The sequence below is a fragment of the Papaver somniferum genome, chromosome 1 (genome assembly GCF_003573695.1).
Source record: "Papaver somniferum cultivar HN1 chromosome 1, ASM357369v1, whole genome shotgun sequence".
Lineage (NCBI taxonomy): Eukaryota > Viridiplantae > Streptophyta > Magnoliopsida > Ranunculales > Papaveraceae > Papaver > Papaver somniferum.
In genome coordinates, this window is record NC_039358.1 from 159,735,815 (window position 1) to 159,807,903 (window position 72,089).

Sequence of the window (72,089 nt, forward strand, 5' to 3'; positions counted from 1 at the left end):
CTTCTCAAAAACTTAGAAAAAACCTATCGTCTTCTTCATCCTTTGCTCAGATCTAGTCTTTTTGGGGCTAGATCTGAGCAAAGATTGTTTGTTTTTTAGAAGTCATTTCCTTGTTTTTAATAAATTTATTCGCTATTAGAGCGATTCTTTTCTTCACTATTAGGGCGATTCTTTTATTCGCTATTAGGGCGATTTTATCTGCACTTTGATAGTGTTTCTTTCTATAGTTTTGTTCGTGATTGGTTTTTTTGGATACAAGTACATCGACGATTTGATGGGGACAAGATCAAGTTCTTCTTCAACATAATAATAGATCTAGGGTTTCTGGGCTTCTCGCACATGAGTTTTTGGGAAAATCATTCCCCTCTTATAGGAGTATCTCTTTTCAGAAAAGAAAAAAAAATCAATCAAAATGGTCGAATTATGATTTCGAATACCATTCCTTCTCAAATCTTTACATACAAGATTTGGGTGCTACCGATGTGGATCGCTCTTTCTCTTCGCGATTTATTTGTGTTTTGCATGTTTTATTGTATTTTTTTCATGTTTATGATGTACTTGTTTTTCTTTAAAACCTATCATGTAAACGTTTCTTAAATGGAATGAAATACTAATGGGTTAATTATTTTAAAAAAAATATATCAACACAAATACAGTCCCCTACTGGCCTCGAGAAGCGGGGCAGGGGTCATCTTCCCCTTTAAAGGCCTTGACAAAATAAACTCTCACGTTGAACGGTGATGAAACCCTCGAGAAGCGGAATAAAATACTAATGGGTTAATTATTTTAAAAAAAAATTATCAACACAAATACAGCCCCCTACTAGCCTCGAGAAGCGGGACATGGGTCATCTGCCCCCCTTAAAGGCCTTGACAAAATAAGCTCTCACGTTGAACGGTGATGAAACCCTCGCTTCCTATTGGTCGAAATATGCATTTTCTAATGTAGAAGGTATGGTGAGGACACTTGGTATAACTCTATTGGTTGGAATTTTTAAAATTGAGTTACACTTTGTTTACATCAAGTACTTAACTGCTCGTTGGTATCGGTGTCCACAAAAAAGTAGATAGACAACACTTCTGTCAGAGTTTTAACCTAAATAATTTTGTTACACCGTGTTTACACCAATATTTAACTGTACGTTAGTAACACCGTTTCGGGTAGACAATACTTCCGTCAAACCTTTGGCTATTATTTCCTAATCTATGTTTAAAACAAATTTCTAACATTTGGACTATTATTTCCTAATCTCTTTTTAAAACGGATTCCTAATCTATCTTTATACGAATCTTTGGCTTGTTTTGTATTGTATGAACTGCTGCTTGATTTGGTGTAGTGTACAACAACGGGACTCAATAAAATTCCTTCTTAGGAAACCATACAATATACCCCTCCGTCCCACATTAGTTGAGCCAATTGATTTTAGATTTTGTCCCACAAATAGATGAGCTATTTCACTAATTTAGGGGATATTTCTAAAACCACCCTTTTAATTGATTATTGTTTACGTAGGTGTTTTAAAATGATTTTCAACGATATAAAGTTTACGAAAAACCGTGGTATAGTTTAAGAGATAAATTATTTCGAAGTTTTACACGTTATTATGTATAAGGGCATACTTGTAAAAAACATTTAAACATACTCGCCTTCTTTCCTTGCCTTAATAATTGTGCAAACTACAAATGGCTCAACTAATTTGGGACGGAGGGAGTATAATCTTCTTGACCATACATTACTGTTTTATCTAATTATTGTGTTTTATTTTTTAGTTAGACAAAAAGAAATCACTACTGGATAATCCCGTCCCTCTGATTATTGTTTGAGTATTATAATTCTGTTGTTTATCACATTCTACCATCGAGCAAGAGAAAATGGTTGAGACGCAAAGTATAATCATTGCTGTCATCAGCGATGAATTTATGACTGCTGGTAATAAAGGTTAGCTGAGAAACTAGAACACCGCTGCCACGGTGGGAAGCCGACCGAAGAAAAACGAAACAAATAACAATTTTCGCCGGCGGGCATATTCTACCTTCGTTTCAGGAAAACAATATTTTCATAGTTTCATTTTGCCTAATAATAGGCCAAATTGATAAAGTGAATACTTTTCCAGAAACGGAGGGAAATTGAAAAGCTAAAAGTATTTTCTTTGCTGAAACGAAGTGAAAGTATCACTTTTCCTGAAACGGAGGGAGTACATCGTTTTATTAGTTGCAACGAAAAATTAGTTAGATGCATAAACCAAAATATGGCTACATAAAGTACTATGTATCCTTTGTGGTGGTTTGCATAATGAATATACATATAAGTTTCTAAAATTGTGCCTAAAATGATATATATCTTCAATTTTTTTCGTAAAAATTCTAAATTTTATATTATTGTTTTTACTCATTGCGTAGATTTTTTATAACCTTTCCAACGAGATAAAATTTGTAAAATTCTAAGGCACGGATTTTTATATATGTTATATTAAAGTTTGGTTGCCAATTATACCCCTAAAGAATAGAATACACTTATAATAATTGGACTAAAGAGAGGGATATTTTAGTATTATCAAGTACACACTACCAAAAACTTTTTATGAAATTGCAAATTTATGTGAGGTTTCAATTTACAAAAAAGTGGTCATAAAAGGGACTCTCTCCTTCGGGCCCTCCGGTCGGTCGGCCCAATTAATTGAGACTCGCATAATCAGTCATTGAGGAAGCAGAGTACCCATCATCGAGACGGGCGGGACGAAGCCCCGCGCACACCAAATCAAAAACCTGTTGCTACGGGACGGGTCGAAGATCCACGAACAACAAATCAAAAATGCATTGCCACGGGGAGAAACCCCGCGCGCACCAAATCAAAAACGCGCCGTCACGGGACGGGGTGAAGCCCCCGCATACTAGATTAAAAATATGTCGCCACGAGACCGGACGAAGTTTCGCGCATACCAAATTAAAAATATGATTAACAAAAAAATGCCGATGCGTAGCACGGGTACAAATCTAGTTCGAGAATATGTGATTGTCGGAATTTTTTTCGTTTAATTTCCGGGTTTGTATGGAATTGTTTTATGAAATAAATAAAGATTTTAAAAAAAAAATGGAGACAGAACGCTATAAAGTCCAAGCCACTTGAGCAAATAAATACATGCGTTCTCATATGCTCTCCAAGAATCAGGTCATTTTTGATTGTTGAGAAACCTAGAAAAACTAACAATCAAAATGACCACCCATGATTTTTCTTCTCTCCCAAAATGGCAGCCAATATTGGTCCAACAATCATCTTTATACTCGTCATTTCTGGTTAATGTCTCCCATACAAAACTCATTTTTGGTTTAACCCCTCCCACCATGGCTATTCTTGCTTTCTCAATCTTCCTTTGTATCCTCCTAGAGATTAATACCAGATGTTCATCAAATCAAGTTAACCAGAAACCGGTTATGAGAACGGACCGAGTACCAATAAGAATGGTGAAATTTTGGATCCAACCGAAGTCATTGCTTTGGTATAATAACAGTTCTTCTAAGTATAGCAAACAATTGTGGTTCTTTACCCAGTTGGTCGAGTTGTATAACCTGATTAGATCTTGGGTTGGAAAGGGAGTTATGGATTTTAAGAATGAAGGGAAGCTTATTTGAGTATCTGCATGATTTACGACGACAAATTCAGGTTTCAGAAACGGTTTTGTAATAAAAGCAACCCGATCGATATGGAGAACTAAAGCTCCTTATGAGATGAAACTCTGTAATGCTTGAAGTGAATGACTTATGCTGAAGAGAAAGATGTAAACCACCAAGTGCATCGGGCATGTGGGAACTGTTAGTCTTTTTCTTTGAAGCTAGTCCAGGCGGATTGTCAATTAGTACTGTGATTAATTAGATGCGAAATCTTTTAGACGAGTACGTTATTTGCTAGGAATGTCAAGGGAATTCATCGAAGAGAATCTAAAAATCTCTCAGGGATGTATTTTGTCATCTATTTGAATGTAATTTGAGAGATTTACAAAATGATTTTTACTTGCTGCTGATATGTGCTTTTATCAATGATCACTTCTTCCAAAAATGATTTGTTTATCTTTTCAGGTAAGCACTGGCAGCCAAGCAAGCTCTTTGGTAATTATTTTCTCATGTTGGTGGTAACATTCCTTGGCTTATAAACAACAATTTTAAAGAAGTAAAACACTTAACACACCACAATACAGAGGAGATAATTTCATTTTCTTCTATGTTTTAGGCAGTAAGTCTTGTAAGTTGTACCAGAGTTTCAACAAACTTCTTTCTCCTCTTTATTGGTCGGGTAGTTACTTGTATTGAATGTCTACTAAACACTGCACGTCAAAATTACATTCAAGATCAGATGCCACCACAGCTATAGCCTATAGCACGCTAGCCACGCTACTTCTTTGCATCAAGAATACAAAACGAAACATTTTACACCTTTATTTATTAGCACGCTCAAACTAATACACTAGACCAGTTAACGTATAGTACTATACTCTCCAACTTTTAAACGCGATAGTGGAATGCAGATCATCATAAACATCAGTGGCATGTGACATGGGCAAACAATTCTAAATTGCTTCTTTAAAAGATTTTCTTTTAATTGGTAAAGAAAAATTTATTGATAAAATAAATAAATAAAGGCTATTCCACCCTAAACAAGAACAAAAGAAACAAGAAAAGAATAGGAAGGTAACAAGCTACCAAAGAAGAAGCAAAGTAAATATTAAACCAGTCAGACATTACAGAAGAGGAGTTAACAGACTCAAACTCTTTGATTGCTAAAGCCCAAATGAACAGACAGTAAGTGGCTTTTTTAACAACTTCTGTGACAGTGCTTTTAGTAGTAGTAAACACTCTTGAATTCCTCTCCTTCGAATAATATCCATGTGCACACAGTAAAACCATTGAAGCTTGTTCAGAAAATTTTGCCAAACATCTCTAGCAAAAGAACAGTGAAGGAGGAGATGAGCACTAGATTCATTGCAGTTGCAGAAAACACAAGTTGCAGGGACTTCAATACCTCTTCTTCTCAACAGATCTGTTGTGGGAAGTCTATCATGAGCAATCAACCACAAGAAGAAGCCAATTTTTGGAGGGCACTTAAGATTCCAAATAAAAGTAAACATAGAGCTGTGTTGAGTAATACCATTTTCCAAAGATAAATTGTCACAAGCTGATTTGACTGTGTAGCACTTACTCTTTGTCATGGGCCATTGCAGTTCATCATCTTGATCAACATTAATCCTGGATGAATGATAAATCTGAAGACATGATATGCAAATCTCAGCTACTGAAAGATGCTTAGCTCTTGACAAAGCATACAAGTTAGGATAGCAAGTCTTGATAGGTTGATCATAAATCATGTTGTCATCCCCGAATCTTACAGAGATACCATCGTTAACTTTGAACTTAACATTCTTCAAAAAAAAAAAAAAAAGATTTGTACTTCATAATGGATCTCCACAAAGATCTACCATAAGTAATTTTGGAGTTTTAGGAATCCAAGAAGTATCTTCACCGCCATATTTTTCATGAAAATTTTTCCTCCAGAAAGCATCTTCTTCAACTGCATACCTCCAAGTCCATTTTGAAAGCAAAGCATTGTTCATCTTCTTTAAACTTTTAATACCAAGACCTCGCAACTTTTTCCTTCTACATAGAGCTTTCCATTTCACCAAATGGATATTTTTTCTTCCCTTATTGTCATTCCACAGGAAATCTCTCATAATTTCCCTAACTTTTTCATAACTGAAGCAGGCATCTCAAAAAGAGACATGTAGTAGATAGGCAGACTGTTAAGGACATTGTTAATTAATAAAGTAATTTTACATGATCTTGAAAGGAAAACCTTCTTCCATGCAGCAAGCTTAGCAATGAACTTCTCTACAATCTTGTCCCATTTAGCAACACCTCCACATTTATCCCCCAAAGATAAACCAAGATAAATTGTTGGCAAAGTACCATTGTAGCAACCCAAAATAGAAGAAAAAGCAGATAAATCACCCTCATAAGCAACTCCAAAAATTTGACTTTTAGCAAAATTTATCTTTATACCTGTTAACATCTCAAAGGATAAAAGAATTAATCTCAGATTCTTGACTTATTCAACATCAACATCAAGAAAAATAAGTGTGTCATCTGCATATTGCAAATGACTAACCACAACACCATCATCTTTAGTTTGAAAACCAGATAGAAGACCTTCCTCTTGAGTTTTTTTAATCATAAAAGTGAGAGCTTCTCCAACCAATAAGAAAATAAAAGGTGAAATTGGATCACCTTGTGTGATCCCCTCGTTGCTTTTAAAATAACCAGCTGCACTGCCATTCACTAACATATATAAACTGACAAACTCTACATAACATTGTATCTAACTCCTCGATTTTTCTCCAAAACCTATTATCTTGAACATTTCATCTAAAAATCTCCAATTTACATGTCAAAAGCCTTCTCAAAATTAACTTTACAAAGCAAACTTGGCTTTCCACTTCTTATACTTGAATCAATAAGTTCATTAGCTATTAAGACACCATCCAAAATTTGTCTTTCTTTTAAGAAAAGCAATTTGGTGTTGATAAATGATAGAAGGAAGAGTAAGTTTAAACTTTTCTGCAAGGATTTTAGAGATAATTTTGTATACTCCATGGATAAGACTTATTGGTCTTAAATCCTTAATATCCTCAATGCAATCCTTTTTGGGAGTCAAAGCAATAAAGGTATTCTTAAGTCTCTAGTCTAAAAAAGATTTACCTTGCAGTTCTTTGAGAATGTTAAGAAAGTCTGCTTTGAGAATGTTAAGAAAGTCTGCTTTGAGAATATCCCAATAAATAATGTAGAATTTAATAGGAAATCCATCTGGCCCAGGTGCCTTATACTGACCAAGTAATTTGATAGATGAAATGCATTCTTGTTCTTCAATATCTCTCTTTAGCCAAGTATTCATCTCTTGAGTAATTTGGTTGAACTGCATACCTTCAGCTCAGACAATTCTTTGTTGCTGAGATTGAAAAATATTCTGAAAAATGCAATAATACCATTTTTATTTTCATCTGCCTCATTACTAAGAAAACCATTTACTTTTATAGAACCAATCCAGCTCCTTCTACTCCTATCATTTGCAAGCCTATGAAAATATTTTGTGTTTTTTTCAAAGTCTTTAAAATGAGTAACTCTGCTTCTACTTCTCCATTTTTCAGCTCTAATGATACTCAAGTTACAATATTCTTGTATAGCATTAGCTCTCTCATGCCATTGAGAATCAGAAAGAACATTGTTAGCATGCTCCACTGCATCCATCTCTACAAAAATATCCTCCAGATCTTCAAGTATTCTACCCACCTCTCCATACTCCTTTCTACTCCATAATCTTAGTTGATGCTTTAAAAGCTGAAGCTTTTCGCAGAATACAAAGCCAGCACTACCTGAAACATCAAAGGAATTCCACATATCTCTCACAAAAGAAAGAAAGTTTGGATTTAAAAACCAGTAATACTCACAGCGGAATGGAGATGGACCATGCTTCACCCCTTCACAGGCCAGAGCTATTGGATTATGATCGTAACATGGATGAGCAAGAGCATGGTGAATTGCTTGAGGATAAAAACTTTCCCAAACAGGACATAACAGGAATCTGTCAATTCTGCTTCTAATACTTTGGACTTGATTGTTTGTCCAAGTAAAAGGTTCCCTAATTAAAGGCAAATCAAAGAGGTGATGCCTTGAAATGAAATTATTGAATTTTCTCATCCCACTAGTAGAATCTCCACATGTTGATCTTTCATGAGCGAAACGAATCTCATTAAAATCACCTCCAATGACCCAAGGTTGGTCCCAAAAACATCTAGTTTCTTCAATCTCCCTCCAGAATAATTTCATCTCATCAGTATTGTTAGCACATGGAGCATAAACTCATGTGAACATCCATTCAAAAGAATTGGATAAATTTTTACATAAAAGAGTAGTTGAATAAGGGACAATCAGAGAATCAATAACTTGAATTTTTGAAGAATCCTAAAGGAAAAGAATTCCACCAGAACACCCTTGAGAAGTAGAGTCTAACCAAAGAATATCTTTCTTTCCCCAACATTGCCTGCCAACAAATCATTGCACTGCTGGATTTTTGTTTCTTGCAGTAACAAAATAGTGGGTTTCCAATCTTTAACTTTCTTCTTCACAATATCTCTTCTATTCAAATCATTTAAACCACGAACATTCCAACAAATTATTTTTAAATCTATTGACAAACAGAAACAACTTTAAAGCAGCAACAACCACTTACGCACTTATGCAGACTTCTGACTCTTCATATCGAAGTTGAGAAGACGAGCCTTGAAACCATCCACCATAGAATCATCGATTTCATGTTTAGAACCTTGAAAACGAATACCCAATTTTGGACAAATAGACACCATTTGAAGCATTATACTTTCAAAATCTTTTTTGAGAGTAGGATTAACTTTACGTTTTAAAGTACTCCCTTTTTCATTAGTCTTCCAGAAGAAATCAAAGTTAACAATCTTCTCATGCTGAATAATGTCATGTCCCGCACTGTTATGAGTTGAACCCATTGAATCAACCATTTGTAAATATGGTATAGAGACCGCTGCTTGCAAATACTCTTCTACTTCCTCTTCACTATGAAAAATTGGTATAATAGCCGTTGAAGTTTGTTGAATAGAGTATTTGCAGAACATATATTTAAGACACATGTGAAGAGGAAGTAGAAGAGTATATGCTCATTACTTATGTCTAACATTATCACAAGAAACTGTAGCCCTAAATAACTTTCCGAACTTGTTTTTATTTCTAAAAAACAAAATATACTCATTACTTCTGTGAAAAATCAAATACCAGCTACCATAAAAGCTTTTCTTTAATTTCTTCTTCATTATGTTCTTCATCCATATTACTCCTTCCGGACTTATAAGAACCTGGATAAGATTTTTGGTGTTTCGTGAGATTTCTTTGACAACACAAAGGATTTATAACCACAGTCGATGATCAAATCTTGGATCTGATTGTTTGTAGCTTTGATGTTCCTTTTGTTAGATACCACTTTCCAACCGTCTGAATCTGTAATTGCTGAACCTGTCGAGAAATTGTTCATCTGATGTTGATCGCTAACCACTGCTACCCATGTATTCGAACCCTGCAAACTCCGTGTTCCATGCTGATCTGAATCCAATAACCCTGCTCTGCTTCGTTGAGAAGATGATTTTCTCACCATTCTTGCCGCGGAAATTTCAGACACTCTCTCTCCTCCAACTAATTCTCTTCATTCTAGCAAAACTTCCTTTGGGTGTGATCAAGCCTATCAGTAAGTTTTTAGGCATTCGAAAAACATCAAGATGATGTGATGCTAAAGATCCTAGGACAGATTGTGTCATGACTGTCCTAACTGGTTGATTTAGATGCTTGCTCTTCCAAGTGGATGGCCTATTATGAAAGTTATCTTGTAATGTCCAAACGATTCCATTTTATTTCTTTGAATTAGCAAAGGTACTCCAAGATACTTATCTTGTAGGGTTAATATTTTGATTCCTAAAGTATTAGCAATCTGAAATTTTACATTGTTATCCATTTTTAGGCTGAAAATTATCCCAAACCTATCAAAATTAATTGATTGTCCAGGAAACTTGTTAAATGTCTTAACTAGTATGACCATTGCCACGGTGGAAAGGCCGATCGAAGAAGAATCTGAAGATGGGGTTTGTTTGCGACTACTTTCGTCCGTTTAAGAAAAAGGTGATACTTTCACCCCGTTTCAGAAAAAATGATACTTTCGTCCCGTTTCTGAAAAAGTGATACTTTCTCCCCGTTTCAGAAAAAGTGATACTTTCGCTCCTTTTCGGGAAAAGTGATACTTTCTCCCCGTTTCGGAAAAAGTGGTACTTTCGCCCCGTTTCTGAAAAGTATCACTATTTTTGAAACGGGACGAAAGTATCATTTTTTCCCGAAACGGAACGAAAGTATCACTTTTCCCGAAAACGGAGCGAAAGTATCACTTTTCCTGAAACAGAGTGAAATTAAGTATCACTTTTTCTGAAACGGGATGTGAAAGTATCACTTTTCTGAAATGAAAAATTAGTCGATCCGTAAACCAAAATATGGTTACATGATGTGTTATGCATCATTTGTGGTGGTTTGCATAATGGCTATGCATTCAATTTTCGAGAATTGTGCCTAAAATGAAAGTATCATTTTTCTTGAAACGAAGGGAGTACATCGTTTTATTAGTTGCAACAGAAAATTAGTTGATACATAAACCAAAATTTTGCTACATAAAGTATTATGTATCCTTTGTAGTGGTTTGCATAATGGATATATATTTAATTTTCTAAAATTGTGCCTAAAATGATAAATACCTCCGAATTTTTCGTAAAAACTCTAAATTTGGTATTGTTGTTTGTACTTGGTGAGTTGAGTTTTTTATAACCTTTCCAAATAAAATTTGTAAAATTCCAAAGCTCAGATTTTTAGATATGTTATATTCAAGTTTGTTTTCCAATTATACCCCTAAAAAGATAAGATACACAAAGAGTTATAGTAATTGGACTAAAAGGGAGGGACATTTTTGGTTTTTCGGCCCTAACCATTTCCAATCTTTTTGTGTCAATTGATCACTTACATTTCAAAAAAAAAGTGGCCATATAAAGGTCCTCCCTCGCTTCGCTCGGTCGGCCCAATAATACTATCCAATTGCTTAGCATAGTTATTACTAGCTCTAGTGAAAATGACACAGTCATTGACAAAGAAAAGATGACTAACTTTCGGACTGTCTTGTGTTACTTTGATACCCTGAATAGTATCATTGAATAGTATTATTGTTTTCAACACTAAGAATGATCCTAAAGAAATCTTCTATGCATATAATAAATAGGTAAGGTGACAAGGGGTCTTCCTGTCTAAGACCCCTTGTAGGATAAAACTTATCATCGACGAACCTACAAACATAAAACTTGTGAACACACATTCATATATCATATTACACCAGTTTTCATGAAACACTAGTTTCTAAGAACAATAATTAAACAATTAAGAAATTCCATTCAATCCTATCGAAATCCTTTGATATATCAAGCTTGATAGCTATCAAACCTTTCTTTTTAGCTCTACATTTTTCTCATACTATGAACCAATTCATGTGCCAACACAATGTTGTTATTTATCATTCTAGAAGAGAGGAAAGCATCTTGGAAAGGACTTATGAACTTGTCCATTACCTTCTTTAATCTACTAGCTAAAAGCTTGCAAATTATTTTAGAAGAAACATTGCTTAGACTTATTGGTCTAACGTCAGAAGGACTTTTGGGACAGTTCGTCTTAGGGATTAAAGATATAAACTATGGTTCATTTTCTTTAGAAGATGCTTTGAATAAAAAAAAGGCTTGAACAACTTTAACTTTATCTTCACCAACCACATCACACATTTCCTGGTAGAAACCAGGTGGGAAACCATCCGTACCTGGCGAGGTCCATGGTTTCATCTAAAACACAATTTTCTTCACCTCCTCAACAGTTGGGATAGCAAGGAGAGATTCATTATCTTCAACAGAGATACAAGGTTCAATCTTATCAAACAAACAGTCGGGACTTGGGATCAGTGGTACGAAAAATTTCAGAAAAATTTCAGAAAAGTTCACTTGCAATGTTATCCCCGTCAGTTAGCCACACACCAATAAAGGAACAAGAAAAAAAAATGAAGCCTGCATGACAAACATCTCATAATTCTTGCAATTACTGACATATAAAGTGAAATAATCATAACTCTTTATCTTTACTTTATTTAAATGTGGTTGATAGTTTAGTTATCATAATCATGAGAATCCGATCAACATTTAGATCGAGATAACTTGGCTTATGTTGTTGATGTTCTTCCAATCTTCCTTGAAGAAAAAAATAAATCAATCTTTGAAATTTTCATTACAAATACAAATTAATCAATTGACTGGAAATAATACTACACTACTTGAACCGCAACAATTTTGATTGAAAACTGCATCTGAAGTATGATGAATTCTTTTTCCATATTCAAAGGACTGAATAAGAAATAGTTAAAATACATTATGGTTGTTCACGAAATAAAATATAAATTTTTTACATACTTTCATTAAATTCCAGATCTACAACTGTTTCTTAAATTGAACGGTTCTTAGGTGCGGGTTCATTCTAAATATCACGTGGCTACGTACATGATAGCCGAAAAAACCTTTTGTTAGTAATATATAACTGAAAAAGGTTAGTGTCCTGAGAAAAATGTGAAAATTTAAATTCAATCTAAACTATTATTTTTAATCGTAAATCTTACATTTTGGGCTATAAATATATACAATTTTAATGATGAGTTTATAGAAGAAAGACGAATCAAACTTGGGTTCCTCAGATATTTCCACGATATATCTAACTCCTTTAAAATCCTAAGTTCCTTAGGTTCCACGTTGAACGGTGACCGTCACCCTCTCACAGAATTGTTCCGTTTCACTTTTCCTCCAAGAGGAGAAAAACAAGGTTTTTTCTTCGCAAAATAAAGAATTTTTTTTATTTATTATCCCAAAAGAAAAAAAAATAAAAACAAAACGAAAACAAAGAAAAAGAAAAACATTAGGGGTTGCTTCTTCTTCGTCATAAACTGAGAAAAGGGTTATTGAGAACGGTGATTTCCTAACCCACGTTGAACGGTGATTTCGTAATCCACCAGTTATGCCATAGACAAAAGAGTTGATGTTCTTATGGATGATATTTCGATCGGTGTTTGGTGATTTAGGGTTTAAGAAGAAATTGATGATGAAACTTAAGGGGGAATCGGAGGTGAAATTGATAAGGGTTATTGAGAACTGAGATTGATGATTAAGTTAAGACAATTGAAGAATTTCAGAAACTAGGGTTTGGTTTTGGGAAGAGCAGCTAAGACTGATTCTTATTTGTTTCCTATCCCTAATCTTCAAACGACGTCAACAAATCAACATGTGCAATAGCATCATCCTTCTGAGATTTTCTGATTTCCCGTTGATTTCCTGAAAATTTAAGTTATAAAAATCAAGTCTTTACTTATTTAGCTGTTTGTTGATCTTTCCTCTTTTTTGTTCATTCAAAAATTAAGGATGATTTTTTGGGTTTGAGTAAAAATTAGGGAAATCTTTATTTTATTTTTTTTGGTTGATTATCTTTAATTTTTCTGAACTTTTTCATTTGCAGGGTGATAGAAATTTGTAAGCTCTATAATGAAAAGAGGGTTTTGTTTATGTCCTTGGAATTCGGTTCTGTGCTCAATTATATGATAGGAATCTGGAGAAGGGAGTTCTGTACTCCAGATTTAAGGTGATAATTGTCTGTGATGCTCTTGCACAATCTGGAGAAGGGAGCTCACATGCATCATTGTGGTAACATTCAGGTAAATGGTGAAGCACATTTTTAGTTTTAATTTAAGATTAATTCTATCATTTGATATGAACATGGAGTGAAATTGCATTTTGATCTTTCGTTGTATCGTGATCTTTCGTTGTACCATTGTATGCATAGGATATCCTGTAAATATATATTTTGACAGCACCTAGGGATCATGTTGAGATAATCTGTAGGTCTAAGATGGGAATTGGAACACAAGACATAAATAAGAAGTTGAAGGTAAATTTTAGACTTCTACTGTTTTACATCTAAGAAAAAAACCTTTTGAATAGAAGAGGTTTTTGAGTCTCCAACTCATTGTCTGTAGTTCAGCAAGCACATACATGTACAGCTTTGTTTAACTAAAGGTTCTAGCTAATATTTTTTGTTTGCCTTTTTTGTTTGCAGCGTGATTCTGGAAGACCTTCCACTCCTAGAAAAGACCTACAGATTTGGGCACCATTAACTTATATGGGTTTTCTTTTAGTATCTATATCTATCATTCTCGAATCCTTGGCAGGTGATGGTGGTACGCTACGAACTTGCCTTAAGGATGGGGTAGATATGCCCAGTTCAGTTTAGCAGAGGTATGGCCAATAAGCTTACTGTTAGAAAAGCTACGTATTCGAGTTTGTATCATTCTATAGTTTTCAGGAGGCCATTTTGTTAACCCGTTTTTTTAACCCCAATACTTGGATTGAGGTTCGTATAAAATGATCATATGTTTGCTTCCGCTACTGTGCGCCCCTGTCCCGCGTTACATTTGATGAAGTTGTAACCCAAAGAATAATTATTCATTGATTTATTAGATAATGATGTGAATGCTGCTGTCAGGGAAGGAACGGTAACACAGTTCGATACACTTCCTTAGTTCTTTTCTTTCCTTTTCTTTACTGGATCATCAAAGTCTATACTTTGGTATTTTCTGCAGCCATAATAGATGGCTCCTGAAGTTATAATTGTTCGGGCTGATTTGCGTTTGTTGTTTGCTTAACAGGTGTGCTCAATTATTTTTTTGTGTTTTTTTTGCAATTTTTCAGGTTTGTAATCGAATTGATCCAGTGAAGCAATTAGGTATTAGTATTTTGACACTTTCTGTTTCATACACTTGAGCAAGCCAAGTTCTTAACCTGCTCTAATTTCCGATGGAATCAATCATGTGCATCGAGGTTAGGAAACCCTCTTTTTTGTTTCAGTTCTAGGCCGTGTTTGTATAAGAAAAATCCATGCATAAGATATAAAATAAAAGGATATTTACTTATTACCTGACTGAGAGTACAAGTGCTACATTGTCTATTAATTTGTCTATGTCAAGTATTCAGACACAATAGGGATGCAATAGACTGCTACTAATTTCTTGATGTTTGCTTACAGACTGATATGCACTACAATTCTTGAAAAAATGCTCCATATGGGTTCCAAAGCAGTCTCCATGGGTTGGTAGAATCCCTTCTTTTTGTATATTATATAATGCAAATCAATAGTTCAGTGGTTGCTCTTAGTTTTTTTATGACCTAAGTCATTTACTTAGGTTGACAGTTTAGATATTGTTTCAGTTGACATGTTGTTTCATTTTTGTAATATGCAACTTCTAGAATGTCTTAAAACTTCCATTTCCCTTGGCTAGAAATTAAATCGAAGAGTCTATTAGTTCTTATGCCTATTTATTGGTTCTCTCCTAGGTTTTTTACTACCAACACTTATTCCATAATCATTTAGTTGGTATTACCTCTCGGGGTCTCTTAAAAATGTAAAATGATATGGGATCTAGTGTTGGAGGGATTATCCTCATGCAAGCAAGGTTTAGGCCTAAAGGTGGCGATTATTCTTAATCAAACCAGTGTTATCTGGGCTTTCTATTTACCTTTACTCGCTTTTCTTAGCTACAAAAACATATTAATAGGATTCTGAAACAAAAAATAATATTTTTCTTTGGATTCTAAAACAAATGACGGCTGAAAGGGAACATAGAAAAATGGAACTTAATCCAATATCTGCTTTGACACCAAACACATCTCTTTTACAGGTTTTGATACAGCAACCTATACAAGGTATCCACTTCATATATATTTTCTTTTAAGTATACATGTTCCTTCAGGAGATCGACATACAAATCATGCAAACAAACTAATCAATGATGGATTAGGGGTTCTTGAAGTAGCGATATGAAGATTAACAACGGTTTGTTCCAATCGAAAAGTATCTCAAAGAATTCCCAAGGTTCTGCAAATTCATCGCATTATGCAGATATGTTAAGTGGGGACTATTCAATGATGCATTCTAAGAACATAAACTCAAATAATGCAAATCACAGCTGTGTTTAAGTAATCAAATAGCGCATGTAGAAAAAAATTAGTCATTGTTTGGATAAATATTAATATTGTAATTGATCTCAAAATGTCTACATATGCTTCTGCAGGTACCTGACAAAGTGGCAAGTTGGTTCGTCATGGATTTTTCTTCCACAATCCCATTTGAGACTTTAAGATTCATGTTTACAGGAAGCAGCAATATGTATATCTCCAATTACATATTGGGTTTGCTCAAATTTTGAAGCCTAAGAAATCTCAAACAACTTTTCACAAGGTATATTATCTTTTTTCTTATTTTTGATTCTTAGAGAGGCAACTTAATTGTGTCCTTTACCCATCATTTCAGAATAACTCAATCTAATATTTAAATTGATCACACTATATGAATTTCATGTACTTGAAAGTTAAAACATCATAGCCGCTTAAAAAGGTCAGCTATTTCTGGCTACAATTACTAACTTCTATCCGTAAGTACATATATATTTTTTGTGTTGAAGAGAAAGTAATCAGGTATGCTGAAACTTTCAGAAAGAAATAGCAGTAGTGCAGTACCAACTAATTTTTTAGTGAAGCGTGTGCCCTACTACTTGCAAAATGATTTTATGGCATTAAGAGTAATTTTGGCTGCAATAGTTACTTTTTTGTTTTCTTTTTGTTTTTAGGTTTGTGAACTGCTGCCTAAAGGTAATTTGTTCCCACTGGCCAATTAGGTCAGAGTCAACGTCCACATCGAATATGGATAAGGCACACCTTTGGCAGGTCATAAGCCTTCCACCTGAGCAGAGGCATCAAGCACTTCTGTATTAGCAAACTGGTATATCGATCTGTTGTCTATCCAGAGGAACAAACAATGAAGTGCATACAAAGATCAAGAAAGGTATATAATCCTTCATTGTAATGGCATGTTATCTGTTAATACTAAGTGCCTTCCATGTTTTGTCATTAATGTTCTGTTTTCTCACTTTGTATTTTCAGAAATGAAGTCGTTGGTGGTAGTACTGAGTTATTGGATTCTGAAGGCCATGTCAGTGGGATTACGATGATCACTTTCAGTTGGTATAAGTAGTTGCATGATATTTTAAAATTTTAGTTCATTGCACATTGACTGATTCCCTTTAGTTTGAGATGTAAATTCCAATTTGGCAGGAAGTTAAAATTACCAATTCTAAGGCTAGACTATCGGATTGACTGCACAGACAAAAAATCTTCCACTTAATATTTTGAGTAAACATAGTTGCCAGGGACGAAACTACAGCCCAGCATGGGATGGCTTAAGCCACCCTCAAACAAATTCTTTTGGTTAATATGGTGAAGCCAGCCCATATATTTTTGAGTATGAATTTTGTTTCTTGAAGCCCCTCTTAGATTCAAATCCATGTTCGGCCACTGATAGTTGCCATTATATACAAAGAAATTTTCACCAAAATCTACAATTTCTACATATATTACTATTCTTCTACCTTTTTCTTTCCAAGTTATCTTTTCTTTACAATTGTGGTGGTATTACATACACCCCGGATAAATCCTCAGTTGCATTTCAGATGACCGTGTAAACCTTATTGGGCATGATACATGTGGAAGGGGTTGATGTTAAATATAAGTATTATCAACTCATTTCTTAATGGCTGATGGTGAATTGGGCGGTGGATAAATTTTGAACTTTTGATTAGTGGAAGTCATATTCACGGGCTGGAAGATTAACTCACCCTAAGTTCGACCACTACCTATGATCAATATACTCTTAATTATGCTCTCAAATCTATATTACTAATAAAGAAATCATGACTTATCAACGGTTGTACATTTTTAATCACCATTGGACCGTATAAATACGATTATGATGGAACCTAACCGTATACATTTTTGGTATTGTGCATCTCTTACACCTCAATTTTATCTTCATGTTTAAATTTAAATCTTATCTTCATATATAATATGGTCAACAAAATCAGAAATCATAAGTGTCCCCTCGCCACACTAAATCAAATCAGGATCGGGGAAGGCGAGGCGACGCCGAGCTTTACCACATCAAATCGGGACGTGACGAGGCCGAAGCCGAACTTTACCAAATTGGGACGGGGCGAGGCGAAGCTGAGCTTTACCAATTCAAATCGGGACGGGACGAGGCGAAGTCGAGCTTTACCAATTCAAATCAGGACGGGGCGAGGCGAGGCGAACCCGAGATTTACCAAATCGGGACGGGGCGAGGCGAGGCGGGGCGAAGCCACTCCTAATCAAAAAGGATCCCGAAGGGCGGGGCAAAGCCATGCAACACCAAATAAAAAATGCATTGAGACTGGGCAAGGCGACGCCGAGCCACACCCAATCAAAAATGTATCATGATGGGACGAGGCGCAACCCCACGACACCTAATAAAAATATGGCTCGGGCACAAAATCTAGTAATATATATATATACACACACGAAAAACATGTTATAGTTTTCTGGTCGTGTGTTTCAGTCCAGTTTTATGATTTTTTTTGGTTTGGAACATGAAAACAAACTAACCATCGATAATGGGTTTTTTCAGTTACAAAGTTTATGGGGTTTTGGTGGGTTTGGACCAGGCTTGATCAGGGTTGAAAATCAACCCATGTACAGCCTTGGATGTTAAATAGCATGAGTCCAAAGAAATTTAACCCTACACAGATTGAAAAAATTGGAGTGCAGACAAGATAAAATTTGGATAAAAGGATATGGAGTTGGAAATCTCCATATCTGTTTAAGCTTTCTCATTGGTGGAAATATCAGCCTTTAATTTCCACCACCAGAAATCTGTCTTCCTTTGTCTCCTCAGTTCAACCAACCATTTTCCATTTTGTCTGACCACAAAATACATGTATATATAGTTCTCTCTGCACTGCAACTTATCATCCATCACAGCTTTAAAACACAACTTCAAACCAAGTGCTAAGAACTACCTTAAGAGTTCAGGAAAAAAATACAGTGCTTGAAGAAGAAAAATGGTGTCAACTTTGATGGCAGCTAACTCCACTACTGTTCTTAGAACCTCCCCATTTTTGGGTCAGAACAGAGTCTCTAGTCCTAATTCCCTTAGAGATGTCGTTGCGATGGGTAATGGAAAATATACCATGGTAAGTACATTTTTACTCACACTTAATTATGAACGGCTAATTCAGTTTTTCGAATTGAAGTGCATCTGAAACTTTGGGGTACTCTTGCAACTTTTGTAGGCAGGAAACGATTTGTGGTATGGACCAGACAGAGTCAAGTACTTGGGTCCATTCTCTGCTCAAACTCCATCATACCTAAAAGGAGAATTCCCTGGTGATTATGGATGGGATACCGCTGGATTATCTGCTGATCCAGAGGCCTTTGCTAAGAACAGGGCTCTTGAGGTACGCACACAACTTCATTAACTACACTGTTAGAAGGTTCGAGTTTCTAGAATCTAGAGTGATTGGTTATTAATCAATACCAACTTAATTTACAGGTAATTCACGGAAGATGGGCTATGTTGGGAGCACTCGGATGCATAACCCCAGAAGTACTAGAGAAATGGGTTAAGGTCGATTTTAAGGAACCCGTATGGTTCAAAGCTGGTTCACAAATCTTCTCAGAAGGCGGTCTTGACTACTTGGGAAACCCAAACCTTGTCCATGCCCAGAGTATCTTGGCTGTTCTAGGTTTCCAAGTCCTACTTATGGGTCTTGTTGAAGGTTTCCGCATTAACGGATTAGACGGAGTTGGTGAGGGAAACAACTTGTACCCTGGTGGAACCTACTTCGACCCATTGGGACTTGCCGATGACCCTGTTACCTTTGCTGAATTGAAAGTGAAGGAAATTAAGAACGGACGTCTTGCTATGTTCTCTATGTTCGGTTTCTTTGTTCAAGCCATTGTTACCGGAAAAGGTCCTCTTGAGAACCTCTTTGATCACCTTGACAACCCCGTTGCTAACAATGCTTGGGTTTACGCAACCAAGTTTGTTCCCGGAGCTTAGATAGATGTCAAATTTTTCATTATTGCTGTGATCCCATTTAGCTGTGATTAAAATGAAATGAATGGGGAATGTGTGTAAATTATGATTGTAATTAGGAATTTAAGATTGAGAATTCACGAATTTGTACCAAAGAGATTTTTATGAATGGATTACATTTCTTCTCATTTTATATATTTTCAAGACTGACGTTGATCAACCAAAAAGGAAAAATGTCACAATGCCAAGCCAGGCAAAACTGTGCTTGAGAGTGACCAAACTTGCTAAAATTGTTAGCCACAAACACCACTTCCATTAGATTTCAAATTTTTGATTAATGCTACCCACAACTACTATGTTGCGAGATGAGCACCGTTAACTTTCTTATACACGAAATACTTGGAAACAACTAAAAACAAACAAAACCATAAAGTATCTAACCCAGCTAGTAACCAGTAGTAGTAATCAAGATGAGCCCTATTGAGATTGTTTCCCAACCATTCATCCCCACATCTTGAACTCACAACCTGCACGAGAGATATAACAACACTACTCATTAAGTTTCCAACACCAAAAACACTGAGATAAACCGCAGATCCGATGCTCCTCATTGCCTCTGGCATTTGATCATAGAATAGTTCTTGTAACCCAACAATTAAAAACACATCTGAAATTCCTTGTACAATATATTGCGGAAGTAACCACCAAATACTCATTGGAACAGTAACTTTGGGCAGATCAAGTAGTCCATGTTCTGCAGCAATCTTAACTCTTTTAGCCTCTGTTAGAGCTGCTATTACCATATAGATTATTGAGATAAACATTCCAATTCCAATTCTCTGAAGCATTGTTATACCGGATCTGATTCCTGTCCAATGTCTCACCATTGGGACAAAAACTCTGTCGTAAAAAGGGATAGTGAACATGATGACTAAGCCAGGAGTGACTAGAAGTGAAGCTGGCGGTATATGAAATCCGTGACTTATTCTTCTTTCCATTGTACTGCCTTGCTTGGTGAAGAATGTGCCTCCTTGTGCTAATGTTACCGCGTACATCAAGCTACTAAACCAGATAGGGATTAGACGGACTAGGAGTTTAACTTCCTCCACTTGGGTTGTCGAGCAAATTCTCCACTCATTTCTGGTGTTGTTCAATATATCGATTTCGTCTATAATGGTTGCTTTGTCCAGACATCTGAAATCCATAGATATATCTTAGTCGAACTGTTGAAGTGGATGCATATTTAAGAAATCGAAAGCAGAATCATCATTTGGTATTGGTAGGCAATTCGAATTAACCGTGCTAAGCAAAGGAAGGTTTCACTTATTACCTGAATTGATCAGTGTGACTGAGGGCTCGACCCTCGGATGTAGTATTAATTTCCCTTGTGACTTGGTTACATATTTCATATCCGTCCTCTGAAATGGGTAGATGGCGTTTTCTATAAGCTGCAACAAACACTTGAACAACTCCAACTACTGGGCTTCCCTTAGGAACTAGTTGCCTGTATGATCTGCTACCAATCAAAAACAACACCAAAGCAAATGCCATGGCAAGGGATGGGATACCGAATCCAACTGCCCATCCCACATAATCTTGAACATAGAAAACGATCAACATTCCCGCTGCAGCTCCACCAGATATCCCAAAGTACCACCAGTTGAAGAATGAACTCTTTGCTTTTTTCTCCTCTGGTTCATCTTCATCAAATTGATCAGCGCCGAACGTTAGTAGACACGGCTTGTGCCCTCCCTCTCCTACGGCCACCAAGTAAAGCGACAAGAAGAAGAATACATGTTGATATTCTAACGGAACCACTGAAGCCGAAATCGTCAACATAACAAGTCCCTGTAATCGCACAATCATGCCATTTTATAAGATGATGAATTACTAGCTACATTCTCACTCATTCTATAAGATGGGTACTCCAGTTAGTAAATATATAATGAACTCACCATAACATAAATGATGGAAGAAATGAGAATTGTATTAAAACGACCCAAATAGGAATCAGCCATGAAAGCTCCCAATAATGGCAGAAGACTTGCAACACCCGACCAAATATTTACATTCTTGGCGGCCGTTGCTGTAGATTCGCCTAGTACATTAGTGAGATATGTAATGAGGTTCCCTGAAGTGCCATAATATGCAAATCTCTCCGCGACTTCAACCCCTAGTATAACATTAAAAATCAAAGCAAAACTTTAAATACACTGCTAGCTTATTATAGAACTTGAAAGTACAATTAGAATGGAGAAAAAGAATAATACCGATAATGTAAATAGAGGATTTCCATCCTCCTTTAGTGACTTCTTTCTCCACAGGAGTTCCCATATGGCCAAATTCATCATGACCATGAGGAATGTTCAAGAGTGGGACTCTTATATTGTTCTGCATTTCTAATGCGATGAAAAAATGAAATTAAGATAAAGATATTACTGTCTTGTTAGAAAACATATAAGAAAATGAAATAAGAGAAAATTTGGTGTCTCTTGAAAGAATAGAACAGTTCGGCACATAATACTTAAAATGGAGAAAGGTCTTACTTCTCGGCAACAACTTTAGAGAAGAATTTATAATCAACTGTTTTTGTCCTTCCCTTGAATGAGACTAACAAGCTTTAGTTCTCTTTTAAGGAATACAAAGAGCCAGAGTTGAACTCATTGTACATTGCAATTAGCATTCATGTTAAGAGTGAAAGAAAAGAAGTGTAGTTTTTAAGGGTTCAGTTTGGTGATGTATCATTCTTTATTTTTCCAAATGTAGTACATGTTTTGACGTGTAGATTTGTTCAATACGTAGTTGGAAAAGGAGGTAGATGCGTTATTTGTGGTGGTTGTGGTGCATAATTTAGTACACAGCACCGATGTAACAACTTTTGTTACTTATTGTTAAAAGGGGCAATAAAAATGACGAGTGTGTTTTTGTACCTATACAATCTGTTTTGGTGCATCACCTTGATGCTTTTTAATCTTGTGTCACGGGGAGAGAAAAATGCTGATGATCAGAACCAGTTACCTAACCTAGGAGCTATAATCGCCATTCTCTTCTGACTCACTTTCTTTATGTGCTGTATCTGTTTTGACAAAGATCATGAAAAGATGATGTCAGATATCAAACAAGGGTATTGGAAATATTTAGGACTTCTCCATGGAAGATCTTAACGAAGCTCATGCGGGACATACTCCATTACTATATGTTTTTGTGTCATAATGAAGGCAGCACATTGCAAAGCAAAGGCAGGGTGTAGTTTTTCACAAATATCATTGCAAAACAGGAGTAGGTCATACGTGACAGAGCATAAAAAATAAAATGAAATGAAATGAACAACAAAAGCGTGATTCAGTAACGTAAGCAAAAAAAATAAAAAATGAAGGTTTTCAACCAACTATCAAATATGTTTTTCCAGAAAGTTAGTGCTTATCCATAGTGGGTTTTACATCTCCGCAAAAAAAGTTCATGTGGATAGAAGAGCTGCAAGTAGCCGATTACGTATTAGGGAAATATGGTTGAGAAATTTTACCCAGTCTTAGGTATTCTTCTGTTGTAGAAACATTTTTCTGCTGTGTGCGTTGCTGCGAGAAAAAAGTTGTTAAACGTTTGGTAAAAAACTAATTAAAGTTAAAGCTGGTTAAAAATGCAATCACAATGTGTTCGGTAAGATATGAGATTCAACCATTGTTGTTGTACAAAATGACAAAAACAGACTTATCTCTAAAAATGGTTTTATTCAATTTTATTGGGGTTAAAAATAGTTAATTTTTTACTATTAAATATAAATATATATATAATTGGGTCGACCGACCGGAAGGTCCGAACGGCCCGTAGGGAGGGAGTCCCTTTTATGGCCATTTTTTTGTCAAATGAAACCTAACGAAATTTTCAATTTCACAAAAAGATTTTGATTCCGTCCGGATTTTTTTCGTTACTTTTGTTTATGGACGAAACTAGCCCTGAGATCAAACGTATCTCCAACTGAATCGTATCTTCTTCCATTCTCTGTTTTCTTCCCATCCACCACCATCTTTTACCAATAGCTCCTCCACCACCAGCAGCGCCAGACCACCGCCGCCACCAACACCATCACTTCCACCGCCTACACTACCACCATCAGCATCACCTCCGCTACCACTACTACCACCAGCAGCACCTCCGCCATCACTACCACAATCAGCAGCACCTCCAGCACAATACCTCCTTCGCCTCTGCCGCTACAACTACCACCATAGTTATGAATTGTTAACTGGTTCGCCACCTCAACCACCACCAGCAGCTCTGCCATTAATCAAAGATCAAAAGCTTTTTTCTAAGTTCGGAATAAACAGATTACCAATCACATGTTAATCGAAATTTCAATCAAAACCATCAGATTACATCGATTTTTACATTAATTTAAAAATCATTTTTTCTCAATTTTGTCAATTTCATCAAATTGATCAAATCAGAGCTTCAAATTCAGCAAATTGGAACAATTTTCCCTTCATTTTGATACAATTACAACAAACCCAATGAAGAATCATTTGATCTAATTCAAAAAATTGCAGTACTAGAGATTGAAAAAGAAAATCAGTAGTAGTAAACAAGTGAAGAAAATGAAGTCTAATCCGACTCATTCACCTAACTCACTAACCTGACTCATCAACTGATTGACTCGGTGATGACTCGGTAATTTCTCCATTAACACCTTATTAAGTTTTCATCTTACCAATACCGATCTTCAATGATATTTCTCCATTACACCTGTTGTGATACCAACACCACTTTTACAGTGTTTTCCTTATTTAGACTTTCCTTAATTAGTTTGTTTGTTAAGGTATTTATTAAGTTCAACTAGAATTGTTGCGCAGACTTACAAGCCAAGTAATGTTAGCTATAAATACTTGAGTCTGTTAGTTTTGAAACTTAGGAAAATACAATTATTCTTTCAAGTCTTCTATGCAACTCCTTATCTCTCAAAACTCTTCTCAATTCTCTCCTAATTCTCTCTGTTCTCGACTCAAAATTATGCATTCACCTGTTAGTTTAGTTCTTTTGATATATGTTAAGGTACTGAACCATAACATCTGTCATCAGAGCATGTTAGATCCTTCTAAAAAAAACCCTAATTTTTTTTTCTAGCTTCCGCTTGCGATCATGACACTTACTGACGAGGTTAATCAGCTTACAACTAAGATTAACACCTTGAACACAACAGTTACAAACTTTATGCAAATTGTTATTGATACTTCTGACAATGACGATCAAACGAAAGCTGCTATTATAGATGCACTGATGAAAAGAACGCAAACTCTGCATAATACAAGTTTGCAGACTATCTTGGATAATCATAAATAAGAGATGGCTACTATAATGCAGCAGAACACACAGAATATCAACACTATTGCTGATACCGTTACCCGTAATATGGCATCACTTCTCCTTGCCCGTTTTCCTCTCAATACACCTCCTGGATTTGGTGGTTTGAATGGAAACAATGGTAACATTGGTACGCCTGGAAGTAGTGGTTCTGGTGGCACCAAGGGTATACCTGAAAGTAGTGGTTCTGGTGGCAGCAATGGTATATTAGGTTCTCCTATACCTAATAATTTGAAGTTTCCTACTTTTGAAGGGACAGACCCAGCTGGTTAGATATTCCAAGCCGATCAATATTTTCGTCTTCACCATACAGCTGAAGGCTTAAAGATTGATATTGCTACTTCTTATTTCAAGGGAGACGCCAATGCTTGGTATAGATGGGTTCAGAACAAGCTACTAATCCTATATGGCTACATTTTTGTTCACTTGTTCGTGAACGTTTTGCTGATAAGAAATTTTCTAATCCACGTTTGGCGCTGTCAACAATTTCTCAGCAAGGTTCAGTACGCGATCATATTCGAGAATTTGAACAACTTCTTAATTTTGTTACTGACTTTCCAGACGATTACATCATTGATCTCTTTATCAGATCTCTTAAAAAGGAAATTCGATCTGTTGTTGAGGTATTTGAACCATCAACGTTAGTTGCAGTTTTTATGAAAGCCATAAAACAAGAAGATGTGTTACTTTCAAACTCTTCTTTTTACAAATATGTTACGAGATAAAAATCCATACAGACAGTCATCCCATTCATCTGGCACTTCATCTGATAATACAGCTAATGCACCTTTTAAGAAGACTACAATTCCCTCTGGAGTTAAGCGTCTATCTTTAGAAGAACAACGACACAGACGTGAACAAGGTCTTTGTTTCAATTGTGATGAACAGTATAAGGCTGGTCATATTTGTGCAAAACCATTAACTTCTAGATTATTAATTCTAGAGATGGCTCCTGAAAACAACTCTGAAGGTGACGAAGAAACAACAACATCTGACACAGAAGAGATGATTACTCCTGCAGCTGCAAATCAGATGCATTATGAACCCACAATTTCGCTTCATGTTCTTACTGGCTCTTCATTACTTAACACTATGCGTGTCACAGGTTACATTGCAGGTCAGCCACTTACTATTTTACTTGATTCTGGTTCAACTCATAATTTCTTACACCCTACAATTGCTAAGAAATGTGGTATTACAACTAAGTCAGTTAATGATAATATGAATGTTCTGGTTGGTAATGGGGAATTATTAAAACTCAAGGATATTTCTCTGAAGTTACAAGATTTTCAGTTCACTACTGAGTTTTTCTTGTTAGAATTAAGTGGTTGTGAGGCAGTGCTTGGAGTGGACTGGTTAAGAACTTTGGGTAATATCTCTTGGGATTTTAAGAAATTACACATGAAGTTTACTTCCAATGATCAAGAACATACCTTAGTGGGTAACAAGTCAGCTTCAATTTTGCTACTTGATAGTATTCCAATGCAGAAGGTCTTTCAAAACACTCAACATGGATTTCTACTTCAATTGATTACGCACTCAACTACTTCAGAAGATAACTCTCAGGTACCCACTGAAGTTTCAGATTTACTCTTACGTTTTTCTGATTTGTTTGCTTCACCAACTGAATTACCACCTCAAAGAGAGCATGATCATCGTATTCCTTTAGTGCCTAACTCAGCACCAGTGAATGTTCGACCATATCGATATCCTTACTTTCAAAAAGAGGAGATTGAAAAAATTATTCCGGAACTCAAATATGCAGGATTAATTAGAACTAGTTCTAGTCCTTTTTCATCCCCTGTACTCTTAGTTCGCAAGAAGGATGGCCCTTGGCGTATGTGTGTGGATTATAGAGCACTTAATAAGGCTACTGTCAAAGATAGATTTCCAATTCCAATTGTGGATGAACTTCTTGATGAATTACATGGTGCGATAATATTTTCTAAAATTGATATGCGATCTGGTTATCATCAGATTCGTGTGCATCCAGATGATATACATAAGAAAGCTTTTCGCACACATGATGGCCATTACGAATTTCTGGTAATGCCATTTGGATTATCCAATGCTCCTGCAAATTTTCAAAGTTTGATGAATGAAATTCTTCGCCCTTATCTTCGAAAGTTCGTATTGGTATTTTTCGATGATATACTTATTCACAGGAAATCTGAATCTGAACATCTTCAACATGTGAAGTTGGTGTTTGAATCTTTGCGTGCACACCAGATATTTCTGAAACAACAAAAGTGTGAATTTTCTAAGGAGACAATAAGTTGTTTGGGTCATATGGTTTCTTCTGAAGGTGTATCAGTTGACTCTGATAAGATATCTTGCATAACAAATTGGCCTATTCCGACTACAGTGAAAGCTTTGAGAGGATTTTTAGGATTGGCTGGATATTATCATAAATTTGTTAAGGATTATGGTAAGATTAGTGCTCCACTTACCCAATTACTCAAGTTGGATGCCTTTGTATGGACTTCTGAAGCGACTACAACTTTTAACAAACTCAAAAATGCTTTAACTAGTACACCAGTTTTAGCACTACCAGATTTCACAAAAGAATTCAGTTTAGAATGTGATGCATCTGGTAATGGTCTTGGAGCAGTGTTAATACAAGAAAAAAGGCCTATTGCTTACTACAACAAATCACTTTCAGGTAAGAATCTTAATCTTTCAGTTTATGACAAGGAAATGTTGGCTATAGTCAATGCAGTCAATAAATGGCGACCTTATCTGCTTGGTCGGCATTTTAAGATATACACACTGATCATATGAGCCTTAAATACTTCTTGGAACAGCGTATCTCTTCAATGGAACAACAAAAGTGGCTGTCCAATCTACTTGGTTATGATTATGAAATCATTTACCGCTCTGGAGCTTTAAATATGGCGGCTAATGCATTATCTCGTGTTAATGATTGTCAATTAATGGCAATTACTACACCGATATTTCCTGGAATTATTGACATTGTCCAAGAATGTCATGATGACACTAATTTGAGTCTTATCATTTCAAAGTTACGTGAGAAACAAGATTGTCTACCACATTACACTTATATAGATAGAGTTCTTCGCTATAAGAACAGAATTGTGGTAGCTTCCACATCTTCATGGTGCTCTAAGCTTCTGGATGAATTTCATTCAACTCCAACTGGTGGACATGCTGGATATTTGCGCACTTATAAGCACCTTCAACAAAAATTTTATTGGTCAGGCATGAAGAAGACAGTTAAGGATTATATAGCTTCTTGTGATATTTGTCAACGCAACAAAGCTGAATCAATTTCTCCTCCAGGATTACTGCATCCTTTATCCATACCTACTGATATTTGGTTAGATATATCTATGGATTTCATAGATGGTCTTCCACCATCTAATCGAAGAACATATATTCTAGTTGTTGTGGATCGTTTGTCCAGGTATGCACATTTTGTGTCTCTTATACATCCTTATTCAGCTGATACTGTGGCTGAAGTTTTTGTTCGTGAAATAGTTCGCTTACATGGAATGCCTAAGAGTATCACAAGTGACAGGGATTCAATTTTTATGAGTCATTTTTGGGAAGCTTTCTTTTCACTTCAGCACACTCAACTTTGTAAACGTATCATCCTCAATCTGATGGCTTAACTGAAGTTACCAATAGAACTTTAGAGTGTTACTTACGTTGTTTTGCTGGGATTATACCTAGTGATTGGCTGAAGTGGCTACCTTGGGCTGAATGGTGGTATAATACTAGCTTTCATACAACAATCAAAATGAGTCATTATCAAGCTGTGTATAGCAGGCTTCCTCCAACAGTTTCAACATATATTTCTGACTCTACTGTTGTTCATGATGTGGATGTCGTCTTACAAGCTCGTGACCAAGTTTTGATGATTCTAAAGTCTAATTTACAAGATGATCAGTCCAGAATGAAAGTTTATGTTGATGCGCATAGAACTGAAAGAAGTTTTCAGTTGGGGATTTGGTTTTTCTCAGATTCCAACCATATCGTCAGATAACTGCAGCAACTTCTTCTTTTTCAAAGCTTTCACCTAAATTTTATGGACCATTTAAGGTCTTAGAAAAGATTGGAACTGTGGCTTATCGATTGGAGTTACCTCCTTCCAGTAGAATCCATCTTGTATTTCATGTTTCACTCTTGAAACTCAAGCTTGGTGTTTCTGACATTGTACAGACTGAATTACCTGTTACAGTGGATTATGAAAAGTGGGAACTGAATCAATCTTAGATCGTAAGATGTATAAGAAGGGAAATGTTGTTGGAACCAAATGGCTCATCAAATGGCGAGGTCGTGCTACTGAGGAAGCAACATGGGAGGTTGCTGATGAAATATTGTTGCGATTTCCAGAGTTTCAGACTTGAGGACAAGTCTTTTTTCAAGCAGGGTGGGATGTTGTGATACCAACACCACTTTTACAGTGTTTTCCTTATTTAGACTTTCCTTAATTAGTTTGTTTTGTTAAGGTAGTTATTAAGTTCAACTAGAATTGTTGTGCAGGCTTGCAATCCAAGTAATATCAGCTATAAATACTTGAGTCTGTTAGTTTTGAAACTTAGGAAAATACATTTATTCTTTCAAGTCTTCTCTGCAACTCCCTATCTCTCAAAACTCTTCTCAATTCTCTCCTAATTCTCTCTGTTCTCGACTCAAAATTCTGCATTCACCTGTTAGTTTAGTTCTATTGATATATGTTAAGGTACTGAACCATAACAACACAATATCAGTTACATAATTTCATGTCTTCTTACAATAATAATCTTTTACTTTACATTGAGTTTAATTTCAAAATCAGGAGAGGAAAAGAGATGGGTATTCATGTGTGGAGAATAGATAGTGCAGATTAGAAACACTCACGTACTCAGCTTCATCAATTACCAAACCTTAATCTTGATGTAAAGGTGACTATTTTTCTGATAAATAGATATGAGAGAAAAAATATTGAGAAAGAGAAAGCGCGATGAGATTAGGTTCCTTCTTCTTTTTTATTTATTTTTTTATTTTGTTAATTTAAATTAAAATATTACCCTTGGTTTTTGACTATCCACCTGTGACTCATGCGTACATGTATTGTAACACGTCGACCGGTAAAAAAACTGAGTTCACCCAATTTGATGTTCTGCAAAATTTTGTGATAAGCAAATAATCAATGATGATACCGGATAATAAATATTGCTCACCTTTGGGAAGAAAAAAAGAAGTGTATGTCGCCTACATTATGGAATCACCACAGTGCACTTTTGTTGCCACTTGCCGCTGACAATTTAATTTGGTGGCGACCGTAGAGATAAGAGTCTGGATATATTAATGTAGTGGCGACTATAGAGAGAAGAGTTTGAACACATACATGTTCTTTTTTATATTTTACAAGAAGAAAACAAATAAATTGGTTGCAACTGTATTCGGGGATCACAAATTTTGACAAATTTTCTTCTACTGTCCCATTGCAAAGGTGTTTTGTTTTTTTTTTTTGGTCGGCCCACCTATCATGGTAGCGATTTTCTAGTATTAAATTTACTAATTGTCACCATTATTATGATTGTTAAAAAGAATAAATTATTATATGAAACAAAAAATCAAACTAAAATAAATTAATTATTTAATATTACGCGAAACAAGTATTGTCAAGCTATTTCCAAGGCAGTCCTTCGCAAGCGGAACAAGTATTTGGCAGCATGCGAGCCCCATGGATACAACTTAGGTGTTTTGACATTCACTACATTAGGCGTACTACGCAACGACACTATAGCTTTCTTGAAGAGGTTGAAAAACTGTCTTGCCAACAACGAGGCTAATTGTGGCACAGGCAGATTTTTATTTCATTGAATAAGTGTGGCAATTCAAAAAGACGTTGGTGCCCAGCTGGTAGCTAGGGTACCAACAAACCCAGTGTAACAGATCTTTTATTTATATTCCAAATAAAGGCTCTCAGAGATGGTTTCATCATTTAATATTTGTTTCTATTTTTATTATTGACAAATTAAATGGAACTATAAAATAGTTTGAAAATAAAAAATGATAATATTTAAAGAACAAAATATAATAAATAAAAATTGATTGTATTGTTGTAGGGCTTGTAATCCATGTATGTGCGGCCCAATATTGTATCTAGGGTCTTCTTTCTATTTGTATATAAAGGAATATATTTATGTAACACTTTCTTCTCTGATGAATAGAAACCTTTTTTATGCCTCTTCCTTTTCCTTATTATTATATTCAAACACGTTATCATGCCCGATGCTACACCGCAGAGCTAAAATGGATTTTGATATTTTTGAGTTGTTATCAGATACACTATGTTGGAATCATCATTTTCAAACAAACTAGATAAGTTGGATTTTTTTTTTCTTTTTCATAGAACCAAATCCCGAGAAATTGATTTGATTTTTTTTTTTTTGAAGCTGTTTATACCATAATCAATTAAATGGTTACATTTTATAGTAGTTTCATAAATCTGTTTTGTGATTGGTTGATTGAAATTTTTGCTGTGAAAATAGATTTGATCATATTGAATATATACTACTGATTTTGATTTGTCCTATATAACTATCTGTATACAAATCCCTATTAAATCTGAGGTGAAAACCCCTCATATACATACTGATTCTGATTCGTCTTATATGAGCTTATGTATACAAATCCTCCCATGATCACTACATTTTATAATATTTTCTTTTATTGTCATTGATTGGCTAGTCTGTTGAAGGCAAATTAAGGGAACCCATAGAAAAGAGGAGTTTTCTGAACGAAGAAGAGATTTTGTTCGTGGAAACTGAAAAGTCCCCATTTGGTCCGGTCCACTCCATCTGGTCCGGTTCGGTTCGGTCCATTTCATCTGGTTCGGTCCGGTCCAGTCCAATCTTATTCGTCCGAGGCTGTCCTGTCCTATCCCGTCCTATCATGTTTCGTGGCTGTCTTGTCCTATCCCGTCCTATCCCGTTCCGAGGCTGTTCTGCCCTGTTCATTTTGTCTGTGTTGGGCTCAGACGTGCATGACAAATTCTGTTTGCACATTTACAAGGGGAACCAAACCAAAGTATATGCACTGGAGTTTGGTTTTGTATCTGCACTATACCGCGGTAACTAAAGCTCGGCTCCAGGTATGTAACTAATGTTAATTTGCGTTTTAATATAATGTTTGTTGGACTTATTTATTTATCTTAAGAATATGCGTAGATCTGTTTTTTCTTTTTTTAAGATAAGCCCATAGCATATAAACGGTCAATTTAAATTATAATTGTTGATCACGAAAATTTTTATTATTATTATTATTATTATTTTGTTCTCTTGAATATGATATTGGCTATTGTTGAATGGTATTTTATTTTGTTCAATTGGTTGTACCAACTCAATTCCAACGTATTCATTTTGGGCTTAGAAGTAGTTGAGCACCATTATGATACTTGATATTTTTCTTCCTAAATTTGAATGTTCCGTGGGATGTAATCCACTTGCTCGACTATTAACGAGTCCATATTTTCAAAAGATATGTTGAAAATAAAATTACATGTATTCTAATTTTTGTGGAAGAACTCACAAAAAGTAATATGAGTCGAAAAATTTCCATTTCTCTACTTCATCTATCATACTAACGAACCAGTATATGTTGAAGTGTGACAATAAAAGAATTACCTTTAATAATCTACTCAACCTAAAGTAAGTTGTTGACATAAATTCTCTTGGCCTATCGAGATAAAGAATTTTCTCAAATTAAGCTAAATGTAGCAAAATTGAAAATGGAAAGAACCCCGAAGTAATAAGGGTTAGACGTAATGACTCATATAAAACATGTGAAATGGGACATATATATCATGAGACGGAAATGTATTTTTTCCCAGTAGTAATGACACCAAAGTACCGGTATCAGCTGGATATGGGATGAAGCTAAGATGTAATTCTAGCTCCCATCATAAATGAAAGAGTTGGAAATGCACCTGATCATAGGTGTTGATATATACAATGTAATGCGTGTATCATAGTAGCAACCAATTTTCACATCAACTTTAATGGTAACAAGAACTTTGCCTGGCCAATTGACTATTTAATTGAACTAGATCATATGCCTGCCCTTACAGTGAGAATGAATTTGATTGCATCTATAAATGATTCCTAACGAATGTGGAATGAAGCATATTCTTAGAAAATTAATGTGTCAATCTAGTGAATTGTAGATCACTGGAACTTGGATTACTGAATCCTTATTAACCCCAACAATGAAATGATTGGGATTGATTCATAAAGACTTTGACATAACCATAAGGTACATTGGTTGTGACACGATGTTCCGTTTTTGAAAGTACTAACACGAGCATCACTTCGTTTGAGTGTATAAGAAAATGAACTAATAGAATGCGAAGTTACAACATCTATCATAATTAGTGATTTCTAAAGTTACTAGATTTGCACTGCCTGTCCCCATTATGCTTTAGAGTAAGAAAGCACGTCACTCATCTTACAAAATCTCTCTTTAGTGAAACATGATTGAAACCATTATGTTTTACTTAGATGAAAATTCTAAATAACTCATTCTCCAAAGAAATAAAGTGTTGTTAGTGAACATATATCCATGAAGAATGCGGACCATTCAAGTGATTTATGGCTCTGATGGATGATTCGACGCATTGAATAAGTTATTGTTCATAACAAACGATGCATTTAATTTTTGTAAAATTCCTAGCACATATTAAACAAAGCAAAGTGCAAAGGCTCACCACCCTTGTTAATGCTAGATAATTTACATCAAAAGGACTTGATGAATATTGCATGTTTAATAGGATCAATATAGAACATCTTATACCCAACGGTCTCGCAGAGTCTACCATCAAAGGTTACATATGGTGTCTAAGGAATAGGTTATGCGTACCAACCTACCTTTTATTGCTTTGGGGATATGTAATATTACACGCATCTTTACTTAATTCGTTTTAGGACCCACTATTAGTCATCCTTTTCTGAGTACCAGTTGGTAACTGGATTTAAGCCTGACATTCGTGTTATTACGCATTTTTGGTTGCACTATATATGTGCCATTACGAGTCCACATCGTACTATGATGGGTCACGAAAATGATTAAGTAATTTTGTTGGATATTTACGCTCAATAATTATCTGCATTTTAAAACCTTTGGCAGGAGATCTATTACTGCTAGATTTTCAGGTTATCACTTTAATGAGACAGTCTTCCCGTCGTTAGGGGGAGATAAGAAAAAGTATTTTCTAAGGTAACGACATGAATTGTCGTGGTTTGTTCACACTGTGTCTCATAATGATTCTTGTACTCCATAAATGTAATTGTGAAGTGACAAAGAATAATCAATTTTCATAATGTACATTGATACCGCAAAAGTGACAAGATCACACATACCAGCTACAAATATTCCTGCAAGGATAGAAATCCTCGATATGGGGTACACCATAGACTAAGGTGTTGCAACTACACTTGGTGGAAGTGTAGTTGAGGTCGTGGCTCCATAAGGTAAGATGGAGAGACCACCAGGTTCGATCAATGCTCACCTAGAAAGGAAGTAGATGAGTAAGGCACAACCTAATTTGTATCATTAATGAAATCATCTCATTTGATTGTCTCTGACTATGTCCATGAATCAATACTGGAGGACGCTCCGAAGTTTTAAATGATTCAAGAGAACAATGAAATCCTGACAGATTATGAGAATGCACATGAGTCAATGGAAGGATCATGCGTGCATAGTGATGATGTAATCCATAAAGAGTTGCTCCAGAAGTAGAGCACAATGAGATCGAACCATGCTTTATTTTGATTAATTTCAAATAAATAGCATATTTGGCCTACACAATCCAGGTAGAACTTAGTTCTTTAGCAAATATACGGGTATTTGGTGTGGTAGTGCTAACCAACCAAGTGTAAAGCCTATTGGACATACATAAATAATTTTTCATAAAGCATAATGAGAAAAAGGTAGTCTTAAAGTATAAAGACTCTCCTTGTGGCGCGAGGTTTCTCACAAAGCCCTGGAATTGTTCTCTTGTAATGAACGTTATAGATTTCCGCTACTTAGTTAGCTTGGTAATTTCAAAATGACTTGAAATGCAGCATATGTATGTGGTTGTTACGTATCTCTGAAAGAATCAAGAGATAGAAGATATTTACAAAAGTACTTGATAGACTTTTGTTGCCCAAATCAAATGACTCTAAACAACAGAGTGCGTTTATAGTTATATAGACGCTCACTTGTAGATTCAAGCAATCAGGCGAATGTGGTATACCCGTATAAGTGTCTATTTGATTTGGAGGGGATAGACAAGTAAGTTATTTTTCCTTACGTATTCATAAGAAGGTTCCTGATTTGGAATTGTATCTATTTATGTTGATGGTACATACATGATGTGTATTCTCAATGTAATAAGAGACCTTAAAAGTTATTTAAATCCAAATTTGAGATGAAATATCTAGGAAAAGCTCAATCGAATACTGAGCTTGTGGTATATTATTCCACCATTTTGCATATGTCTAAAGTTGTCAGGAAATTTAACAAAGACATGCATCCTGATAGCACTCCCATGATTAGTCGAGGTTCAAATGTAAGTAAGTAACCATTTCGTCCAAAGGAATATGACGAAGATGTGTTGGGAGATGAAATTCCCATATATAAGTACAATAGACGCATTGTTGTAGTTAGTATAATAATGTACTCGATTAAATTTTACATCCTCAGGGAACTTGTTAGATAGATATAGCTCCGCGCCAACGCAACGTCATTGGAATGGTATAATAAATGTAATCATGTACTTAAAAGTAACCATTGAAATAAATTTGTTTTATCCCTATAAAGACATTAAAAGGAATGCTAATGAAAGTGCAATCCAAAAGTTGTTGATTATGAAGGAACAATAATCTCTTCTCCAACGAAAGTAATCATAGGGAGATATGGTGGATTATTTTCTAAGTCATTACCAATATTCAGTTTCGAAAAATACATGACTAAAGGAACTGTCTGGAACAACTCTGAAAGTAATCAGGGGGAGATGCCGACATCAGGGGGAGGATCCAAGGATATGATGTCGACATATTTTACTTAGAAATTGAAGATGTGTTGTACTCTTTTTCTCTTCGATCGAGAATAGTTTTTCCCAAAGGGTTTTGTTACTCGACAAGGTTTTTAGCGAGACAACACTAAAAACATCAAGTATGTTGATCGTGTTGATATTACTGAAAATATCCGAATCAAAGAAATGAAACGCGATAGTCGGTTAAGCAACATAACTTCCAGAATAAACAACAAGGTCTTATAAACATTCAAATCACCAAAGTAATGTGTGATAAACTCCTTTTAACTGCATTAGACTAATGAAAATTGTCTGACATCAGGGGGAGCATCTAATGGTGTGTTGAACTCTTTTCCTTCACCGAGGTTACTTTTTCCCACAGGGTTTTGTTGCTCGGCAAGGTTTTTAATGAGACAACAACAAATACCGGGAGTGTAATTTCCCAGCTAAGGCTATTGTCTTTCCCACGAGGATTTTCTGCCTTAAGAGTTGTGAAGTAACTAGTCAACTTCAACGGAGCAAAGTGATCATCTTTAACAGATCACCTTTACTTGCATCTGTCACGTTGTACTCTTTCCCTTTCGTCAAGGTTTTGTCCCACTGGGTTTCCTTGTCAAGGTTTTAATGAGGCAACATATATGCATTCAACTATGTTCTAAGTTGTGCTCTTTTTCTTTAGTTCAGGTTTTGTCCCTCTGGGTTTCCCTGGCGAAGTTTTAACGAGGCAATTAACTTAGATTCATCGATCTTTGAACATCGTATTGCATGTGATGAACTACATGTACAGTACGAGACAACATGTGAAGTACTGCATGTGAATAGTTTTACCAAGGTTTTGTCCCACTGGATTTTTCCTTGTAAAATTTTTAATGAGGCAATTCATTTCGGCACAAGTCATCAAGGAGAGGAAGACATTTGAAGAACTGTATTTGAAGCACTGCATATGAAGTTCTACTGGACCGCACAATGGGGAGTGTTGTAGGGCTTATAGCCCATGCATGTGCGGCCCAATATTGTATCTAGGGCCTTTTTCCTATTTGTATATAAAGGAATATATTTATGTAACACCTTCTTCTCTGATGAATAGAAACCTTCTTTGTGTCTCTTCCTTTTCCCTATTATTCTACTGAAACATGTATATAAATTTAAGGGTAACTTTTTTCATTTATAAAGTTTTAATGAGGCATGCTCAAAGATGCGCCATAGCCTGAGATAAAGCTTCATCTCAAGCTCCGTTGCGTAGAAAAAGGAAGATTGGCCTAGGCCAATACGCTGCCAAAAACGACATATTTCATGGGCATATTGGTCAAGGCTAATACAATACCAAGAGGGTGTAATCTATAAGATATATTAGCCAAAGGCCAATCTCGCATCAAACGATGTATTAGGCCAGTGAGGAGGATGGCCTAGAACGAAGTAACACCAAAATGGCGCAATATGCAGGTCATTGGCATATGGCCAATATCACCACAGTGGTGCAAAAGGCCAGAGCAGGCTGGCCTTAAAAATGTACAACCATCACGGCTGGACATTGGAGTGACCCATAGGCCAAAGTCGGAAATACAACCATCACGACCCTTCAGTGGACCTGGCTCAAGAGATGTTCAACCATCATGGTCGGACATTGGAGCTGGCCTGTGAGCCAGAACTGAATGTACAACCATCTTGGCCGGTTATTCAGGAAATATATGCAACGGCCATGAATAGTAAAAGTGGTAGTTGATGAATGATTTTTGCTCCCCCAATTCAAGTTGTAAAAACGTCAAGTTAACATATATAGGGAGGGGTAGTTGGTTGAAGGTGCATATACGAACCATGCACCAAGTAAGCTTCATAGCTTAGCCGGAACGGTATAAATGATGCTTAGGCCTCATTAATAGTTACGTAGACTTTCCAATCGAGCATGTTAAGCATGGGAATCAGTATTTCATGCCACGGACTTGATGATGCAGATCCCTTATGCATTTTGACGGAACGGCCTATACGGACTAGGCCATTATAATTATTGCTTGGCCACGGCCTCGCAAACGAGTTGGCTTAAGCTTTTGTTCCTTCATAGATGAACTACAGTCTGTGCTTGATCCCTTTAGAGTAGGGAAGCGTACGTAGGCAGCCGCAACGAGTTGCAGCATTGCCGTTCCAACACTTTATCGCTCATATCATCTAATTGAGAGATGATTGCGGCATACTGGCCTATCATATCATCTGGCTCGGCAGATCGACGCAAGAGATGATTGTGGCCAAACTTGATGAGGTAAGTTGCATTTTATTCCTTGTATGATCATACTTCCTATCAAGGCGTTCGACTTAGGCACGTACCAATGGTGCATTGGGCATGGCCTCGAAAGTAAGCTACATCAATATGCTAGTTAGCGCATCTTGCGTAAGCCTAAGGAAAGTAAGGCATGAGCCTGATAGCTGCACCCTTGGCACGAAAAAGACAAGTTGATACATATGAGCAAGCTACAGCCTATCTGGAGGCTAAAAAGACCTGAGTGTCGCAATTTAGCTCAAGACGGGTCTAAATTGATTGGCCAATCATGATTTCCCTTTCGATTATGAAAGCAAGTTCATACATCTACTTCCTTAAACTCATGTAAAGATACATAGTTTTCTAGGATGAAATCATACCTATATAATGCACACATAATTAAATAACTATATACAATAAATTTTCTCGTTGACGTATTTACGAAGTTCCAAAAGATAAGCGCTTATACATCGTAATATGTTTTCCTCGATGCTTTGATCATACTATTATGACCAAGTCTCTCCACTAGAGTATTATATACAATATAAATAGCTTCACATGTTATGTTTTCAATATAGAACGACTTGAAAGATACGTTAGGAATGGAAACAAGATCAACTCAATATTACTAACCTCAAGTGGAAATATGATATCTTCGTTGTAGTCGTTACTTCTTCTCATTCTTCAGGTCTTCGGAGTAATACTTGTATGTCTTGTTTGTACCAAAAATTACTTTTAGGCACAAAACACGATTGATTTGATGTTGATGATGTAAAATTAGGGTTATGAAACACATTGAAGAAAAATAAAAGAGACAAAGAATTTTACGTGGTTCGACAAGTTGTGCCAACGTCCATGGATGGAATCTCGTAAGGAGAGATTTTATTGATATGATGATTACAATAATTCTTGAATGGTTAGCAAACCTAGAATTCCATGTAAAAGAATTTGAGATTTCCTTTTTTCCTCCTCCTTAGAGTTGGATTTTGGCCTCTATTTATAGGAAAAAACCCTATCTAGTTGTAATTAACCCTAGATTTGTAGTTATCCAAAATAACCACCTAGATTCATAGTTATCCTTGGAGATCCATGTCTATCTTCTCCAGATTTATGTTTATCTTCAAAGATCCTTATATATCTTCCCCAGATTTGAATCTATCTTTGAAGATCATTGTATATCTTCACAAGATTCGTGTCTATCTTGAAATATCCATATCTATCTCTTTTATGATATGAAACTGGTTTCCATTATAAACCATTGGGCCTCAAAAATAAGCCAATTGGGCTTCCATAATAAGCCAGAGATGGTTTCTTTAATAAACCTCCCAGCTTCCTTAATAAGTCCGGTTGGGATTTCTCAATAAGCCAGAGTTGGTTTCTTTAATAAACCGCCGGGCTTCAACCGAGCTATGCTCTAACATGTGTAAACATCCACGTCTCAAGAAATCCCTAGAGTTGTAGATATTTTTCCCACTATGGAAAATCTAGATAGATATCTACAAATCTGGACCCACATGTATCTTTTTAATTTGTAAAAGAAATTTGTAAAAATTTATTACATTCGGTCATTGAGTGACCAAACGAAGAAAAATAAATAATATAAATTTATCTGGAAATTGGATGACCCGGTATCCTATTCGTTACTCCAGTCTCCGGATGGATACTCTACACTGACCCCCTCAAATTTGTAGAGTACCTACTCGACCTATTGCTTGGTGGGGTGTTTTCCTTGTCATAGTAGCATTTTTTGGTCCATACTCATGACCATCACAGACTTGTTGATGAAATTTTGCTCCATAGGACCCTAAAACTAGGAATTACTGGCTAGTCCAGGAATGAGGGAATCGGTTACTGGCTAGTCCACTCCCAGAATTGATTTATCCTCTGGTCCAAAAACATGTTTTTGGACCAGAAACTTTATCCCCTAGTCCATCCACGTGCGGTTTACACAAGACCAGTTTTTAAATATTCCCAACATACCCTTCTGCAACTCAAAGTGACGAACATAAAACCAAGTCAGTTTCTTTCCTCTTTTTTTCTTCTCAGATCGGTTTCTCTCACCCTGCGTTTTGGATAGAATCAATTTCTGGTACTGTTTTTCAATCATCTTCATCTGAGGTTCGAATTAGGTTCTTCTGAGTTTCGAATTAGGTCATCTGAGCTTCGAACCAAGGTATTTATCCTTTCAATCATCCTCTTCTGCTGCTGTTCTAGAAATCTTGATGAATAATTAGGTTTATTCTGATCCGATTTCCATCAGGATAATTGTATATGATGTACATTGTTATCTTTTTATGATTTCTGTTTTATGATGATTTACAATGTCAATTCAGTTTCGAAGTAATTTCCGTTCGTTTTTTAAGTAATTTTCGTGATTTTTGTGTGTTTCAATTAGGTATTTGAGATTCGAATTAGGTTTATCTCAGATTCGAACAAGGTATGATTTCTTTTTATGATTTCTGTTCTGTTTTTTGTAATCTGATTTTTTGTATTTTCTACGTTTTTCTGCTGCTGTTATGTTTAGTTTTCATTAGACAGATCGTGTAGTATGTATTACCAATACGTACTGCATATAGAGTGCTCTCTTTTCATTCTGCAGTAGATGCCAATACATATGAATATGAGTCAGTACATGTCAATACGTCCTGCATATAGCATGCTCTTTTTTCATCCTGCAATAGATGCCAATACATATCAATATGAGTCAGTACATGTCAATACGTACTGCTTATAGCATGTCAATACAAAGACTCTTTTTGTTTCATCTCAGTACATGTCATTTTTTACAGGGTTAACATGTCTGACGTTTCTGCCAAACCAGACTTCTCCATCTATTCTCATGTATACCATAAGCAATATCATTTTACATATGAGGTTACATCGTTTTCAACTTTAGAGGATTTGAAATTTTGCATCTGTAATATGTGGAGATGGTTGACTCCATCGACTATTCTGGTTAACTATTTCCAGAATCAAGCGATAGTTCCTATTATTTCCGATGTAACACTCCAGGGCATCTCTACATTACATTCTTCAAAGCAATCATCTTTCTTTGATTTGCACGTGGATGTAATTTCAAATGGCGCATCTAGGCGTATGGAAGTTGACAGTAATGCAGACTTAGTTGTCAGTGCAAAGAATAGTTATTTGAAAGAAGGTAAAGAAGCCCCAAGAGTGTTTTTTTTCAGATGGTTGGGATAAGATTTTTGATGATACAGATCAATTATTCTATGGTGGTGTTGATGCCGTACGTATAGCATGCCAAAAATACTGCATGAGAACTGGATATGAGGTAATTAAGAAGAATAATGACCTTGAGAGATTCACCGACGTATGTAGTATGAAAGGTTGTTCATGGAAGCTTCACGCAACTGCCATTGGTAGTTCTATTGATGTTTTTAAGATAAAGGAATATGTGGGAAGGAACACCTGTGGTGGTGGTTATATGTTGAATAATCCAAGAGTTACAAAAAAAACTCATGAACAGTCTAATTCATGAGATGGTCAGGCACAACCCTCGCATAACACCAGCAGAGATCATAGATAATCTTAAAGTTGGTGGTGGCATTGAAATCCAGTATCACCACGCATATCATGCAATTGAGTTGTCGCATAAACAGATTTTTGGTAATAATGTGAAGTCGTACACTGATCTTGCTTGCAGGGTGAATGCTGTTAGGGAAACAAACCCTGGGTCATTTATTGATTTCGATTTCAATGATGCTACAAAAAGATTGAATAGAATTTTTGTTTGCTTTGGAGCTTGTATAGAGGGATATAAAATATGTCGTCCCATGATTTTCTGTGACTGTACATTTCTCACTGGAACTTTTAAAGGAGGTCTCATGGCAGCAACATGTCTTAATGGCAATCAAGGTAACTGGTTCTTTTTTCTTTTGACATGTAGTGTCTGGTAGTTAGATCACTCATATTGACATTACTTCACTATCTGACAATGATTATTGACCATACTACATGCTACATATTGACCTTACTGATTACGAGATAAACCATACTGCATGTGAAAATGTAGTGTCAATCAGTTGCTTAACATGTCATTATGTAGTGTCAGGTTTTCACATATCAACAAAGAGGTAAACCATACTGCATGTCAATATGTAGTGTCAATATTAGTTGCTTAACATAACTAGTAATTCCTTTTTGCAGGATTTTATCCGCTTGCGTTTGCTTTAGTACCCGGTGAAGACAATATCAGCTGGGAATGGTTTTTCAAGAAACTGAAGGAGGCTTTGAATGATGATCGCCACTTTTATGACTGACCGAGGTGAAGGGTTGGTTAAATATATTCCCAAAGAGTTCCCTGATTCTCATCAAAGATATTGTTACTTCCATTTGGACAAAAACTTACCTATCGCAAAGTCTGACGAAAAGTATAAGGAAGTGACTGATGCTTTCCGAAAGGCGACATATGCTCTTTCTCCTACAACATACGAGGAAGGTCTTCAAGAAATGGTTAATTTGGGAAGGCCTTGGGTTGCTGACTACTGCCGCAACATTCCAAAAGAAAAGTGGTCCAGTGCTTTCTTCAAGGGTTGTAGTTATGGTTACACTTCATCTAGCGTTGCTGAATCGTTCAATAGCTGGATTAACAAAGAGAAGAAATTACCTGCGTGTGCGTTCGTTGACTCGATCCGGTTTGTATCAGTTTCCTTAGTCACAGTACAAGCTTATATTAGTTTTCTTTTTGTAACAGTATTAGCATATATGTTTTGTTAATCTACATATATTTTTAGTATAATAGACTTGCTATTCCCTTGTCGTGTAGGATACGTATGATGGAAATGATTTCAGAACGTCGTGAAGAGAGTCTCTTGATGGACCCAGAACTGCTAACCCCTATGTATCAAGCCTTGCTTGAACTACACATCCAAATTGGTCGTCCCTGGAAAGTTATCCAGTCAGATGCTAATCGTTATGAAGTGCATTCTCCAAGGTTAGCGTTTACCCCTAATCTCTATCATCTGAATGTTATTTACTTTCTCTTTTTTTTTTTAAGTACCATGTTTCTGTGAGAACATATAAATATGTACTGTGTATATTAGGTGTACTGAAAAATAACACATGAATATGTACTGTGCAGATCTCATATGGTAGATCTAGAGAGAAAAACTTGTACTTGCCAACGATGACGCGTTTATGGTTTTCCATGCTCGCACGCTACTGCAGCTATTACTAGATCTGGAGGAAGGATTTTTGATTACGTTGAAGATTATTTCAAAGTTACCACTTTTCGTAAGCTATATTCAATAGCTATTAAACCCGTTCCTAACCACGACAGGTATGTGTCTTTAATCAGTACATTTTCATATTTTGCATAACAATATGTAATGGTAGATACCACTTACACATGTAATAGCAATTGAAACTGTCAACATAAACCTACTTACATATGGATGTTACATACTGATATGTAATGGTATATACCACTACATTTTTTGATATTTGTTTTTCAGGAACAATATACCGTGTACATATTCATATGTAGTTGTGGTTCATTCCATTTATATGATACTGTTTTTTTCTCACAGGCCCGATGAGTATCACGTAGACGATATCGTTCTCCCAGCAGAAGTAATTAGGTCTCCACCAGGAAGGAAAAAGGGGAAACGTATTAAGTCTGCATATGAGACTAGTAGAAAATCTGTCAAGTGTTCAAACTGTAATTTGAAGACTCATCACAACAAGGCAACATGCAATCTTATCCGACAGTATGAACTTTATGAAGAATGATTTTGTGTCAGGTATGTATTTCAGTCAGATACATATTAATGTCTTAATTAAGTAAGTATGATACAATACAATGTACTTTTAAGCAAGTAGTGTTCTGATTTCTCTTTTTCTTTTATCACAGGCTTGAACGTGCAGCAGAATGTTATATCGATGATGTTGCCAGATTCCTTTTCCACAATTCTTTCCTCTAGACCTTGTTCTATTCTACCGTTTTTCTTTTTGATTTTGTCAGTACCAACTGAATTTGGTTAATAAGTATTTCATTTATAGTACATACATTACAAGTGTACTGAAAATACTGTTTTTGTTGTTTCTTAGAACATCTTTTGGTTTTTGAAACATTATAAGTCTATCAAAATGTAGTTATTGTAGTTATTTTCGAATAATGAAATATGTTGTTAAGTCTATCAAAATGTCAGTATCTATCACCAGTAGTGAAGTATTTACATACTGAAATTACATGTCAGTATTGTAGTGTTAGTATCTACCACTACATACTGATATGTAGTGGTTGTAGTGTAACCATACTAGATGTTTGTAACAAGAAAATAATAAAATATGTACTGGTTTGTGGTTTAACCATCTTCCAATAAGATTATTTAGAACATATCATAATTGCAATTCCACAAAAACTTTTGTGGTTTCAATCAGGTTAGTACATATTAAAGAAAACAATCAGTACTTACTGATATCTAGTGGTTAGTTTAATTATGATATGTGGTTTTCCAGCTGATTCACCATCTTCAAGGGGTCGAGGGGGCAGCGCCCCCTCGTATCAACAACACAAAATCATGTTTAAGTAACACAATTGAAATATCACTACATTAAAGTTAAACCAAATTCAAATTAAAAATCACTACATATTAGATATACCAAAAAAAACATGTTTGGAAAAGCTATATGTTTTTGAACATTCTTGAACTCATGAAATGAAATGTAACCAAGAATAAAAAGAAAAGAAAATAGGTAAATAGTGATATGTACTGTCAGATTACTTTTAGCAAGTAAGACTATTTTTGTGTTATCTGCCAACTGATTTCTGGTGGAGATGCTTTCAGCAATTTGCATGCTAACGGGACCCTTTTGTTACGAATCTTCGCTTGCACTTCTTCATCATCTCCCAAAGGCACTCCCACATATTATTTTTTTTGACTTCATCTTCATAAAATGCATCACAAACAGTAGACAGTCTGGCGATCCCCCTTGTTGAGGTGCTTCACATTCATTCACTATTACATTCTTCATTGTTACTTTGTTCTTCTCCAACAAGTACACGTTGATAGGTACGTACATGTAATCTGCCATTTTGCAGGCATGTGGATAACAAATACCTCCCCATTCAGTCTTAGAAGAATTGTAGTCGTTGAACACCATTTTTTCGCAGTCATACTCAAGTAGCGTCCAATGAAGATTGTGGTGGCACATTGGTACAAGAATCTTCTTGATACTTTCATCCATCGCCAATATTGGTTTGTAAACAGAATCATGTGCTGCTCCTTTGAGGTTATCCGAGAACTCGACATTGTACTGAAAACATGGATGTACTTGAAATAGTTTATATCTAATTTTTTTTTATGCAATATCGATATGTAGTGTACCTACCCCTACATACTTTTTTAATTCTTGAATATGTGTTGTAGTAAATTTGCAGTGTAAGATAACAACTTACTCAAGCGGACGGATCCAGATGCAACACAGGCAAGTAATTCCTGTATACTTCGTGCATCGGTTGCTCATTCTGAAATTTGGTGTTAAGCTTGTATTGTGCGTAGTTGAGAAGATCTTGTTCTAATAAATCGTTCTGCACCAAGTCATCAACTGTAGTTTCACTTACACAAAGACCACCTTCTCCCACTCTCCAAGCAATTGAGCTAGAAAATAAACGACGTAAAGGTTAGTATTCTTTGTGTAACAGTACATACTGATATGTCTTTATCAGTATTTTTTATACAAATATGTATGTATATCAAAAGTACATACACAAACTAATAGTACATATCAATATAAAAGTGTCAATTGAGAAATCACCTAAGATTTTTTGCATTATTGATGTATGTGGAAAGAGTATTCTTTTGTTCATCGTTCATGTCATTATAGAATGGTGATTTAGTCAGTTTTCGGAAATACTTGCGCAATTTAAGCTTTCTCTTTTTGTTTAGTGGTATTGCTTCTGCTGCTGCAGCTTTCGGTCCTTTATATGATGGTGAGAACTTACTTCCACTCTCATATATATCATCTACCTTCTTTGCAGGATGGGAACGAGTAACAGGTCTGGTGGGTGTTGTTACCTGCTGCTTTTCGGGCTTTGAAGCGCGCTTTTTGTTCGGGATAAACTGTTCCTGCATTTTTAATCAACATAAAAAAATATGTAAATATCTATATTGCATAAAACATAGTTACATCACCTAATCATTTTTGAAAGCATGTAGTGGTATATGATTGTATGGTATAGTGATTTCTAGTGCTACCATACTGATATAGTGATTTGTAGTGTAATATTAACTACACAAAATGAGATTTTTAGTACATATCATTCACCTGTGATGGAACCTCCAAAACATCTTGCGAGGAGACATCCAGAACATCTTGTGATGAAACATCGAAAGGATCTTGTGATGAAACCTCCAAATGACTTTTTGAACTGGTTGTAGGTATGTATTCTTGTTGCTTACCTGTAACTTCACCTGCATCTTTCGGTTCAATGGGTTCTTGTTGCTCAGTTGTTTCTTGTGGAATTTGTAAAGGCCGCAAATCTCTTCCAAACAGATTATCAAATTGTTCTCGTAAGTTAATACCAAAAAGACCATCGTTGTTATCTGGAAGGAGGTCTGCAAACTCTTCGACATAAACACCAATGCCAGAGTTTGCCATTTCTATAAAATCTGGCATAAACAACTTTTCAATGTGTTCCAAACTCGACATCATAGTAAACAAAGATACATCCAGCAAATGAAACTCTTCCGCCACCAATCCGGCGTTATACTCTGGAAATTTCTGCGAATTAACTACAACTGAAGACTTCGTTTCTAGCAAAGTTGTAAGCAACTCCTTTGCTGCTTCCTGCCTAACTTCAATTTGACCAACCTGCAAAAATCAATTGAAACTGTCAACAAAAACCTACTTAGCTTGAGTTTTTGCTATGTCTACCACCACAAGAATGTATTGCTACATATAAATATGTTCCACTACAAGAATGTACTGTTACATATCAATATGTAATGGTAGATACCACTACATATTGATAAGTAACAGATAGATATTGATATGTAACAGATAGATAGTGGTATACAAGAATGTACTGTTACATATCAATATGTAATGGAAGATACCACTACATATTCATATGTAACAGATAGATATTGATATGCTACTTAGACTACGTACTGATATGCTACTTACCTGTGTGTTTTCTTTACCATTTTTCTCTTGTATCTCTTTGACTTTTTGCTCCAAATTAGATTTAGCCCAATTTTTAACCTCAGAACGCGGAACTTCAACATCATGGAACTTCAATACTGCAGTTGTTGACAATTCAACCTCAGAGGTGGCATTAGCATGAGTTTGATCTTTCGGTGTTGACAAACCAACTTCAGGAATGTTGACATTAGCATTTGTTTGATCTTCCGGAGAACCTTGTATTTCGTTCTCAACTATTTGGTCCACATTCAACTCTTCATTGGGGTTTCTTGGAGTAGGTGTACATCCCAAGCTAACATAATCTTCCTGACTGGCTTCTCTCTGCAAAGGGAAAGCTTTCCGGTAAATTTCATGCAACATGAACTCAAGCTTTGAAGCGTCAACCGGTTCTCCCTCTTGCTGCATTGTGTTGAATTCACTCCATTTGGCAGATATTGTATTCCTCAAATCATCGTATTTAATATTCCAATCTTCTCCCCCCCAATACTGAGTCCTCTTCTTCCTTATCTTCTTCCTTCTCTTCTTCCTCTTCTTATGATTCGGAATTGTCATCTAAACAAAAAACATCATCATTTGCTTCCTGCTGAATCCTTCTTGAAATACGATTAAGGATTTGTCTTTCTTCGTGTGTGATCTCGTCTTTGAAATCAATATGGAACTGGTACAAATCAAATAAATGTAAAAAAAGCAACTACATATTAGATATTACCAAAAAAAAAAACATGTCGTAGTTCTTTCTCTATTAGATACACAGGGAGAACTACATATTGATATGATAATAACTACATATCAATATGTATCATCACAAATTGATATGCTAATAACTACTACATATTGATATGCTAATATGTAGTAGCATATTGATATGCTAATAACTACTACATATTGATATGCTAATAACTACATATCAATATGTCGAACTACATGTACTTATCAATATATATTTTTATTATGACAAAATATGTACGGCAAGTTTACCTGATACTCAGAAAGATCAATATCCTTTAGGAACTCAGCACATATCTTTGTATGATTCCACCTAGCCACTCTTGGCACATACATTCCTGCAGGTTCTGTCACTATATCCTCGGGCGCCACCAAATGGGTATGCTCCGCAAACCATGGCTGCAAAATATTGATATGCAGTATTAGATATACTATCAAAATGTAGAAAACACATAAAACAAAAACATTTTGAAGTAGAATAAACAAATAAATAGATTCTTACCAACAAATAAATAGCACAACCATTTGTGCGTTCTACGGATTCCACGTTTTCATTCAGCTCTTTCTCTAAATGAGAATGGATGAGGTCAGGCCATGAAATATTCTTAGCCTTCTCAAGATCAAGAACGAAACCAATATATTTTTCAGTCAAAGCGTTTGCATCACTTGTAGCGAAAAATAATGAAGTGCACATATACAGGCAGATAAGCCTAACAAGATCTTCGGCATCTTCCTCGTCTTCCTCGTCTTCTTCAGAATCTTCATTTGATTGATCACCCACGCTTTGCAGAGACTCTTCATCAGACTTCTTCTTTTTCAGATTAATTGGTGTTCGTTTAAGGATTTTCAAGATTGCCTTCACAATCATTGGCCTAGTCACTTTATCACCAGCTTTCATATCAGTAGGAAAAGTCCTTTTGAAAAATCTGTTTCACGCCATCCACTTTTTTTATTGACTTGTGTAAGCCTATAATCAAGATATTCCCTATTTGGAATTCTCGGCATCCCATAAATAAGTGCATTTCTTCTGGTGTGGATACTAGCTCATTCGGTTGGCCATGCCTTTTAAAGACAAATCTAAGCTTGTTTGGATCTTGACCCCTAACGTAACAGCGTAACATTTTCGTCATTGCATCTTCAATCTTCAACCAATGTTCCAACTCAAATCTTGTGTACCAGAACATTAGGAACAGGTTACCGAATGATGCTTCAGAAATCATCTTCAGCTGCAACTCACTCAACTCAAGGTTTTCAGTGGACTTCGCAATAGCCTTCTTAGTGGTCCTAATAGTCTTCGCAAGCCCCACAAGCCCCTGAAACCGCCACGGTATAAACTTCGTGGTTTTCCATCTCCTTTCTTACGCTTATTAGCACCTACACAATAACAAGAACCAAAAACTATTACAGTACATATCAATATGGTATATCAAATATGTAGTTACATCATCAATATGTAGTTGTAATATCTACCAAGTCTTGAAACTACATATTATTAACAGTACATACGAGAATATAAGTATCTACCTCTACATATTTATATGTAATATGTTATGAGAGTATAAGTATTTACCTCTACATATTGATATGTAATATGTTATGAGAGTATAAGTATTTACCTCTACATATTGATATATAATAGTAGATACCACTACGTATTATTTTAACTACATATCGATTTGTAATAGTACGTATGGCATATGTATCTGCTTTGATACAGTAAAAATGTAAAAACACTTAATACCAAAAACAAGCACAACAATGCATCATTACATACTCATAAACATATGTTATTAAGGATACATATTATTCATACGCTTTGTTCTTATATGTAGTTGTACTACATACCTTCTACATTTGCTTTCCCCCCTTTTGCTTTTGGTGAAGGAGTAGCAGCTCTCAAGGCAAGTGCTTTCTTCCCCTTCTCTTCCCCTACACCATATCAAATATGTAGTTAATGTATCTACCATGAACATGAAACAACTACATATCAAATACCACAACATACTGGTAATTTTATAACTACATACTGATAACTACATATGAACCACAATTTACGGGGGTCGAGGGGGCAGCGCCCCCGTTATTAAGAATTATCTTCACTTTTAACATTACAAACCTTGTTTCAGGAGCGCTTTTGCTTTCCCCCTTTTTGCTTTCCCTTTCCTTTTGGAGAAGGAGTAGCAGCTCTCAGGACAAGTGCTTTGTTCACCTTTGCTGGTGGTGAAGGAGTAGCAGCCTTTGTCGTTGTTTTTCCTTTTGCTTTAGTAGTTGCCGCTGCTGTTTTTCTTTTGCTTTTTGCTTCAGGAGCAGCATCTGCTTTCTTTCCTTTGGTTTTTTCTGTTTTTGTAAACCAAAAGTTTTGTACACATTACATATAACAGGCAGATAATAATATGTAACACACATATCAATTTGAGATGCTATCATTAAACAACACAAATTAGGCTTTGGAAATATGTTGTCTCAAATTACATATACAACATATGAAAACATGTATACCAGACACTACATACAAATATGTAGTGATTCCATTGAGCATAGAAATCAAAAAGAAAAACGACAACAACTTACCTATTTTCTGATCGATATGTTTCTTCCTCTTTGTTGGTGAAGGAGTAACAACTTTACTCCTACTTCTTGTTATTGGTGAAGGAGTAACAACTTTACTTCTTGTTACTCCTACATCAGGGGGGTTTCTTCGGGGTTTGTTGTTGGTGAATCATCATCGTTTTTTCTTCTTCTTTTTGCTGGAGAAGGGTTTTCTTCTGTAATTGTCCTCTTAATTTTTCTATTCAATACCATTTTCTCTCTTCAATTGAATGAAATGAAAATTAGGTCTGAAAATTAGGTTTTCTGTAACTGTTGTTGATAGATTTTCGATTTCAAATTTCGGTAATTGTTGTTCATGACCTTTATCGATTTCTTTCAATCTTTTTTAACCATTAACTTCGAGAATTTCAGATCAAAATACTTCGAGAATTTCAGTAGGAAATCAGTTTAGTTTTGATTTCTTTTGTGATACGGTGCTTGTAGATCAAACAATTTCGATCTGTTTGGTGGATTTTGTTTTCTCCGAAGAAGATCGAAAAACTAAAAAAGAAGAGAAGATTGAAAAAGTGCAGGAGCAGCAAAATGAAAACTGAAAATAGTTAGGGTTCTTGTTTGTCGATGAAAACAAGAAGAAAACTGAACTGACGCGTGGTTTCTTTTCTGCGTTTTTCTGCCTGCGACTCTAACACGCGTGTTGTTAAGGTTAGCTTAGTAATTTTAACTTTTTCAAATATTTTTTGGACCAACTATTAAATGTATTCTCCCGCTGAACTACAGACTAACCCGGGTCGGCTTTTTTGGACTAAACAGAAAATTTCTCACCCTAAAAAGGTTCACAAGATTCTTTTCGAGTTTTCCCGGTGGAACCCATTTTTGGTCTATCTTGTGGACCGCCGCAGACTTGCTAATGAAATTTTGCTCCATAAGAGTTGCCCTGAAAAGGTTCACGGGATTCTTTTCGAGGTTCCTGGGTTTCCCTGATAGGACGATTGTTTTGAAGGACATGAACCCCATTGTATAAACTGGGATCCCCTCCATTATCGAACGAATATGAACTACAAGTGGAGTTTAGTCTGACAAGCTTCTACGAAACATAAACAAATCTGAGAACATGACTAAAAGAGGGACGAATGCTAACGCGGTCCGTCAGCTTAAAACATCATAATTCATCTTTGGGTAAATTTATCAAACACTACCCTATTTTCAGTATAAACCAAATCCATCCATCCATGGCTGTCTAAAATCTACTGCATTGGGATCACATAATTGTTGCAACCTTTCACACAATTTCCACCAATTGAAAGTGTTCAATTTCTTGATTTTATCGGGACAAGTAAATCAAGATTATCCAAATCTTGCAACAAGGTTAAAACTTGTCTTTAAGCAATCTACTACTCCCACCAGAGATTGCTTTCTACAACCAAAATACTTCTATTGCACAACATAAATACAATGTCTTTGTTATTTCAACCTAATGTTTTCTTTGACGTATGTATGCACACAAATGACAAAGTTTGAAAAGATAAAACAAATAAGCGAACTCTTGCTTATAAAACAAAGAATATTTTCCTAAGCGTTGCATCATAATCTAGGTGAGAAAAGTGTAGCTAAACCTTGATCAACAGTGATCTGCAGTGGACCATATGTCATCAAATCTTTATTCTCGTATTTGTAAGCTCCTTGCCCCCTAGCAAGCACTTCCCCGTCCGAGTCTATAATACCCCCTTTAGATGGATCATCTGCTCGCTGACCTGGCTCTAAAACGAATGCTTTCACCTGTAAAAAAAACGGCATGGAAATCACATACAGTTGAGAGACACCAATATAGTAAGAGAGTGTATTTCCTTTTCTCATGCAAAAAAACAAACACAGACTAACTACGTACTCAAAGCGATAAAAACGGAGTGGGAATAACAAATGTTAAGGTTAATCGTCATTGTTATTCTTAGCATACCTTGAGGTAAAAGACATGTGGTGATTTCACATGGCTTCCATCATTCAGTTTTGTCATCACAGTTAATAACGATGATTTCGAACAGTCTCTCATTATGATCAAATCCAAGTAACCATCTGAAAACTGCATTTTCATCAAATAATAACAGTAACGATACCCGATAGATCAAGTACAAAATGTCCTATGAATCTTGCCTCCATTTTAAAAATATGAAAAAGCTAGGGGTTAAAAGGCTAAGATACCTAAGGAGAAGAAAATCTACCTTAGCGCTGGGAGCTGCACAAGTGTCTTCACTTCCCCATGGAACATTATGGAGCCAAACAGAAACAAATGGTCCATCAAGACTTCTCCATTCCAAATCTTCCATACAAATCTCAGGTCCTAGATAACAATTCTCTGCAACTTTTAAGTCATCTGCTTGGTTTTGGTGGAGAGAATGAAAGCTGCTCTTTTCACCGAAAGTTTCATAACCAGGTGCAGGCACAAAAGAGACACGCCCGTTATATTTTCTTAAACGTATCACTCTCAGAAGCCCCTGGTAGAAATTCAAATAGTAGCATCAACCAATAAAGTTTGAAGCTCAAGTGCACTCATTTGAAATCTTCACGAGAAAGTTAGGGAACTAGATACTACCATCATCAATTTACTCATGAAAGGGAAACGGGAAAAATTGTGAATTTTTGGAAGAATGCATAACACAACCACATATGGATCACATATATACAGGTACTGACAAACTAATGATACGTATATTGAATAGAGCAGAATACATGAAATTGAACACGTACATAGAAATCTAGGCGAGCACTTCCCATCCACCTATATTTCTCAGATTCAATATCAATATCGGCCACAAGACCTGGAAAATGAAAGAGGGGCGGAGTCAGCACAATACATTGATTTCACTTTCAATCGAAACTGTAATTCTAATATTCAAATAACTAGTTATAGATACCCCAAGCAAGCATCAAGACGCTGAAAAACCTGGTCTTCCCTTGAAGTACAGTTGCAACATCCAGGGAACATTTATGGCCTGAAACGGTTGTAGCAGACCGAACACAAAATTGTGAACAGATCAGAATAAGACAACTCAATAAAACATCACTAACATCTAACCTGTATGAGGAAAGAATAATATAAAATGGATCAAATATGAATGAAAGAAGTAAAAGAGAACCAATGTATTAAGGTGCAGTACCTCGGATAATTGCAAGCATCGCATTAGATACCGAACATGGCTCATCAATTTCATCCAATAGTGACTTCACCATGCCATTACCAGTACCTGCATACAACAATAGGTTGGTACAAAATCGCAAAGAGTAGTACAATAGGTTCTGCTGACAATACATGTTCCGGAAATGACGAACCTGCTGAAACAATTCCAAGAGGCATTTTAATTGCAGAAGCCCAGTCCTCCCTTTGGAGCAACCCATTTACTACCTACTACAAATTCTACACTTTGTTAGACAGTGGAGATTGGCAGAAACATGGAAGTAATACAACGGAACCATTTAAGAAGCAACAACAAGATGTTGAATAAGTCATCCTCAATGTAGCTGTCATGTTTCCCACGTGTTTGGAATTTTAGCAATCAAGTGATTGGAAAATCTAAGCTGTTAGCATGACAAAACGTTACATCTCATATCTAATTGCTATGTTTGGACAGTAGAGAGGATGTTAGAAAAAGTCATACTGTGAGTATCATACTCAACTACATTCATCAAACCAACTTTACAAGCTTCACTTTAATTAGTACAAGAAAAAGCTATTGTCTCATCCATATGGTAAATAGGGTAGTTAACCAACCTCAACCAAGACACCATCTCCGCTGACACATACAATCCCATCATATTTCGTGAGATCCAGCGTATGAGATACTTCTTTTGCATGAAGCCGGTACTGAGTTTCTAACAATCAAAGAAACAACAATAAATAGCGGAAACAACTAAAGGCAACAGGTAAAACAGACAAGAACAAACAACACTAGAAAACAATTAAAAACCTACCTTGTACTGTATATTGGATATCAGCAGCCTCTAGTAGAGGCTTAACTTCTTCGTCAAATATCTTAGAGGCAGATTTCTTTCCCCCATAAGGATTCACAATAATAAACAACCGTTTTGGCCTGTCTGTTACAAAGGAACACGTATATTAACGAATAGAGCTAAATCTCGACCCTTTTTGACCCAAATTTCTGACAAAACAGGAGCTAAATTGAAAAAACACTAACCATAAGAATCAATGCATTCTTGAAGTTTCTGGCACAAACTTGTCTTAGATTCTTCAGAAATTGGTTCAAAAAGAAAATCCTTTCTAAGTCTAATCCCTCTAATTCCAGCACCACCAACACCACAATAAACCCCAGTTTCTCTCTCTAGAAAAGCTTTAATTTTGATGAAAGACCCTTCAGTAGAAAACCCAAGCACTTGTTTTTCAACTGTTAAGCACTTTTCACCTCTTTCTGTCCATCTAAGTTTCCCATCAGCTGATAAAGTTAATGGTGTTAATATTCCATTGATTTTCACTTGCTCAGATATTATTATTGATTCAATTTCTCCTCCTCCTCCTCTGTATTCTCCTTCCATCTTTTTTGTTGTAGAAGAAGAAAATTCTGTCTTGTTGCTTTGGTTATGAGTTTCAACTTTCCAATTGATGAATTTTCCATTGAAAACTATTTTAATTTATTTATTTATTTTTGTAGGAAATTGAAAATTATTAAAGAGATAGAAATATACACCTGTATTAAAAACTGAAATCGACTTTTCTTTGCATTTTACGCCAGACCAGAGGACCCTGAAAACGAGCTAAGTTTTGCTGTATATAATTCAGAGACTGTTTCGATACGCCATCCTAATCTAACCAACGGATAACTGAAATTCGTTGGGACCATACTTTATCCGCAACACTTATTTACACGCAACACTTAAGTGGTGTGGTGCTTATAATCTTATATGTTGTTTAAGAGCAAAATCTAAAATATCAAACTCTACATTAAGAATCAGTATACTTTTAGATCTCAAATCAGGAGCTTCCTTAATTTATAGAAAACAAAATATTAAGCGTTAAACATGGATTATATGTATCTAAAAGTTCTAAATAAACAATGGACGAGATTTCAAATAAAACGAAAGTCCCTCTTGTAAGATCTGTTTGAAGATTAGTACTTCACAGTTCACAATCTACTCGGATGACAAAAACATAAATCCTGACCCACTCATCGCGTCATTTTTTTTTTGTTTTTTTTTTTTTAGGCGAACGCCTTCAAAAAGGCTAATGATCCCCCTCAACTGTTGGAATAAGTCAAACATGAGGAACAGACCAGTACATAGAGGCATTATTTGTTTTTACCCATTGAGCTAACTCATGAGCAACAGAAATACATAAACGAGGTTGGAAACTGAGAATACAAGCTACTAGTTTTGAAGAAAACATTTGAATATCTTTGAAGATAGCATTCGTACGCGAATCTCCATCAAACAAGCCAGTAGAAAATTGATCAATGAGAGTCTTCGCATCACTTTCAAGAATGATATGAGTTAGGTGCTGCTCAACAACTTTCTTCATAACTGCCCAGATGGCCCTGACTTCAGCTTCTTCAGCAGACATAACTTCAAAAGTCAAGGCAGCACAAAAGGAGGCTTTGCAGGTGAAATCCCTCATCACATATCCTGCACTAGGGATGCACAACGGGTAGGGTGGATAGGATATGGCCTATACCCGCCACCCTACCCGTTTATTGGCGGTTAAGAAAATCTTTACCCATCACCCTACCCGCCAAATAGTGGATAGGGTAGGATACGGTTAAAAAACTGGCGGGTAGGGTAGGGTTGGCGGGTATAGGTAGGATATGTGCACCCCTAGTAGGAGTTGATCGAAGACCAGTAGGGTAGGATAATTTCGAGCTTTACCCGCCACCCTACCCGTTTATTGGCGGTTAAGAAAATCTTCACCCGCCACCCTACCCGCCAAATAGTGGATAGGGTAGGATACGGTTAAAAAACTGGCGGGTAGGGTAGGGTTGGCGGGTATGGGTAGGGTATGTGCACCCCTATCCTGCACCATTTGCTCCAGAAATGACATCAAAAGCACCATCAGTATTACATTTAATCCATCCTACAAAGGGGGGTATCCATCTATCACAAATTTTGACAGGACAAGTAGAAGAGGGAACAGGGCAAGACTTCCTAGTGAGCAGCATGGCTTTAGCTCTAGCTAGAACATCTACATGAGACTCTTTAAGATTTTGAAAAATGAAATTATTCCTACTAGTCCATAGGGACCATAGAATAGTAATAAAAAGACATTGAGCTTCATCAGATAGTTTAGTTAAAGGATCAATTAACCAGAAAGAGAGCCAATCAAGAAAGGATTTGTTTATAAAGAACTGAGAATTTATACTAAACTCATACAGGAACCACACTCTACTAGCAAAGGGGCAAAGGACCAGAGCATGCATAATAGTTTCTTGAGGATCTTGACATCTAGCACAGTCAACAGATTGCAAAGGCATTCTAGTGTGCAAAACAGTCCTTGAGGGCAAAGCATTTCTAGCTGCTCTCCAAACAAAGACCTGAATTTTGTAGGGTACTCTAACTTCCAAATACGCTTCCAAAGGTTTTTACAAGGGGAAGGCCTAAGCCCTCTGAGTCCCATGTAGGCAAATTTGGAAGAAAATTTTCCATTCTTTGAAAGATCCTAAGCCCTCCTATCAGGAGTGCAAAGCTGACTTAAGGGAATAGTGACAATCTTCTGAACAGAAGCATTATCAAAATGAGTGTTAAGTCTAGATAAATTCCAACTCCTAGTATGAGTATCAATAAAGTAAGAGACTTTAATACTAGGATCAGGAGGGACTAAAGGGTTGAGTGTGGCAGACCCCAAAGTGGGTATCCATTTATCACACCAGGGGTCAATAAATTGACCATCCCCCACAATCCAAGAGATAAAAGGTTGATAAGTTCTTTAATGGCATGTAAACACCTCCATGTCCAAGAACTCTTGGCAGAACATTTGGCATCCACTTCCAAGTTCTTTAATAGTAGGAAAATACTTAGCTTTAAGGACAGTAGCTAGAAGGCAATCAGGATGTTCTAGAATCCTCCAAACATTCCTAGCCAGCATAGCCAGGTTGTTCAGCTCAGCCTTTCTAAAACCTAAACCACCTTCAGCATTAGGGGAGCATATGATGTCCCAGCCCAGGAGGTGTAACTTTCTATCCTTGGGATCTAAAGTTCCCCCCACCAAAACTTGCATATGGAGCATCTATGAGCTTACAAAGGTGCTTAGGTATAAGAAAAGGCCTCATTTGAAAAAAGGGGATGGCTTGGCCAATGTGTTTAATCAGAGTAGTTCTAGCAGCTTGAGATAGAAGCTTATGCAACCAGATGGAAATTCTGGCATCAACGGCTTGGAGAATACCCATATGGTTTTGAATTTTAGAAGCTTGAAACACAGTGGGAGTGCCAAGATATTTTTCTCCTAAATCTCTGCTCTGAATCTCAAGAATATTGGTCAATGTGGCCTTCCTATGTTCAGGTATCTTTCTACTGAATAAAATTCCTGATTTTTCAAAATTTATTTCTTGGCCAGAAGCCATACAGTATTTTTGAAGATACTTTTTATAACATGAAAGTTTTGAGTAGTAACTTTGGAAAACAAAAGAGAATCATCAGCAAAGAGCAAATGTGTCATAACTGGAGCATCTTTACAAACTTTGATGCCCTCTACAATACCATTATTCTGAAGGCTATCAATGTAGGAAGAAAGAGCTTCAGAGCAAATGATATAAAGATAGGGGGAAAGAGGATCCCCCTGTCTCATGCCTCTTTCAGGTTGGAAAAAACCAGTAGGACTACCATTTAGGAGAACATAATAGGAAGCAGTGGACACACACTGATTGATAAGTTTAATCCAGTGGGTAGAGATGCCCATTTTTTCAACACATTCTCAAGAAAAGACCATTCTAATTTATCATAAGCCTTAGACATATCTAGTTTTATGGCAGCAATACCCTCAACTTTGTCATTATAATTGACAGCATATATAGCTTCATTTGCCGGGAGAATATTATCAGAAATACTCCTCTTAGGAATGAAAGCGCTTTGGTTTTGAGATATAATCTTGTTCATAAAAGGTTTTAGTCTGTTGGCCAGAGTTTTAGAAAGAATTTTATAAATAAAATTACACAGACTTATAGGTCTGTATTGGGAAACAAGTTCAGCTAGAGGAACTTTAGGAATCAGGGCTATACTAGTATGGTTAAAAACCTTAGCAATATTCATTGTTCTAAAGAAGGTTTGTGCCATATCAATGACAGCTTCACCTACAATGTCCCAATTTTTTTGATAAAATAGGCATGTAAAACCATCAGGACCTGGAGCCTTTTTCCCCCCATTTGGAAAACAACAATTTTTATCTCCTTAGCAGTAAAAGGAAGACTTAAAAGAGCATTATCTTCAGCAGTAAACTTAATGGGGAGGTCAGCCAGAATTTCATCTTGGTATTGTTGGGGATGAGAGGAATACAAGTTTTTGAAATAATTTATAAAGGAATTTCCAATGCTATCTCTATTATTAGAGGCATCCTTTATCCAACTTATGGCATTTCTTTTTCTCCTAAAAAGGGTGACCATATGGAAATAAGGTGAATTTCTATCACCTTCCAAGAGCCAAACCTCTATGGATTTGTCCTTCCAGTATAGTTCTTCTAGATTTTAAAGGTATTCCAATCTAGCTTTCAGTCTGGAAGTGGAATTAGTGTCAGTAGGATTATTGCATTGGAGGTCAGCAAACTCCTTCCTGATGGTAGATATATTAGTTTGAATATTACCAAAGGAGGTTTTGTTCCAATCTCTAAGGCCTTTTTTTGTACTTAAAATCTTGGCTTTTAATTTATAGGCAGGAGATCCTACCACATTAACAGACCAGGAATTAGCAATGATGTCTCTACAAGTAGGGTCTTCCATCCGCATAGCCATAAAATGAAAAGGTCTACGCATACAAACATCCTCATAGTTGAAACCAATATGCATAGGACAATGGTCAGAAGAATCCCTAGGAAAATTATTGACACAGAATTTGGGACAGAGATCTTCAGCAATTTGATTGATAAAACATCTATGTAATCTCTCAAGAATCAAGTCAGAACCTTGTTGCATGTTGGACCAAGTGAATATAGGGCCTGAGAAACCAGGATCATGCAAATTAAACACAGAACAGAAATTTCTAAGATTTAAAAAATCAGAATCATCAACCTCTAGACCTCCATTTTTATCTTCAGTACCTAAGAGAGCATTAAAGTCTCCTATAAAGAAAACAGGTTCATCTAAAGGAACAGTAGATTGTTGACATTGTTGATCCCAAAAGGCCTGTCTTAAGCTACTATTTGGCTCACCATACATGAAATGAATGTGACAAGTTTTAGTGTGAATAATATCTGTAGATGTGACATGGATACCTCTCAAGCTAGATGAAATAATGTTAAGATTGATTTCTTTCTTCCAAGCCAAAACCAAACCACCACTCCTACCAATACTGGACACGTTAAAAGTGTAGGGGAAACCCATATTTATTAACTTCCTAGCAGCCAGATCTTTGTTCATTTTTGTTTCAGACAGAAAAATAATGTCAGGGTTGACATTTTTTCATAACAAACTAAGTTCCTTGTTTGCATATTTTTTTCCTAATCCTCTTATATTCCAAGCTATGAGGTTGACATTGTTAACATGGGATTGGTTTATTGGGTTAACACAAACAGGATCAATTAAAGGGGGGGAGGGGGTAGAATTTACCTGAGTGGTGGAGTTAGACCCACCACCAAGAGAAGCACGGGAAGCATCGCCACTTTGAGATAACTCTTGGGAGGAATCCAGATTAGGAGTGGCAGCATTGAATTGAGAATTATTACAGACACCATTGTTATTTGGGGAGGAATCAGCAGGTACGGTGTATCTTCCATAAGAATCAATGACAGGATGGGTATTGAATGAACAGTTGGCCAAATTGATAGCAGGTAACTCCACCAAATTTGTGATAGGGGTACACAGCTGAGCATAATCAGGTTCTGAAGTATCATGTTCTTCCGGGATGACCACTAGACTAGCTAAGCTGGAGCTGGCTCTAGTTCTTTTCCTCAAATCAGCTCTAGGATTGATCTTCCTTTTGAGGTTTGAAAGGGCATCATGTTCAGCAGAAACAATGGTTCCTCTAGTGATAACAGGACTCGGACTTTGAACTGTAGTTGTTTTGAATCTTCTTGAAGAATTTGTAGTTCGAATCGGTCCACTAGAAGTTGGCTCAGTACTAGTAATTGAAGCTTCAACAATAACGTTTTGAGTGGTTACCTGCTTTAGGATGATTGGTAAACCCCCATTTTACTGAGTCAAGTTTTGTTGGATAGGGCCTACATCAAAAATCTTCAGAGCAGTAGATTTATTCACAAATGGACCCATTTGGAAAGAGTTGGATAGACCTATTTGATCATGCATCTTTGCTTTGCCATTGTTGCAGACTAAAGGGCCAGAGGGCTCAATCTGAGAGTCTGGCACAATTTCAGAATGTTGCATGATGGTATCTGTAGTTGGAGTGGAGGTAGAAGCATTTTGAATGTTAGCTTGAGAAGGTGGATCATGAGTTTTGAGACTGCAAGAAGAACATAGTTACTGCATGAAGCAGGCATATCCTTAATAGCTTTCCGTTTTAACTTCCAAGCTGGGCAATTGATATCCTTATGATCCAGGACACGACAAGAAGTACAGAAATACCTTGGAACTTTTGCATATCTGCACTCGATGAGAAAGGGTTGAGTTCTTCCAGTAGTGAATAAGGGGATACCAACTGGTAAGGCTTTCTGAACTGGAATCTTGATGCACACCTTCACATTCTTCTTAAGAGGGTGTTTACCAAAAGGATCTTGAGCTTCAATAAGTTCTCCTAATTTGAGTGTGAGTTTCTTAAGATTTTCAAATTCTGTGCACTCTTTTGGAATGTTGCATAAGATAAACCACATTAGTTCTTCAGTGAAATATAGTTGGTAATTTGGGGGTCAACCCTCTTTTGGAACCACTTTCAATACCATAAGATAATTACATACAAACCAAGGTCTCTGAGAATTGATTCTTTCAAAATCATCTTCAGCTAAGAAATGAATGAGAACTTTGTTTTGCATTCCGTTAAAGGTTGAAACAGTAAGAGTTTGAGATAAAGGACATTGATTGCAAATATAGTAGCGAATTGAAGAGGTTGGAACTAAAGTTTCACAGCAGATATACCCAACCATACACCATTTTCAATTGTTATCAGATTCATCTAAGATAATTGTTTTATCAATGAATACTAGTTCTGAAAGAGTTGATGTTAAAGTTAGTTTTTCGACCATTTGGATGGAAAGATTTTGGATGTCTTGGGAACTATCAGCAGAGTTATGAGGTTTCATTTGGTAAGAGACTTGGATATATATGAATAGAAGATTAAGAGGATGATGGGTGTAGAGAAAACATATAATATGGTAATGTATAGAGAGGAATGTCTTTCTGGTTCTACTATGATAAAGTTCACAGACAATGAAAGTATGACAGAAGTTTTGTATTTTATTTAACTTTTGAACCTTAAAAAAGGAATGAGGAAGGTGATAATTTTGGTATGACAGATTATCAAGGGAGGAATGATGTAATGTTGTTGTTGTTTTGCTGCTACCCCCCTCCTTGGAGAAAGGATTTATCATACGAAATGTCTTTGTCTTTACCCTTTTTTATATTTAAAGACCGAGAAAGGGTGTAGATCTTCACGTGAAGTAAGTACTGGATGAGCATAGTATAGACAAACCCAAATATCTTTTGAGGATTTTGTTGGGATATCTAAGTTTAGTACAATAGCATGATGTAATCAGATATTGGTAAACCATAAATGTATTTGTCCACTTTGGACAAAGCAATAGTACAATGAAGGAAACTTCCAAGAGACATAATGGTAAAGGGATAATGGATTGTGTGGTGTAGGTTAAATTTAGGGAAATGGTGGGAAAATGTTTCTGGTGGGTTAAGGCCTTGACTGATGAAGGGTGTTTTGGTGCTGAGAGTGAAGTCGATTGCTCGGCTTGAGTTGGAGATAACCCATCTGGAAAATATGCCCCAAACTTCAATGGTGTCTCCCAACTGATACTGCCTATTCCCAATCTGCATAAAACATGAAATTTTAATTAGACCCCAAAATATTACCACAAGATTTGGTGACCTACCAGTGCCTCCCTTAATGACAATTCTAATGAGGGTAAGGGTAATAATGAGTTTTAGGTGTTGAAAATAGGTGTGCATAGGGTAATTATGATCGGAAGGTTGAAGGTAATACGCATGGTTTTGAATAGGCGTGGTAAACAAAACGACTTGACGGTTGACCAAGCGCCATAAATGGAATTGAATGGGCACAAATAGGTTTTTAAAGGGGTGATTTGCCGAGAGGTTATCATTTTCAAAGAAGTTTTTTCCTAACTATTATACAAAAGAGGAAAGATTTAGATTAAGGAAACTTGTTTCAGATAATGGCTGATCTATCTGGTAAAAATCCACCGAACGCTGATGAAGGGCTTCCCGTTGCACCACCAGAGTCACCTGAGTATGCACAAGCCAAATCACTCCTTTCTTCTTTGAGTTTAGAGGAGTTGCAGAAATTAAGAATTGATGTCCAGGCTGAGATCGATCATCAAATTCATGAGAAGATACGTCAGAGGGAAGAGGATGAGGCTGCTCGTCAGAGGGAGGAGAAGAGGATTGAGGCTCTTTATTCTGTATGGCTACCCAAATACATTGAGATACGTGATAGAAAAGATGAGGAGTGGGAGGAGAAACATGCAAAAGCACCAAAGTATGGAAATGCGACAACGAGTGATTCTGAGGCTTCTGAAGGATTTGAGTATGATATAGAAGAAGTAAACACCAGTGACCTTGACTCTGATGCTGCAGAGGACAAGCGCAGGATGAAGGCCTATCGTGAGGGGAAGTTGAGGAGAAGGTTTGAGTATGAGCTTGCCAATCCCAAGATCTTTGCACGCACCATGAATGAAGGAGAGCCCATCCAAAATCGGAAAGGATGTTGCCTTTAAAACACAGATGAACACTAAATTACTTGATAAGAGTAAAAGTGTTTATGTCTCTGAGGATGATCAGTCTGAGGGTGATTTTTTAGATGAAGATCTTGACAAATCAGACTCCTTGATCACAAGACAGTTTAGGGATCTTCTATTGAAGAGAAGTAAACGGTTTTCAAGAGATAAACCTAGGTCATCAGATAAACCTCACAATCGTGTTCCTCCTAAAAACAGGGATGCTGACGAGGCTGATGACGAGTATATGCCACAGTGCTTTAAGTGTAAAGGTTTTGGTCATTTTGCAAACGAGTTCCCAAATCGTAGAAAATACACTGGGATCAAAGGTCTTGTTGTAACACTTGATAAGATGTCTGAGATCTATGATTCTGATGAAGACAGAAAAGCAAGTGTCGGTCTTCTATGTGAAAACATTGATTTTGATAATTGTAGCAATACATATATCAAACTTGATGGTTTCAGTGAAGAGGAGAATCCACTCAAGCTGGAAGAATCAATTGACCCATCCTTTGGAAACTCTGTCTGTAATGTTTCAGGATCTACCTTGTGTTTAGCTGCAGTCGCACCACAGATGCCTGATTATTATCCAAAATTGACGTGCTCGTTTTGTTCTCAAAAGGGTCATGAACTATCAAGATGTTACAAGTACAAACATCAATTGAGGCACGCCAACAAACTTCAACGAAGAGTGAATCAGTTAGCAAGAAAGCTTAAACTTGCCCAGAAGACCGCTGAGGTATGTAGGATTTTATCTTCGTCTAAGAAGTTAGTTTCAAAAGACACGACAAGACCATTTGAGAAGAAAACATGGTCAAATCGCTTTGATAGACAGAGGTCAGAAGATTCCTCTCAAGATGAAACTGATGGACAAATTGTTGTTCACCACAGCACAAATTAATTGTGTTGTTTGGGAAATCTTGTCTCATGTGCCTGATCAAAAGAGACAAGGTTGTGAACGCACATGCTTTAAGAAAAGTTTTTTTCTTAGGTTTATTCTTTTCTGTCTATCAAATAAAGGAAGGGTTATTTTCGACAATTATACTCTTTATAGGGTTTAGAGTTGAACGTCCATGAACCTGTTTAAAGGTTTCGAACCCTACATTCCTTTTTCCTTTTTGATATTATTTATATTTCAAGACCGCTTGTTGAGAGTGTGAATTCCAATCACAAAAATCAGTTGGTTATAGATGTTCTCATAAGCATCATGTCTATGAATGAAAAGGATGTCAACATGATTGTTAAGCCATCAATCAAGGAAAAAGAAAAATCTCCAGTTTTTCCGTCCTTAAAAAGGAAAAGGAGGAATACAAGAAAGCCAAGGGCTGTCCTTTCTAACTCTCAGAAGTTTTCCGATGTTCTTGATGAGTTGAAGGAAGTAAGAAAGAAGATTCGTGATATAAAGGCTTGCGTTTTAACATCTTTGGAAATTCAGAAAGCCCTGGTTCGACATCATCAGCCAAGACGGTTTGTTGGTATTGACTCCTTCCTCCACGAACCTTATATTCCAATGGCTGTTGACGACAAGGAGTTCGGGAATGATAAATAATTTCTCAAAGATATTGTTTCCTAGTATGTCCTCTTTTTGGCTTAGTTGGAAGAATAACTAGTGCTTTGAATAACGATGATTGTGACTACACATAGCTATTATTGTTTTCATCTTCTTGTTTTTAGGTATTTGATTCTAAAACTTTTTGGAGGATGATGTTTTGCAGTATTTAATCTTTATGATTTGTTATATTGCAATTTGTTATGGGATATTGGTGTTTACGTCCGTGAATTATGTTGTCCTATATTTTGTCAAAAATAAAGTCGTTCATGATCGGTATTCGTTTATTGGTTTAAGAATGAATAGACTTTTGACATATACAAAAGTTAAGCCTATATTGTCAATCTTTGACGGAAGATAGGTTAAAATCTTTTGTATCCTAGGATTATTTCTATTGTATATGCTTGTGCAAAAGAATGAATCCTTATGTATTCCACGGTATTGATCTTCTTTGATCCATCATTTTTGTATTACCGTGAGTCTCCGTAATGTGTCTTATGTTGAGCACGATACAACAAAGTTGATTATTTTTTATTAGCCTTGTTGGTTGTTCCGTAAGATACTTTATGTTGAGCATATTAGAACTAAATTAATCATCTTGTTGGTTATTTAGTTATTACTCCACAAGTTTCTCTTATGTTGAGTATATGAACGATTAAGCCAATCACTCTCTTGTATGGTTAACTTAGTCGTTGCTCCGTAAGTTTACTTATGTTGAGCACAATGAATTAAATTGATCACTTTTGTGTTTAATATGATTATATATCCCGATTAAATTAATCATGGGTTTACTTATGATTAATTTGATTGAGTTTTGGATATAAAAATCATTCTCATGGTTTTGGTGTCCAATAAAAGTCCTTCTTTTCTCTTGAAATTAAGGTCGCTCGTTGTTGTTCTTTCGGGAATGACATCAAATGGGGGAGAGTTCTTTTGAAATTGTGCTTAATGGTCATATCTCGAGGGGTGTGCGGCTGTGGAATTTTAGAGGGGTTATCTTGTATCTTTAAAATCCTTGATGAATGTTGTTAGCTTCGGCTATATGATTGCATCTAAATAAGATGTTAGCTTCGGCTATATGATTGCATCTAAATAAGATGATGTGTGTTTCTTTCTCTCAGTCATGAAATGTCTCTTACGGAAATTTCATTATGAACTCGTTCTTGTACCTTTTCCAATTTTATTGACAAAAAGGGGGAGAATTAATATGTAGTTCACGCTACAAATACATATGGTTTTCAGATCATTGTGTAAGGGGGAGTGGTTTTCATGTGAGATGGAGTATTGACTAAGGGGGAGTGATACATATCACCATAGTATTATTGTGCGTGCAAATGACGAAGAAGACGACGAACACGAAGAACATGAAGAAGATGAGGAAGATGAAGCCGCCCATGTAGGTGGTGGTGATTCTGATAATCAAACTCTCCAACAAATGGCCCCAATTAGGTAAGTTTGTATCGTTTTATGTGTTTATGTTGCTTCAATTTGACGAATCCATGAAAATAAGTTCTAGGGTTTTCAGTTATTTCCCAGAATCGGTAGTTAGATCTTCATCTTATCTCCCGATTGTGTCCATTTTCTAGGGTTTTCGGTTACATCGACCAGAATCGGGAGTTAATTTTTATAGCTTACTTCCGATTATATATAGATATTTGTCACTGAACCCTAAAATTGGCATAATCGGTAGAAAGGTTATATTTTTCATTACAATTTGAACAGAGGATTAGAACATGTAGGGACACACAATTGGTGCCCATAATCGGAAGATATTATATGGTATATGGCTTCCGATTCATAGAATCGTAGGTTAGACAAATTCAACCCTCTACCGATTATGTAAGTTGTAATATTTGAAAATTTTGTGATTTTGGCAAAATCCAATTTCGGGGCTACGTTTTAATTGGAAGCCAAAGGTTATTTCTTTACATCCGAGTATGTGCAATCGGTGGATATGTTAGATTGTTTGTTTCGATTATATATGTCTCATGACAATATCAATTTATGAACCCAAATTGATGCATATTCGGGAGATAAAACTATAATATGACTTTCGATTATGTGTAATTGGAAGAAAATCTGTTACATGTGCTTCTGATTGTTCATAATCGGAAGTTTATATTTTAATTATGACTTCCGATTGTGCAGTTTGTAGTGTAATTCTTACAAACCAATTTTATTGTTTAGGGAGTGGGATAAGAAAGACCAAGGTACAACTGTTACAGGGCCTCGTCAAATAGGGGGTAAGAAACTAAGTACTAGTGCGAGGAGAGAAATGAGTCAAAAAGGAAATTCTATCAATGATGATACTCGAGAAGGAGTAGAACCAAGCGCTCAACAAGGAACTCAAGAAGGAGTAGAACCAAGCGCTCCAGAAATCACTCAAGATGAAGTTGGACAATAAAGTGTTCCAGAAATTAGATTACAAGAAGAAGGACAACCAAGTGGCACACAAGGATAATGAGGAGTTACAAGGAAGCCAATCGCGAAGAAAGCATCACACCTTGTCCCCATTGAGTTGAAGAAGATGGATTTTGAAGAAGAAATCCCAGGACTGCCTAGAGATGGAGGATCAGTGTATTTGGATACAAAGACTCTTGAACCAAAAAAATCTACGAAACCGAGGTAATAATCATATTCTTTTTATTAACGTATTGTCGTTTTATTCATAATACTACTATATTTATTTTGTAATGTGTTGTGTGTTTAATAGTATCATTTCGATGCGATTCGTCTACTCAAACCTACTGTTGCACCAACAAAAGTAATGAAAGATTAGGCTTTTGACGGTGAATGTGAAAGGTTCAAGACAACTATAGCCAACTTGGGATTATCTAGTGCTTCCAAGAACTTAATGTTGGAACATGATCGGGTCGCGATATCGGCTTTTCTGGAGAGATTGTATCCCGAGACTGACACCTTTCATATGTCGTTTGGGGAGATGACCATTACTCCAGATGATGTGAGGCAGATTCTTAATCTCAATGACCATGGTGTAGCTGTCAAGTATAACTACATAAAGCAGTTAAGTTGGGAACAACTTTATGATTTGTGTAAAAAGTGTTTTGGTTGGGATCAAGAGACATCAGACATTGAGTTCAACAGGTGCTTTTCTTACAAAACTAGAAAGTTTAACATGAGTCAGTTGATCAAGATGTTCAAAGGAACTGCCGAGAAAGAAAAGCGAGGACCGTTAAGTGATGCCGAAGTGGATGTCGTGGACACCTCCTATCTCTTATGTGTATTGGGATGTGTCGTTTTCCCCAATTCTAGTGGCAACCGAGTAGACGCCAACCTTTTACAACTGTTGCATCCTCTCAATAAGGTAGTCGACTACTCCTGGAGCACGGCATGCCTAGCATTCTTGATGGAGGAGCTGAGAAAGGCGTCGAGGCTTAGAACTAGCCAAATTGCCGGGAATGTGAGTCTATTCCAGGTATTTTCTCAACTCTATTAATTCATTGATCGTTATGTTTTTTTTTCTCTAATTTAATAATCAATTTATAATACTTGGTTTGATATCTATGTAGACATGGATCTATGACCACTACCTTAGTCTGAAATTGAAAAGTGAACACAGAGAGGGAGAAAGGTACACCGAGAGGAACAAAGTACAAGTTCACAAAGAACCATTCAAGGACAAAGGAGCAGCAATTGGTTCAATTGAGGGAGAAATTAGACTTAATTAAGGCCTCGGAAGTATGTGAAAAAGCGGGGGTCTAACAACACCACCCAATATTTCGCTTAGCAATCTATATGGACTAACTCCGAAATACTTTCTAGAGAATCAACTAGACAATCAGACTCAATCTAGGTAAAAGTATCTCAATGAGTTAATATCTCTCTCTTGTTTTGATTTACTCAAGCTAATAGAAATCAGCGAGTCCTAATCAAACACAAGGAATAACTTGAACGGTACCAAAGACCAATGTCCAAGGATCAATCAATGATAATCAAACAACCAAAGGTTGGATTATACCAATTGATGATTTACACGCACATCCTGTATTATTTCAATTATAAAGATAAACAATATAATGCGGAAACTGAAATAACACAGACACCAGAAATTTTGTTAACGAGGAAACCGCAAATGTAGAAAACCCCGGGACCTAGTCCATATTGAATACACACTGTATTAAGACGCTACAGACACTAGCCTACTCCAAGCTAACTTCGGACTGGACTATAGTTGAACCCCAATCAGTCTCCCACTGATCCAAGGTATAGTTGTACTCCCTACGCCTCTGATCCCAGCAGGATACTGCGCACTTGATTCCCTTAGCTGATCTCACCCACAACTAAGAGTTGCTACGACCCAAAATCGCAGGATTTAACAATAAACAAATCGGTCTCACATAGACAAGTCTATCAAAGGATCAATCTGTCTCCCACAGAAAAACCCTAAAGTTTTTGTTCCGTGTTTTGATAATAATCAAGGTGAACAGGAACCAATTGATAATCCGGTCTTATATTTCCGAAGAACATCCTAGATTAATCAATCATCTCACAACAATCTTAATCGTATGGTAGCGAAACAAGATGTCGTGGAATCACAAACAATGAGACGAAGGTGTTTGTGATTACTTTTTATATCTTGCCTATCGGAGAAATCAAATAATCTCTAGACAATCAATATGATTGTACTATTACGACAGAAGATGCAAGATCAGACCACACAACTACGATAAAAGTAGTATCGGTCTGGCTTCACAATCCCAATGAAGTCTTCAAGTCGTTAACCTGGTTTTAGAAGAAGAAAAACAAAGGTTAAAGGAGAACCGACTCTAGCACGCAAACTAGTAGCACACGTAAGGTGTGGGGCTTAGTTTTGCAGAGTTGCTAGATGTCCCCTTATATAGTCTTCCAAATCCGGGTTTTGCCTTAGTTACAAAGAATTCAATATCCACCGTTAGATGAAAACCCGATTTAGATTCAAGCTAATATTTCTCAACCGTTAGATCGAAAACTTAGCTTGTCATACACAGATGACTGTACACTTCTAGGTTTGTAAACCGTACCCAAACGTGTACATTGTTGGTTCAACAATAGTCTAACCAAAAAGGTTAACCATAAGAGAATTTCATACCAACCATGTTCTTCTTCACCATAAATAGTTCAAATGACTCAAATGAACTAGTTAAGAGAGTTGTTCAATTGCAAGGAAATCTTATGTAACTACACAAGACACAATTGAAGCAAAGATGATTTAATTCACAAGAATCGGTTCATGAACTTTAATATCCACGGTTTGCAAAAGCATTCCTTAGTCTTTTAAGATTAAGTTCAGAGATCATCTTTAGATATATAACCTTCTCAAGTTCGCAGACTAGGTTTGCGGACTTAAGACACCGGACAGAGTTTACAAATTCCAGCAGAAATTCTCGGGTTTGAGAACTTCGTCGGTTCGCGGACTGGGTTCGCGGACTTGGCTCACGCAAGTGGTTTTTCAACTCCAACAGAAATTCTCGGGTTTGAAAACTTTGGCAGTTCGCGGACTTGGCACTTGCCATACTTCCGGTTCTCTTGATCAACAAAGTTCGAGAACTTCGGTTCAAGGAATACATTGGTTATGTAATCTAAACTCTCATTCCAATCATTGAAACATTCTTAGAGGACGTTATATAGTTGTTACACCATTTCTCGTCAAAGCAATTTTCAAAGTGATTGAAACATTCATGACTTTCGTCACTAGGTAAAGATAAACTTGGTCGAAGCGAAAAGCTTACCAACACATATTTCGATATATAGATAGGAGAGGTATACTCGGCTCGAAATACCAAATGTGTATGATCTAGTCTATATATAGATAGCATACGACTTTTGTCTCAAAGAGTGGGAGATAGAATAGATAGACTTTTGAGTGATGGATAATTCAAGTCTCCACATACCTTTTTGTCGAGAAGTTCCACCGGCTCCTTGAGTAGTCCTTCTACTTGTATGATGAATCGCCATGAAGCCCTTGAGCTCAACTACACTTACTATCCTAGTCCGAGACTTAGCTATAAGAGACTAGAAATCAAGACTTATAGTTTTGATCACTAATATTGACAAACATGGTTGAGATAGCAACGCATGCGAGTTTGACCGAGAATTTCTCTAACAGTATGCTTTGATCCATACAAGGAAGACCGAGCTAGTGGACCTATAGAGGGTCGTTCCGAGTTGTGCCTTTATTTTGGACCGTTGTAGCACCCTACAAGTTACGTGTACAATGGCTCAAGGGTGATGCGACAACACGGTTATGTACAAGGAGTACCATAGCATCACATAAGTGGCAAGTTCAAGTTGGACGTGGAGCATTCCCAGTCTAATACTGACACCATCAAGGTAGTTTACTCTAGTTCACCATTTGTTATTGACCATTGGGATCAGAGGATGATTTACTTGGTCAACTCTGGGAGACCTGTCAACCGAGGTGATAAAAATGCTCCAGGCTATATGGAGTGGTACCGGGAGTATTCACATCTTCGTGTAATCCGTGAAATTAAAGCAAAGACGACCTCGGAGGCAACCTTTTACAAATGTATTGTCAAAGAAAAATCATCAGGTTATGATAGATTGGTGTGTATGGTTATGACTTCTCCCTTTAATATTATGATTCAATTTTTTAGGTAAACTCCATTTGATGTTTTGTCAATTAAAAAAACAGGTGAATAGGTTCAAGTTTTTATCCAAATGGTGCGCTGATTGATAATGTTGATAATGAAGAGTATGTGTCATATTCACTTGTCTTGTTATCTTGTTGTAGTGACACTGTGGCTGCCCTAATCTAATTATTG

The 72,089-nt window shown here is 36.3% G+C and overlaps 3 protein-coding genes and 1 long non-coding RNA gene across 6 annotated transcripts; 2 read left to right on the forward strand and 2 right to left on the reverse strand.

The window, feature by feature from the left end:
• The first annotated feature begins 12,536 nt into the window (after nt 1-12,536).
• Nucleotides 12,537-17,042, forward strand: LOC113305716. The gene is made up of 7 exons (XR_003338530.1): nt 12,537-13,383; nt 13,785-13,963; nt 14,417-14,545; nt 14,751-14,816; nt 15,403-15,962; nt 16,351-16,565; nt 16,664-17,042. It is a non-coding gene; the product is annotated as an uncharacterized LOC113305716 (long non-coding RNA).
• Nucleotides 17,043-18,499: 1,457 nt separating this feature from the next.
• LOC113305710 (chlorophyll a-b binding protein 13, chloroplastic-like) lies at nt 18,500-19,816 on the forward strand. Its single transcript, XM_026554724.1, has 3 exons — nt 18,500-18,783; nt 18,883-19,047; nt 19,143-19,816. Exons 1-3 carry the CDS (start codon nt 18,652-18,654, stop codon nt 19,650-19,652), a joined length of 807 nt encoding a protein of 268 aa, XP_026410509.1. The 5' UTR covers nt 18,500-18,651; the 3' UTR covers nt 19,653-19,816.
• A 114-nt stretch (nt 19,817-19,930) lies between these two features.
• Nucleotides 19,931-22,279, reverse strand: LOC113305696 (protein NRT1/ PTR FAMILY 5.4-like). 2 transcript variants are annotated; one of them, XM_026554712.1, is made up of 5 exons: nt 22,175-22,279; nt 21,899-22,027; nt 21,584-21,801; nt 20,959-21,476; nt 19,931-20,822 (listed from the first exon to the last, which is right to left on the reverse strand). In XM_026554712.1, the coding sequence occupies exons 2-5, from the start codon at nt 22,023-22,025 to the stop codon at nt 19,982-19,984; spliced, it is 1,704 nt and encodes a 567-aa protein (XP_026410497.1). In that variant the 5' UTR covers nt 22,026-22,027; nt 22,175-22,279; the 3' UTR covers nt 19,931-19,981. The 2 variants fall into 2 exon arrangements, with proteins under 2 accessions (XP_026410497.1, XP_026410503.1); XM_026554718.1 differs by lacking the exon at nt 22,175-22,279 and having other exon boundaries at nt 21,899-22,104.
• Nucleotides 22,280-52,114: 29,835 nt separating this feature from the next.
• LOC113305719 (sphingosine kinase 1-like) lies at nt 52,115-55,342 on the reverse strand. 2 transcript variants are annotated; one of them, XM_026554731.1, is made up of 10 exons: nt 54,895-55,342; nt 54,671-54,793; nt 54,471-54,571; nt 54,032-54,104; nt 53,860-53,946; nt 53,617-53,694; nt 53,450-53,520; nt 52,924-53,196; nt 52,662-52,784; nt 52,115-52,483 (listed from the first exon to the last, which is right to left on the reverse strand). In XM_026554731.1, the coding sequence occupies exons 1-10, from the start codon at nt 55,247-55,249 to the stop codon at nt 52,289-52,291; spliced, it is 1,479 nt and encodes a 492-aa protein (XP_026410516.1). In that variant the 5' UTR covers nt 55,250-55,342; the 3' UTR covers nt 52,115-52,288. The 2 variants fall into 2 exon arrangements, with proteins under 2 accessions (XP_026410516.1, XP_026410518.1); XM_026554733.1 differs by lacking the exon at nt 54,895-55,342 and having other exon boundaries at nt 54,032-54,107; nt 54,671-54,685.
• Between the last annotated feature and the right edge of the window lie 16,747 nt (nt 55,343-72,089).

What these genes read in the sequence shown, in the direction of transcription:
- LOC113305710 (XM_026554724.1), top strand. Translation starts at nt 18,652, where the DNA reads ATGGTGTCAACTTTGATGGCAGCTAACTCCACTACTGTTCTTAGAACC. An exon ending in GTAATGGAAAATATACCATG is followed by an intron (nt 18,784 to 18,882) that starts GTAAGTACATTT and finishes CAACTTTTGTAG; the next exon opens with GCAGGAAACGATTTGTGGTA. An exon ending in CTAAGAACAGGGCTCTTGAG is followed by an intron (nt 19,048 to 19,142) that starts GTACGCACACAA and finishes CTTAATTTACAG; the next exon opens with GTAATTCACGGAAGATGGGC.
- LOC113305696 (XM_026554712.1), bottom strand. Translation starts at nt 22,025, where the DNA reads ATGCAGAACAATATAAGAGTCCCACTCTTGAACATTCCTCATGGTCAT. An exon ending in ATCCTCTATTTACATTATCG is followed by an intron (nt 21,802 to 21,898) that starts GTATTATTCTTT and finishes ATGTTATACTAG; the next exon opens with GGGTTGAAGTCGCGGAGAGA. An exon ending in AGTCACACTGATCAATTCAG is followed by an intron (nt 20,823 to 20,958) that starts GTAATAAGTGAA and finishes TATGGATTTCAG; the next exon opens with ATGTCTGGACAAAGCAACCA.
- LOC113305719 (XM_026554731.1), bottom strand. Translation starts at nt 55,249, where the DNA reads ATGGAAGGAGAATACAGAGGAGGAGGAGGAGAAATTGAATCAATAATA. An exon ending in GATGCTTGCAATTATCCGAG is followed by an intron (nt 53,695 to 53,859) that starts GTACTGCACCTT and finishes CAACCGTTTCAG; the next exon opens with GCCATAAATGTTCCCTGGAT. An exon ending in CACATGTCTTTTACCTCAAG is followed by an intron (nt 52,484 to 52,661) that starts GTATGCTAAGAA and finishes TTTTTTTTACAG; the next exon opens with GTGAAAGCATTCGTTTTAGA.